Source organism: Melanostigma gelatinosum (assembly GCF_949748355.1).
Source record: "Melanostigma gelatinosum genome assembly, chromosome: 16".
Classification (NCBI taxonomy): domain Eukaryota; kingdom Metazoa; phylum Chordata; class Actinopteri; order Perciformes; family Zoarcidae; genus Melanostigma; species Melanostigma gelatinosum.
In genome coordinates this window covers 12020760-12092848 of record NC_136649.1, presented here as the reverse complement: position 1 = coordinate 12092848, position 72089 = coordinate 12020760, and the positions used below count along the sequence as shown (strand labels likewise).

Genomic DNA, 72089 nt, shown 5'->3' with positions numbered 1-72089 from the left:
ACTAAAAACAGTAAATGACTTGAATATTTACATGCTAATATCGCGTTTATCAGACAATTCTGATGTGATTGTAACAGATAATGTTCAGCTACTTCATGCCAACAAATGACTGGAATGTCTAACAGTAACAGTGTTGAAATGGAAATTATTGATATGCTGGTAAATGAACATTTCAAATGAAAGTTAAGTTGGAAACAAAGCCAGTGTTTTCTCTGACAATACCTGATTTCAATACCAAACCATGTGAATGCATTCAAGACATGAAGGCTTGAAACACTTCATCCAACACGCCACTGAGGCATAAGGCATACATTTGGTATCGATTAAGAAATGTGGCAATTTTCTCTTTTCCTCTGTGTGAAGAATTCACAACATAAAAATGCTCGCAGTCCTTTATTTACATTTGACCTGAAAGCTCGCGACAGAAACACATGTTGACTTGGATGTCAAATTGGATCCAGATTGCGTGTCCTCTTGAAAACGTTTGAACAGTTACAAGACCTTTTTTCTATTTTTTTATCAGCGACACAAACACGAGTGTGCGGTGGTATAATTGGCTGTGCAGACAGTCTACAGATGTTATTTTCTTTCAACTAGTAGTCATTTCAGACGCTGTTTTTCTGACACCTTCTGAGATTGAGAACGGTGTGTTCTCAATCTACTAAAGCGACGTTGTTCACAGTCTAGTAATCGCTCTTAGTATATTAACAACTGCTACTGTAAAAGTGTTGATGCTTTTTTTTGCTATTTTGTGAATACCTTGTGTTAACATAACAAAAAAATATCTATTTACCCAATAAACACAATTCTAACGAATTTTAGAAGTTTGTTTTTTTGAAAGTTTTCTTTTTATGAAGATCTAAACTTGGGTTCTAAGGGCTCCAGTTTATTATAACTCTAAACACTACAATACCCATAAACCTCAAAGTCATAGTTGATCAAATGGATCCAAAATCTGAAAGTGAACCATTTTAAAACTCGTGAATATTTAATCAGGTTTCTACGTTTCTTATCACCTGACACTGCAGCACCCCATAGTTTCGGTTTCACAGTTTTGGATCAGTCTGGTGGCTCTCATCTGTGTTTTTTTTACAGCAGCAGGCAGCTGTTAAAAAGTTTCGAAAAACCCAATGTACCTGCCGAGCACCAAACGACAGACAACACTAGCGACTAGCAGGAGAAGGATTTAGCCGCCAAGGAGCCAGATGTTTTGTTCCCGTCTGGGGTTGGTGGACACTAAAACAGATCTAAAAGGAGACAGAATTTTGGGCTCCAATTAGTCAGGTGGACAGAAACACAACCCAAGTTAATGCTATCTGCTGATGTTAAGTGTTCGTACTTAATCATGAGCCAGGACGTGCAGAGCTGCCGCTGAGGAAGTCAGATGATGCAGTACAACCAGCAACAAAGTCCACACAGGGAGGAGGTCAGGGTGCATGGATGGGTCAACAAACACAGGACTTAACCCGAGGAGACTGCTGCTCGTGTCCCGTATGAAAGTGCTTTCCCGTACCTTACTTTTGTCACTCATACTTAACGCCCACCTACGTAAAGTTACGGGACAAACTTAATTTACATAACAGATTATTTTAACAGTTATATTAATCCAAACCAGCGATCTTTTCCTAAACCTTACCAAGTAGTTTTATGGTCGAAACTGCAGGTTCTGCACTGCAGGGGCTTGCGCAGCGGACTTATTGCTCGTGTTGCTGGACATTTGTTGGGGAACGCAGGGAGCTGCACGAAATCAAAGAAATTACCTCCACTGATGTCACTTGAGTCAACTTGGGTTGGGGCTGAAGATTGCAAGTTTGAAAATTAAAAAATTCTGGAGGTGTGGAGTACAAAGAAGTGGGCTTACCAGACCGAACTGCAGTGGTCCAGTTGCGTTGTGGGTTATGTAGTTGTTCTGCTTCAATATTTCTTATATTTGTCCATTGTGAGTCTGACAATGTTATAGAAATGCAATGGTCAATCGGAGGAGTTTTACATTGATAAAGGTAAATATAAAACAAAAAATCAAAACAAGTGTTTGTGAAAAAACTAAGAATACATTTTCTTAGACAGGGAGCTCACCAAACTGACAATGTACAGTTCATGAAAAAAGTCAAAGCCAACCAAGAAAAGAGTTTAAGACGTTTTGATTGCCCTAAGCTGTGTTTGCAGTTCAATGTTCACACGTGCTTGATCAGTACGAAATGGTTTTTCTGTCTATTTACACGATTTCGAACATTGACTGTATCAGTAGCGCTGTTGTTTTCGTGCTTCAGATGGTGCGCATTGAGCAAAACCCCCGATTGCAATCCCAACAACGATTTGTCCAGGGGTCAACACCAGAACCATTCTCAGCATTAGAAATGAACAGAAAGGACAAAGGACAAAGCTGCGACGCTCGCAAACATGCAGAGCAGGTTCGCGAGCTTCACTGTTTTGCTCGCTATTGTCTTGGACGCAGAGGTTTGTCTGAAGGTTCGGATACATGTGTTGTTGACTGTCTCGCCCCTCGGGTAAAACTACAGGGCCTCCTCTCCCCCCGTGCAGGGCCCCTCAACCTCTCTCGCTTTCTCTTATTCTGAGCCATTCACTCTATCCTCCCTGTCGATCTTCTGCTCTCTCGCTCTCTCTTTCCTTCTCTTTCCCTGCTTGTCCGCACACAGACACGCACATACACGCACGCTCGCACGCCCGCACACAGACACACACACACACACGCACGCCCGCACACACACACACACACACACACACACACAAACACGCACGCCCGCACACAGACACACACACACCCGCACACAGACACACACACCTTCCATCCTTTTGCCTGTGCTCACTGCCCATATCTTTCTCCTTTCTCTCTTCACCCCCCTTCCTTATTCTCGTTCCCTCCCTTCCCCCTCCGCCTTCCTTACACCCCCTCCCTCCCCCAAACCTCCATCCTTCTGAAACAGAGTGTGTGTTCTGCCTCGCATACACACCCACACCCACACATACACAAAATGGTGCTTTACCTCCCCTAGGAGTTGTTCTTAACTCGCTGACTGAGGCACACTCTCTGTGTGTGTTTGTGTGTGCGTGCACATGCGTGTTAATGCAGACCGTGCACCGTGCATGGGGGTTGGGGGTTAGCATGTTTTTGTGTGTCTGTGCTGCTGACTCCACACATGATCCCCATTAGAGGCTGGCAGGAGTAGACACACACACACACTTTCATCCACACCCACACACAAATTCATGCACGCACTCATATACATACAGACAGACACTCGTGGACAGGCGCACATGTAAGCGCACATGTCCATGCAGGTATACATGCATCCACCACACACTCAGACATGTGAGTCTTTGGGGCCTGATCCCATTTCCCCCCTGAGGCTTTTACACCGACACGGACCGGTGCTGGAACTGGTTTCTGAACATTTTTAACATTCTATCGCAAAAAAAACTGGTTCACAGACATTCAAATTGTTTCGGACACTTAAACCAGCTTTTCTAGAGCCGCAACCCTAAGGATCGGGGGTAGGGTGATGTCATCGCCATGTAAAAACCAACATCATTCCTAGGCAACCACAAGTGTCCTAGGAAACCAGATGTGCCGTGAGTAAGAAGGAGAGTTTTAAAGGCTCTGTTTGGTCAAAATGATCGTCTGAAGAGGCCGATGCTTTACTGGCAACGTAATTCTTGAGATGACCGAAAAGTTTACAAAGACATGCAAGCCTAATGTGCCAAGCCAAAATGTGGAAGCTTCTCCAGAACAATGGAATAAATCATTCACAAAGGACTACAAAATAGTCAACAAGTGGCCACAGAAATAACAATGGAGGGAATTTCTATTTGCTCAATTCTGTGGTGTAAGACCAGCAGAAAAAGTGATTGAGGATCTGAATGCAGGAGCGGCCATGTTTGAGTCAATGTTCCCACCAACATGTTCCTAAGACAATATAGCAACTGTGTGATGAGGGGTTTTCCAACCAGAGAAATCATACGAGTCCAACAAGTCTTGCACTTGAATGGTTGACATGTGACAATAGCTGAAAGAGAAATGACGAGTCATGTTTTGGGTGAGGGTCAGATTTAGGTGCAGGGTTTTCGTGTATCGTCACAATGTAATATGTTCCAGAAAAAAACTGATGCTTTATCAGACGGGAAGTGTGGGGGGAAATTATAAGCAATTCTGCTTATATTTTGTACATAGGCTGCAATGTGTAATTCTACACATGCCATGTAGCATGCTAGCTAGCCACTTCTAGCTAATTGGCGATTTGGCAGTGAAGAAGATAACATCATAGTGCAGCACGCAAGATCTAAGCAGAGATATTATTAGATTTTCTGAAGCCACTCTTGTTTTATTCACAAATCTAAAACAAAATAAAACCACCACTCAATGGATTAAATCCTGTGTCAATATCCGTCAAGGAAACTAACTTTAACTTGGCTGATTGCCTCCGTTTACTGTCAGAAACACTCTCATTATTTTTGAAAACCTCTGTCATGTGAAGAAAAGAACACCACCATAAAATGTATCCAGGTCACAAAGCAACTGAACACAGTAGCAAACTCAACATGTAATCTGTTGGATCACCTTATCAGAAAACGCGTCAAAAAAGAGCCAGAATGTTGGCGACAGAGCCTCAATGCCTGCGGAGCTAACAATCAGTTTTTGAGTGCAGCAAGAAATACAGGTAGACATTAAGAGACTTGTGAGAGAAATGCTGCCCATGTTAGAATCACTGTCTTAATAATAGGATCATGCATTCCTTACCAAGCATTTGGGTCATACTTGGAATTTGACATCTGCATTTTACCCATCCTAAGCATGCTGAGAAGTGCCCGGGGAGCTACTTGGGGTTCTGCGTTTGGCCCAAAGGACACTTGCAATCGGAGCATTGAAGCTAAGGACGCTATAGCATTTGTGCAGACCAGTTTGGGGAAGCGCTAAACATGTCGGTATGAGTTGGCATATTTACAGGCTTTACAATTGATTGTCTATACTTGAAGTTTTCGTACGTTTCCTTGAGAAAACATCCATAAGCAAAGACAGATTCAACAAAATAGAAAATTAGCCGGTGCTGGATAGGCAAGCGGAACCTTTAAATCAAAGACATACATCACCATGCAAACTGTCATTTAGCAGCAAATATGTAATGTATGTTATTTTGTAACATGCACAACAACATTTCAACCCAATTAGAACATAACCCGTGGTCAAATGAATTCACTAGAGTTTGCAGATTTGGGTTTTTCAGGCCACAATGTAAGAAACACAAAGAAATGCATCCGTGTCTGAAACAAATGAAGTGGTAAAACAAAGCAAAGAGTCAGATTAGTAGAGCACATCGCCTTCTGTATGCCGAAGACACTGTCATCCTGTTGGGTGAGAGCACAACTGTTTGACAGTCATTACTTCCTTAAACATTCATTTCTATACCTTCTCTGCTTCATTGTTTTGTATAGAGTGGACAGCAACAGTAACGGGGAAGCATGGCGGGACAGACAGAGCAGATCATGTGATTTTAGAAGCCAGATCCACACCCCACTATTATCATTAATATACTGTTATTGTCATTACGTTTGAAAACCTATGCTCAGTTAATATAACAACAGCTATTCCTCTGTCCCGACCTGTGTGGAAGTGAAAAAAGCTGGATCCTTTCATTTGTTTCATTGGTCCCAAGCCTCATAAATCCTAAGCAGATTATAGAGGTTATGAAGATCATGTGGGGTCACAAAAAGAAAAAAACAACGACTGAATTCACACAAATATATTGCTTAGGACAAACATTAAATGTGTTCTATATTACATTTAAGAAAAGTGACTCTTAATCCTTATTGTTGTATGCTAACCCATGTGTCTGACATATTAAATAATGAACTCCGTCTTTTGGCTTTGAATCAGAAAAAAGAATGAACAAAACTTGTTATTTATACAAGACATTAGGCAGATTTATACTTAAGTACACCGATTAATACACAGTTGGGCACCAAAATATTTTGTGGTGTGAGACGGATCAGTGTCAGACTCAGACTTGCGACAACTGGAGCAGAGAAATATTGACCCGGTTAATTGGTGCTGACGCATTGCAAGAAGTATGGGAGTGACACACTGGGTCCCAGGGAAACCATAACAGGAGCTCACGTATTACAGCAGGAGATAAGATGGCAGACTAAACAGAAACGCTCTGCAGGTATATACATTCAGAGCTGAGGAATCTTTCCACTGCAGCAGCGCGACAAAGTTGGTAACAGCTGATGTTCAGAGTGAAGCTGGGCTGCGAAAGATTGAACACAGATAGTAAAACTACAAACGCACTAATTTGCAGACTAACTGGCTAATACCGGTCTCACTGCTGACATTGACAGCAGAGACATTTCCATGTACTGTACACTGCATTACCCATACATGCAACAGCAGCAGCAAAAACAAAGGCAATAATCAGTCTTAAGTCCTCATCTAAACTACACCCAGTCTGTCCAATGCCTGCTGGCCCTGGGGATTGTGCTGGAGTTTTTAATCCACTTAAAAGCAGAGGACCTCTGCTGCTGTTTCCATGGGGCTTGACCCACGCTACATGCGCACACACATGCACAAAAACAGTCACGTATGCAGCACTGCGCACAAATTCAGTCCCTTCTCATAAACATGTGGTAATAAGGTAGATGCAGCAATGGATGCACTCCGCACGTATCGAAAAGGCGGCTTAAGATGTATTGATCGTGAAATTTATAATAGCCAGGTTCAGTTGCTAAGTCCGGTCAGATCTTTGAATTTATCACCTTTATCACAGGGCCAGAATGAAAACTGTAATTTAAAGCTATATAGGAGGCTGATGGATTGCCGAGGCACAACCTAACGTTGACTGGATTTATTGAAGAGGGGTCAACTGTAATTCCACCATTGTTCAACTCCACTTCCTACTGTAGGTCTGCCACAGTATGTGTGAGTGTGTGTAAGGGAGATCTAACCTCTCAATCTTTAATATCAGGAGAATTTTAAAAGGAATTTGCTCTACTCACACAATCACAACTGCAAACATATTAACAAAACTCACACCATTGTTCATATTAATGTGTTGGAAATGAACTGTGGCAATTTAAGGTTTTTGTTTAGCAACAGAAAATATTTTTGGTCATGTTTAAATGCTTTATTTTGTGCCACGGACACAATGTCATACTTTTTTCTCTTCTTGCACCAACGTTTGTCGTTATCTAATTTGAAATGTACTAATTCCTTATTCTTGCGGAGGGAGGGCGAACCACTGACTTGAACAGCTGCTTCATGACCCAAAAAACTGTCAGTCTTTCCCTGGAATAAATTGTGGAATATACCATCTGTAGGTACAGGGGGGTGCTGGAAACGTGCATTTCCGAGAAAGCGGGTGTCACTAGCAATTGCATACGTTTTCGCGGCATCATGAATTATATCCCAACATTTTAAAGTTAAATTCTTTAAACGTGGGTTACTTCAAGTGTCGAAATAGATTCACATGAGGAATAGTTGAAGCTCAGTTCCCCCGCGTTTTAGCGCCGTGTTTCCGGAGGACCCATAGTAGAATCAATTGAGCGAGAGGGGAGCTTGAAACCGTCCACTCATGCTTTCCTCCGAGTCCGAGAGAAACACAGTTGAAGTGAACACACAGACCAGTCGGCCGCACTACATGCTCACAACAGGCAGACTCCGATCACGAACGAAAAACAACAGCAGCCTCTGCATATCATTGTAATGATACTTTACGAAACACTGTGCAGTGATCTCAGGAAAACTATACGTCACTGCAGGAATGATGGAGGAACATCATAATGACACGAGATCATCATTAAAAGTATAAGGTCACTGTGAACTCACTTTAGAGTAGCCTACCACGGACGCATTGTACATGCCAATGAAACATTATAATAAAATCAGTTCATGCGTTTGTTCAGTCAAGAAATATCCCCTTCATATGACATTTTAAATGTTATACATAATATCATTTTATTTTGGTGCTGTTATACCTCTTGCATGTTAGAAATGCAGATGCTTTAACCTTTGTCAGGCAACAGCGACTCATAACATGATGCTCAAGATCAGGGTAGTGAGCTTCAGCAGTTTATGCATTTGCCATAAAGGTCCCATATTCAAATGGAACTTTAACTTTATATTTTTAGTCTATCAAATAAACATAGAGAACAAAACAGATGAAGGAATACATTAATCAGGATCAATAGTCTAAACTCAGCCATTGTCACATAACTTCGTCCAACTGCTTCTGAAACTTATGCAACGGCACATCGGCTGAGTAGCCTACATGTTATGCTCTGCTTCCCACTCATTTTGCTCACAAACATTCACCCGTCTGTCTTCTGCTGCTGCTGCTCGTCACTGATCAGCTCCACTGCTTCAGCTGGACGTGCCTTGCTCAAGGGCATCTGTTGACAGAGAGGAGGGCCATGGATGGTCATGCACGCACTATAAACTGAAACCGTCACACGCGTTAGCATCATTGGTAACAGTTAATCCAGGGCAGCAACAGCTCTGAGGGTGAGAAACAAAAAACAACAACTCTTGAGCAAGGCGTTGGCTGTAACCCACACCGGCTTGTTGGTGAGCGGCATTTACTGTATCAGTAAAACTACTGCATGTGAATGAGGAAGTTAAGAACAACATTTCTTGGGGAAAATAAAGGCAGAAAATGGGTTTTGTGTGTTGGCCACAGAGCAGAAATCCGGCATTATTTTGGGTCAGATTAGAGAGAGCCGTCTGACCCTTTAACCACCGTCACAATGCAACACCTGCTGCAGGCATCCGGGAGATTTTACATAAAGTTTCTCAGGTAGTTCATCGCGACGCTGCGCAGGAATCTTTGTGTCGATGTCAAATGACTAATGCGGGGACAGTATTTGCATGCATGCACGGCACTCGCATGCATCCTCATTCGAATGCGTTTGCGCGTGCCTCGTCGAGGGCTGGTGCTTCCACGCCACCAGCCCCCCGCTCACCAATGTCACCTTCATGGGTGGCTCCATCGTAGGAGCATCCTTCAGAATGTAACATGTAACAGATCAGCTTTGCAGGCAGGGATGTTGATGAGGTCATCACTTGCCAAGGTCACACCTACACAAGCCCAGCTATAGGCCCACTGGCATTAAAGCCCCCCCCAACCTCTTCAAATCCTATAGAGGCTCAACTCTACCTCCTGCCTGCATGCAGATCTGAATAAGGCAGAATAAGCCACATCCAACAGGACAAGCCTTATTGTAATGTTCAGGCTGCTTCGGCCTCTTCAGGATTCCTTCCCCCCTGCGGAGACTTGAGAAAGGCCGGACATCTCCGCGTTACAACACACTGTATGCGTCCCTTATAGTATTTCTAAGCTCCGATAGACTTTTTAATCCCAACTGGCACATTTCAGCATGCTGCGAAGCTGCACGCTCTGTTGCGCAACGATTGATAATCAGCTCTTTTAGATTCTATCACTTCCGATGTTCATATATTTCAATGTGACATCCGAGTAATTAAGTATTCAAGAAGAGCACTTGCTGAGGTCCTATAGCACTTACAGGTCTCTGGCCCAAAGTTAGTTTCTGCCTGTCTGCTGGTGTTAATGTAAAACACTACGCACCAGGGTTGCAGTCAAGACCAGCTAAACCGAGACCAAGTCATGACCGAGAGACGAGATCAAGACTTTGTGGGGTTGAGTCCAAGTCAAGACCAAGACCAGTGCGGGACCCCACACTGCATGAGACACATCCGATAAAGAGTGGAACATGCAAACCATAGGCATTCCTCTTTACTCACCGCTTTTCTTTCCATATATATGAGCGTATGTCGAAGTGTACTATGAGATAACATATTCAAAAGGTATTGCAGAGGTGAATTGTATGTGTGGGAATGCCCCTTTGTTTTCTATGAGCAATCACAGGGATGATGTTAGCAATGAAATCAGACAATTCCCAGGCAATCGGAGGATCCCCCGCAACTGTAGACTTGACATAAAATTCTGAGACCTCTTTGTCCGAGGCCAAGACACGAGTAAAAAGCCAGTCGATTCAGAGTCCTTCAAAGAGTGGTCTCGAGACCAGGACCAATCTCGAGCACTACAACACTGCTATGCACCAAAGTAATGACTTAGTTATTACAGTTCTTATAGACGGCATCTCTGCTGCTCGATCAGAGGAAGAGTCCCTCCACCAACAGTTTCTCTTGAGGGTTGTGCAACTGTTCTGCATTAGTGCGGCGAGCGTGCAAACGACAGACTTGTACAACAGCTACATCTGTATGTGTACTCATTTTCCTCCGCTGATTCTCTACGGAAGGCAAGTCTCCCTGCTGTACAGTGCCTCATCTCTTTCTGTATTCCTCTCCCCTCATGAGACAATGGAAGCATTGAGGCAAATCTGCTTCCACAGCCTGTGAATAAGAGACAGCCAGCTTTGTTTTGCACACGCACACACACACACACACATGCGTGTGTGACAGATAAAGAACAGAATGTGTTTGTGCATGGGACATATTTGTGTTTGCATGTGCGCGAGATGCCTACGTCACGGGTTCGCCATGTGAGTCATTTGCTCTTGTGTCGGGCTTTAAGTAGGGAGTAAGAGCCCTCTACCCTATCGGCGGTCTCCGCTCTCCCTCTACGGGGCCCGAACACACAACCACAGCTCTGCCGCTTCCTCCTCTGCCACCACTTCAACGCTGCTCGTCGTCCAACAGGTTGCTCTGTCAATAATGAACGCTCGCGATGCACTGCACGTCAGAGAGAGTTTTTGAAATCCGAGATGGATTCAAACATGTGACCATCACCTATTATTCCAGGAAAGCAACAAAACATACATGAACATTTTCTTTATTTTGCTTCTCCTTCATTCTTCTCGGTCACAAATCTCAACATGTATTTGAATAATTGCTCCGTCTTCTTTGTTGGCCCTGCTGTGATAATTGCAGGTGACCCATGGAGGAGCCGGGGAGCAGCAGTGCAGAGAGAGATAAGTAAACACACGAGAGAAGTCTGCGGTCGACGTGTAGTCTTTCTTCTGGACTGCTGGAGTAACGGCTGAAGGCTCGGCTGTCTAGCTCTAATTATTCTCCCTTAGCAAGAAAACATGGACAAATATTCTTCATCCAAACTGGACATCAATGCTCATAGTGTGCGAATTCCATACGTACTGTAGATCAGTTAATATGGTAACGCATCATTGTTTAGAGCCCTTATTCTGTTGCGGTTCTTTTTAAGCTGGAAGTTCCTTTAGGGCACTTTTACATGGAAAAACCAAAAACAGAAACATTTGACGTTGCAGCTGTTTTTGGACTAATCCCACCATCTAGTGGTAGTGCACGTGCTGTTACATATTGGAGCCGACACACTTGAGAGCACAAGAAGTCAAGAAAAAAAACCCAGTTTTCTTTACTGACGTCAGTGCATTGGAGAAAATGTGAATTAAAAATTATGATAATGTAGTGCAGAAATACACATTAGATTAACTTTATTGTCACAAAATAAAAATATGTTGAATGCACACAAAATGGCAGTTTGGGGTGAAACTATATTGGCACAAAATAAAGACAAACACATCAGAAAAGTGCTCATTTAGACAGAGAGAGGTAGAGTTTCAACACAGACGAAATCAGGATACTGAAGGTGATTCATTTTGTAAAGTTACAAATAAATGTAACACAAAAGAGATTAAAAACAGCTGAGGAATAACAATACTGAATCAAATGGTACCATTATTTGATTTGATAGCTGTTTGAGAACATCTGTAGCACCTTGTTCATTGCGAGGTCACTGTTGTGCTACCACCTTTCCCCGAATCATCTGTCCCCGGAGAAGATGTAGAAATATTCTTCCTCTTCCATTCAGAACACGTGTGCAGTACTCCACAGGGCGATACAAATGAGCTCCATGAGAGCGGGGAGGTATGAGGAGTTTTCATATTGGAATGTTTTTCACTTAACCCTCTCTTGAAAAGCAGCACCACTTAAAAAAATGTACTCAACACTTGAAACATCAACCGATTTCGTCCTCATCGTCATGTGGCTCCATCCTCGTCGTCCTCTTGTTCAGGCAGGCTGCCGGGACAGGGCTCCATGGTAACAGCGACGCCCATGCCGCTGCAGCCGACGGGCATGTCGGTGACCCACGTCCATTCATTTCTGTCTGGACAGTAACACTCAACGCTGGACAGGAAGCCGTGCTGGTTAAAGCCTCCTGGATAAAACACAAACAAAACATGTTCAACAGAGCCGTTGGTAAACCGATTAGAGGAATGATCAATTGTTCTGTCTTTAGGCAATTGATTTTTTGATTTTAATTGATTTTAATTTACTAACGAGGTTTGTTATTTCTTTCCGATCTGAGATTTAATTTCCCTCCTGCTCATCCGTTTGCCGTACTCTTAACATTTGATCCACGCTTTACTCTATTTAATTAAACAACACTTAGCCATTGAGCCACATTGAGCCTCCTGACCCAACTGTCTACTAATTAATCAGAATTATCTAATTACTTTACGAGTCTTATTGAGTCTACATGCATAAACTTCTTCTTGGGCTCACCAGCATCAGACACGTGAAATATACCAGAGACTTCTTTTAACTCATACGAATACAACTTAAGTTACGCGCACACATAACTGTTCATGTACTTAAGTAGTTGTTGCACACAAAAACGGGCAATCAATATTAATGAATCCAAGCTTAATCAAAAATAAAATGTATACTAAAATACCCAGGAGCAACACACACCAAATAAATAATTCTAAAAAAGTTAAATAGTTATAGAAAAATTATAAATTATTACAATAAAATAAAGAAATGAAATACAAAATCAGAAAAATAAATCTATAATACTTAAAAAATACATCATGAACTCTGCATGAGCCTAACGAAGTGAAACAGGTCGACTTTATTTGTGTAAATGTAAGATCATTCATCATATATATATTTTTGTGAGTATGCTATCTCTTCCCAAAATACTTTCTTATAACCTGATTGATGACGTGACTGACCGAGGACAAAGATGCACCCATGGTGGACTGCGACTCCGTGTGCACTGCGGCAGTGCTGCATGGAGGCCCTTGGCTCCCATTGGTTCCTGGTTATATTGTAACGCTCCACAGAACACAGCTGGCTCCGCCCATCATACCCTCCTATTGCGTACAGGTGAGAGTTCACACACACCAAACCTATAAAGACAGACAGCGAGGGAACTTACAGGAAAATATTGACATTTTGGCAAAATGGCTTATTCCCTTTTGTTTCTGAGAGTTAGATGAGAAGATCAATACCACACGGTTCATTAAATATGCAGCTGGAACCAGCAGTCGCTTAGCTTAGCATAAAACCTGTAAAACTACAAATGCGCTTAATCATGTTACTGCTGACAGTAAGATTAGAGGATTGACACCACGTCTTTCTGTTAAATATGAAGCTTAGCTTAGCATAAAGACTGGAGCTAGGGGTAAATAGCTAGCCTTCCTCATTCTGAAGGTAACATAACCTGCTTACCAGCACATCTAAAGCTCACTCATCAATACATAATATCTCATTTGTTTCATCAGACTGGCTCTCGTAAAGACAGGAGTACACACACACACACACACACACACACACACACCCAGTCCACTGCGTATGGTGCTCATGGGTGCCAGCTGCTGCCAGGTGTTAGTGTCAGGCTGGTACTTCTCAGCAGTGTTCCAGCGGTTCTGCCCGTCGTATCCCCCCACCACATACAGAACCCCCTCGCACGCCGTCACTCCAGCACCCAGACGAGCCACCGACATCGGGCAAACAAAGGACCAGCGATTAGACTCTGGATCCCACCTGCAAACCAAACAGCAGTTGAGCAGTGCATGCAGCCAATGTGATAATCTGTTGACAGTTCCTAATGTTGTTACATATTAATCAATTACGATATTCAAACAGGTGAATCAGAGCGGCAGAACGTGATGGCAGTGGCTGTGTGACGCAACCTTCTCAAGCTACACCAGCCAGTCAATTTGAAGTGGATTAGGTTAAGCTGGCAACCATGTTTGGCAACTATTGTTCAGCTTTATTTGAAGCCAAAGAGGTTGTAACACCAATGAGAGCAGATAGAGACAAGAAAGGTTTAAAAGGTCAAATTAAGCTCATCTTTTACTGTAAACTACGTGTTTTATTGAACACCTTTTTAAAAGGAACAGCTGGAAGAAGATTAATTGTACACGTAGGTGTATCAGAGAAGCATCATAAAGAGAAAGGTAACGCCTGTACACGACTCCATGCCACAACTTTATTGACTACGTTTCGATCCTACTTTGTTCAAAAAACGTAGTCAATAAAATGTGCAGGAGGTATTTTTTAAAATCTTTTTAAAGAGATCGCTTGATTTGTTTTTGCTCAAATAGGCTTGTTGGCTTTCTCAATGACGGTTAGAGGAGAGAATACCTCACTCATATCGGTTAGCTTAGCTTAGCATAAAGACTGGATGGAGGGGGAAACAGCTAGCTCGGCTCTGTCCAAAAGGGGAGGGGGGAGTCAGCCTAACCCCAGCTCTATGCTTTTTGAACAGATTAAATAATGAATAGAAGATTGTTGGTAGGTACATTATTCTTCTACCTTTGGATTAATCCTCTTATTTAACTCACAGCAAGAAAGAAAATAACATAACCCCCAAAATGTTGGACTATTCCTCTAACACTGGAAAAAGCATAATATGAGTAATAACACCAACAAAGGGCTGAGTTTGTGTGACAACCTTTGTGACAACAAAGGTTCATGTGACAGGTTGGACTGCATGTTAACGATTACATTCCTTCTCGGTACTGGGTGTATTCCAGCTGTAAACTGATGATAGGAGGGTGGCTGATATTACACCACCTGCCCTAAAACATTGGCAAAGTGCCCTTGAGAAAACCACTCAATGCAAGTCACTTCTCGAGTCAATGTGCTGACACTGACCCTGTGCTCTGAACCCTGAAATTACTACATGCAGCAAGGCAAATTTCAATGATAAATGACAATACATAATCTCAATATAGCGCACTAGAAGAAGGAGGTATAGCTCCCTGTTGAATCTCTTACATGTTGCCTGGATTCATTTGGGAGGCATCCTGAAGAGCGGAGTCCTTTCTGCCAAACGTTGTTCCTATAAATGCTCTAATCTCCTTTGATGCGTTTCACATCGGATTTTCATTTCAAATTGTTTTATCAGCTTTCATTATATTTAGCAGCCTCTTGTGAAAAGACTTCCAAGTGGCGTCTGATGAGCTCTAATAATTCTCTTGTGACCAGCATCTTTTAGAAATATACACCCATTATTACAAAAGGGGATTGAGGTTACGTATCAAAAAGAATCATCGTAATTTGGCTTGACGTGACTTTTTTTGTGACTAATTGATTGAAACTGATTTATCGCAGCATTAAAACTCCTCCCTGCTCGGCGGTGGCAGCAAAAAAAGATGTAAAGCTTCCCGGACCAGATTGACATTCCTGCATTGTGTGTCTCGACATGTTTTGAAAGAGCCCGTTTTGCATGACTGCTCTTTAGGTTGAATGGCAGCTATTCATTTCATTTCATCGCGTCATTATCTGTACTTGCACTGAGGTAAATGCACTTAATCTGAAAATGTGTGCATAGGGGGAGGAAATCTGTGCTCGTCACATTCATCCTCGTAAATAAGATGTCATTAAAATCAAATTACTTCTCGTAAGTGCCGAGTGAAATAAACAAATCGTCACACACGTCTCACCTCTCCACCGTGTTGTGATGTGCGGAGCCCTGCGAGCCTCCGACAGCGTAGATGCAGCCGTCCACCACGCCCACCCCGACCCTGTTCCTTGGGAGGCTGAGGGAGGCTTGCTGGCTCCACTGGTTGGTCATCGGGTTGTAGCAGCACAGGGCGCTGGACTCTGTGATGTTTTGAAGCGACATGTCCCGGCCTCCAACCTGAACAGATTCATGTCAAAACAAACATTGGTCCATTACAGTATTGAATGTCAAATGTACAGAGAGATGTGCCAGTACAGTGGCACAAAACTAAACCAGTTTGAATTTAGTTTCCCAGGTTTGTATTTCTCATATCATATTATACAACAACATATAATTGTGTCTTCGAATGTCACCCAGAAACTAAAACTCTCTGCGATGTTTTTATAATGACATTTCATTGGTGCTATGACACAAGGGGTGCAACTTACAGTGTAAAGGAGTCCAAACAGCGCGCAGGCCCCCAGACCACTGCATGCAGACCCCATGTCAGCCAGTTTTAGCCACACATTCCTCCTGGGATCAAAGGCCTCCATGGAGTCCAGTGAACGCTGCTTGTATCTGAACAGAGACAATTGTATGTTCACTCTAAATGCGCTCTTGATTTGATATGCATTCATTAAAAGAATGTGTACTAAAATAAGTAGACAGTAGAAAAGACCAATGACTTAATATGCTGACATACAGTATGTATGTATGTATGAATGGTGCGGTTTGAAATTTAGTGGTGCAATTTGGTTCGAGTGAAGACAAAAACTACTCTTTCCCACGTCAGTCAAAAACACATTGCAAACCCCGTTTGTACTTTTATACCAGCCGTACACCAAATTGACTTAAATTAATGCTATTTTTTTTTAAAAGGTCCAAAAAAAACAAAAAACAGAATAAGACCATCAAAAAACTCAAAACACCTGAAGCAGCACAATCCAAATGCTCTGCAGTCAAAGTACTGCACTCAAATAAGTGTATCGATACAATAAATGAACATTCTAATGGTAGTTCTAAGCTTACCACTTTGGTTAAAACCCCACCTGTTGTTTATGGCAGTGGAAAATAGGTCAACATGCAGTTTGCCACTACAGTTAGGACTGGGGTAACAATTCAGGATGAGAATCATCTTTCAATGGAATCATATCATGATTAAATAACTTTTTGAGATATGATGATACACAATTGCGTTGTCTTAATTGATAATAACAAGCAAATATTACCTCAAATGTATCAGATTATTTAATTTACGCAAGAGTATAAAAAGACCATGGTGTTTCTGGTCATTTATAAAATTACCAGAAATCCTATATAGTGATAAAAATCATTGTCAAGACATTAAATTACATTTATTGTGATAGAGGATTTTGGCCATGAGGCCTAGCCCAAACTACAGTATGTATGAAGGGCTTACAAAAATAAGAGGGTGCTTACATAACCTCCTAACAGCCACTGGGTGGCAGACTGAGACACTTTCTGGATCGATGTTTTGCATCAAACATGATAAGAAACAACAACACAGCTGCTGCCAAAAGCTTGTTGTGAGCCAACATGGTCTATGGTTGTGAGGAAAGCCTACTCATTAACATGCACGTCATCAAACTGTTGTCTCATAATCAGTTTATTTTTGTATGATCGATATCAGAAAAATAAGTGTGCGACCAAAGAATTGCTGTTGATAAAAACTATTTGAGATAAGTACCCGCCGGCTACATAGATGAGCTGCGTTCCACGGTTAGGTGCAGGAGGCAGCTTCCTCAAAGTCATATCTTGGAAGATTTTAGACAGGAAGTCCTTACAGGAATTGGCCTGGAGATAAAAGAGTTGATAAAAGAGAAGAGTTGTAAGGAACACTGAAAATAATGTCTTTCTCAAATAGAAAACAAAAACATGAAGCAAGACTGTGGTTTACCTTGCTGAGGATGGGGCAGGACAGCAGCTGGTTCTTTAGGAACTTAGGAGGCAGGGCGTAGATATGAACCGCATTCAGGAGGGCATGCAGGTACTGGGCTCTGCCCTCCATATCCCAGCGGACCCAGTCTGTACAGGCCTTATACACCTGATAGGAATGTATTTAGGCGTTTGTTATGTACCTATGTATCTACATTCACTTGTCAGAACTTGGACGAATAGCATTTGTGCTATGTTTGACCTTTTTTAGCATCAGATGACTGTCGTGTGACACACGAGAACAAAATCATTCGCCGACTTCACAAACTAAATTGACATTTTCAAGTTTGAATTCGTTCTTTTAATGCCACTCACCTCAGACTCACAGAGCACCTTGAGACTGTCCTGACTGATGAGCTCCAGCAGCTGGCAGTGGGAGAGGCTGAAGAACTCGTCTTCTTTAATCACCTTAGACAGAGAGACACAAGAGCAGAGTCAGAGAAAGGCATCAGACTACTGAATATGCACTTTTCAGTCCGTTTTCAGATTGCATTTTCTTATGCGGTACAGTATTATTCAGTGAATAATGTGAGTTGGTAGGCAGCGCATTAGAGTCAGGAATTAGAGATAAGACACAGACACAGAGGGAGCATTCACACACTTACAGAGGTTGCTGCCATTTAAACGAGCATTACCGCCTCGTGGTTGCATGCCTCTGCCAACCAGCCATGTTGCGTCCATGTCTGTCGAAAGTGTCATCACTATATCCTGTTGGATATTTGTGTTAATGTGTCTTAATTAGCATATAACTTATTTTATAGCCATAAACGTTTTGTGACGTCGCAGTGACCTTTGACCAGCAAATTCTAATCAGTTGAGCCTCGTGTGGAAATAGATGTTTGTGCCAAATTTGAAGACATTCCCACCAGGCGTCCCTGAGATATTCATGAGAATGGACCAGACGGACGGACAACATTATGCCTCTGGCCACAAAACAACAGCGTCAGGGAAAGAGAGAACATGTGTGAACATGTGTGAAATGTCTAATTAAGCTCAATCAACATCTATAAGATCCAAAGACAGAATTTAAAGTGCTACAGCTTTGCTGCTGACCCGATGCCTGAATGAGCGTTCATAAAAACTTGACTTGATTATATTTGAACGGATAACTTGTGTGTTTGAGCTTCCCGTATGTTCGCCTCACCTCATTGAAGTGTGTGTTGATATACTCTCGACTCCGCTGGTGCAGCTCCTTGCAGTAGATCTCCTCAGCAAAGCGGGCGATGCCGATGACATTGGCCGGCTCCAGGTGCTTGGTGAGGAAATCGCAGCACGCCTTGGCCACGTCCTCCATCTGATACCTTATAGAGAAGAAAGTAAATGGAGGTGAAATTCACTACTGTAGATTCTCTAACTGGTAAATGTTGAAAGATAAAAAGAGTGATAGATTTAAGAAATCAAGCACGTGTACTTGCTGTTTAAATACTGTACGTTTACCTCATAGCAGCCAACAGAACGTGCAACACACTGTTTTCTCCCACTGTGATGTGGGAGGTGTAGGCAAAGTCAATAAGTCTTCCCACCACCTGAGGGCAGACATCGCGCAGGGTGACCTCCGAGGCGTGACACTCTTTGAAGCTGCTGGTGAACATGGCTCTGAAGTAGGCGCTACAGGACGCCAGCACCACCCTGTGCACCTGAAAACAACCAGCATGTATTGGATCAATAAGAAACACTTAATCCCACGAATCTGGAGAAGCACCTGAAGTAAACAAGTCGCCATTACTGCGACGGCATCGCCCTTCAATGCGTGCACGTTTGAACACATTCTATGCAAAGGTTCGTCAATTAGCTGCTGCCGTCACTGTCAGCATGTAGCAGCAGATGCTGAGTCACGATGACTTGCCACGGCATCTATAGAGCTACCACAACTCTGCTGACTTTTACTGCATTTACCGTAGTCAGGGTCAGGGCTTCATTATAGGACTTTGTGTGTTTATAAATTTGGCATTTTGACAAACTGTGAACAAAAGGGTACAAACTGCATTGAATTTAGAAGGTGCCTCACCTTGTAGTCCACTGTTCTTTCATTGTATGTGACATGGAGCACCAGGTCACACAACATCTCATGCCGTCTGAATTCCTCCATGACCTCGAGGACTTTGGGAGCGTGGGTCTCGACTCTGTAGTCAAGATACCCGGACCCATGCATCGAGGGAACCGCGATAGCCGAGAAATCTGAGTTGCGGGCCAGGCGTTTCGTCCTCGGGCAATGCATTCTGGGAGAGAAGTACTCTTGAAGTTTGTTTGAGGAATTACTTGTTTCGTATTCGAGTCTTGTACTTTACAGAGTTTTCAGTTCTTATCCCGTTGGGCTCAGACTTTCAGCGGATAAAATTCCTTTGTCTTTGTAAAGGCTCCGGTGAGAAGATGTCCTTAGTTCCTTCATTTTGCCTTAAATTTAACACAAAAAAAGTCTATTCAACAAGGAGACAAAGAAATTAGAGATGTGAAGAGCATAATGGTACTATCCATGACTGGTGATCCTGGTTACAGTCGGCAGGCCCGGCAAGTAGTGATGGTGAACCACATAATACTCCCTCATCCACAGATCCAGGCTCCAACATGACTGGCAGCTTTTGAATCCGGATCGGACAGTTCCCAAAGCACAAGTCAGACCATGATCATTGAATCGCTGTTGGTCCAGATTATACAGGTTCCAGGGCTTTGAAAGTGATCCATTTTGACATTTCAGAGAGTCCTCTGCAATTTTTTTGTCCAATGGGGGGAAAAAAGAGGAAGTGGTTGGCAAATGTGTGTAACTGCACAATCGGATGTATCCTGGCAGGGATTTCGTCAACCCCCGTCTGTTGTGATGCTTATCCTGCAAAAAAAAAAGACAAAAGACAAAAAACAGATCCAGTGAAGAGAGATAAGAGACTTTTAGTGGTTTTAGAAAAAGCTAATGGAACCAAAATCTCATGTGAATGATGTTTTTCCATCGTGAATGAATGTTTGGGTGTGTGACAGTCTCACACACTCACGATTTCACTTCCTTGCGACTGAAACAGAAAAGCCGATTCTGTTGTACTGCTTTAAGCCACAACCTTTAGCCCAAGGAAATGGTTGCTGTGTTTTTAGTTTGCTTTATTCAGGAAAACACTTCTTTTAACAACTTTACAAATATTCTCATTTACAACGATTGACCAGAAACCTTTTATCAATAGAAGATCACAGTAGAGCTGCGACAATTAGTCATTTGATTGAAAGAAAATATGCAACTATTATATTAATCGTATAACCAATTGACTTATAAGATGACTTATGACATTTGATGGTACCAAGCTCTCAAATGTGAGAATTTCCTGCTGGTCTTAAATTATTGTAAGTTGAATAATTTGTGGATTTTGGATTATTAGTCAGACAAAACCAGACATTTGATGACATCACCTTTTGCTCTAGGACAATGTAATGGCCAATTTTTATCATCTTGGAGACCAAACGAAACACCAGTTTCATCGATATTGAAAGTAAAGGCCACTCCCCCAAAATTATTACTATGAATGTCAATATATCATCATGAAAAATAACAACGAGCATGGCTATTGTTAGCACTCACAGCTGTCACGGGCAGAGTACGCACAGGCAGGTGAAGCCTCATCCGGGCCCAATAAAATGACGGGCCTATTAACAGTGCCTGCAGCAGCCACAGATACCGGGTTTTCATTCGTGTTTGTCAGAGCCTTTGCCTGGTTGTTGGGATGCAAAGATCATTTAAACAAATATTACAAAAACCTTCTGAAATAAATTACCCAGCCTAGCTTTAAAATTGCAAAATAGAGCACTGTAATGTACCGGTAGTCAGTTAAAACCCTCTTTTCCAGTGTCGCTTCTCCAAAGAGCTCAGCCAAACAGAAGTCACAGTCATGAGTCACGGAGAGGAGTGAGTAAGACTCTGCAGACTGTAGCCGGCTGACAATATCCAGAACATACATTCACGCTATTTAAAACAACACAACGTATGAATGAATTCACTTCTATTCACACATTCACTTCTATGTTCCTAACTTCTCAAGAAACGAAGTAAGGAGGACATATAACCACTCCCTTGTGTCGGAGCAGGCTGGTGTCATCTGACTGGAACCTGTTTGACTGTCTTAACTTAGTAGGTGTCAAGAAATGAACACACTAATAACAATTAGCTGATGCAACAGGAGAGCACTCAAACACCTCTTATCAACTCTGATTAAATCTCAGTTAAAGCCCATTTGCAACACAAGACAAAAAGCAAATACACAATTTATTCAGAACACATTAAGATAAACATTATTAATAAGGATCACTAAAAGTGGTTTTCAAAAAACTGTGAATATCATATGTAATCGTATTTTTTATGGTTGAAAAATGAACTTACTGTATCTTTCGCATTTCTGAACTGCAAATTTATTAAATCGACAATACTCTTTACTAATGAAAGAAAATGGCAAACTGTACAACAATAAAAGCATGCAGTCGCTTGCATCATTTGTAAAAATAATTTTACAAATAATTTACAAAATAATTTGTAAAAAAATAATTTGTTAAAATAAACAGTTCTGTTAAAGTTACCTGATTGGAGTGATAAAAAAAATCTTCCAATGAAATACTTGCAATGCTGGAGAAATACCTTGCAGTCCATTAGACTCAATAACAGTGGATACACGTTTAGCACGACAGAGACAAAACCCTGATCCAACCAGTGTCAAAACTACTCTCGACCCTCCGAGATCCACATACTCACAGTCAGCAACTGACAGCTATTTCTCTGCACCACCAGCATTTATCGCATGATTGTGTTTCACTGAGCCAAGCGCCAGGAGGTTAGTGCACCATCAAAATCTGCTCCCTCACCTCTCACCCCTACAGTCGGTCGGCCTGTTTGCTGGTCACATGACCAAAAGCTTGCGGTGGAAAGGGAAGGAGAGTGAGAAGCAGAGGCAGAGAGATTTTCGGGGCAACATACAGTGAGCAAGGGAGAGAAAACAAAACAAAGTGGGAGAGAGGCGAGAGATGCCAGGAGTGGGATCACTTCGATTTCACTGATGGAAGATTTAAAAAGAAAGAGAAGGGAAGTGAGAGTCATTAATACAGTGCACCTCAGTTTTCCATAAAGGGCCATTGTGCTTAGAAATATTAGCCTGTCCTACTCTCCTGATCAGGCTTTAAGGGGGTTAACAGTGCATTACTGTGTAAACACGGTGTGCAGAGCGTGGCTACTATATAAAGCATTGCTCAAGCCTGCAGGAGCACTGAGAGAACACAAGTTCTGACCAGTTTATTGATCTCAACTATCAATGTTTGTTTGAAATATATCTTGACTGTTGGCACTGCAGGAGGTGCTCCTGTTTGGTTTTTGTCAAATGTATTTCTTAGGATACTTCAGCTTCATTGATGAAATTGGGTTTGATTTCAGGAAGGAGAGCTCTGGTGTTCGCCCGATGACACTTCTACTTTTGAGACACTAAAAATGACAGAGAATAACAGAAGAACGGAGGAACGAAACCACTCAAACGCGTCAATTTTGGCACCAAGACTGTGTGTTTATTATAAATCACAAGCCTGGCTTAGTGCAGAAGTTATAAGAAGAAGCAAGAGAAGCAGAGGGACGGAGAGTTAACTATTTACAGACTGTTTCTGTTGGCAGATGCAGCACTCTGGGAACACGTCAGACTGCAGTCAGCTTTGACCCGGCCGTGCAACACACAGGACTTTGTGTAAGGAGTGAAGACTCTGCTGAGGTGTCATGACTTTTTGCAGTGTTTCGTAACAGCAGTGACACGAGCTCTTCTGCCTTGTCATCCTCCAGCATGCCCTGATGGCAGACTGGGGTCAAAGGTTTCTGATGATTCGATGGTCAGAAACTTCATCCAAGCGCTGCACACTAAACATTGTGACCTAAAATAACACTTGAGAACGAAGAATAAAAAGTGTGATGATGCCTCCTGACCGCAAACTCGCCGTATCAGAAGCACTAAATATACAGTCCCTAAACAAAGAAAAGTCCTTCCTTATCTGCGGTAAAAGCGTGTGCGCACGGAAACATTTGGGAACAGGCTGAACAGATATGGTATGTAGGCTAAATATAAAATGCTAATATTCTTGTTGCAGTCTATGGTGCCACACATTATTTTCATTGATTAATCAATGAATTGTTCGGTCCATACAATGTTCTTAAAACAAATCCTGTAACCCAAGTTGACATATTTACATTACCAGTTTGATCAGAGCAACAATCTAAAACTCAAAGATATTACGTTTACTTAAAAGAAGCAAAATAAATTACTTGAGCAACTGGTCAATTAGAAAAACTGTTAATCCACTGTTTCATTGATTAATAAACGAATTGTTTCAGCTTCGGTTTATTTGTAAGGTTAGGGTTAGGGTAATTGATCCTCTCCATTGATGATGAATGATGTTATATCTTACAGCAGGGAGTATCTGTATCGTATCAATAGTTGATTGATTAACTGCTTTTCATTGTTTTAACAGTAAATCTTTTTGGCATTGTTGGTCAGACAAAACAATTGTTTTATGTTTAAAGACTAAACAATCAACTCATCAAAGAAATGATCAGAAGAGGAGTCAATATTGAAATAGTTAGTTTCAGCCGTAATTGTTATTTTTTGCTTTATTATAGATGCACTTGTGATTATTTTTTTCAATAAGTTGAAAATATTTTTTTATTTAAAATGGCAGAAACTGGTGAAAACAGTTTTCCCCAAAGCGATCTTCAAGTTGCTTGTTTTATTTTTAAAGCTAAAAAGAATCCCAAGATTGAATTGACAATGATATTATGAGGAATGAAACAAATAACTGCAAACTGGAACCAGAGAATGCATTTAATATATAATGTGTGCAGATTTATGTGATTGATTAACTGAAAACACGCTGGATGAATCAGCTCCCTAAAGCCATAATTATGTATTTGCATGAGGATGTTGGAGAACATTTGGCTCTCGTTATATGAATGACAGACCTTGAAAAAAAACACAATAATGAGCACGTTTCAATTCCGCTTTACGAGTCTGCGCACTACTGAGGAAACAAAGTGAACGGACGACCAAAGTAAAAACTACCGGATATCTTCCGTATCCAGCACAGAAACACTGTTTGCTTCGTAATAACAGATCACGTAACAAATGTCACGAGCGATCCTGTTACACACACGCGCGCCCGACAACAACAACAGTGTTTGAATGTTACAGTCATTTTCTTTTACAAAGGGCGCGTCCACTCAGTACATGAAAGCGACACTGTGGACTTAAAAACGGCAGTAGATTCACTCACCTAAAGCGGTACTTTCACGGCAGCTGTTAAAACTCCATAATCACATCGGGGAGTTTCCGCATCGCTGGTCCGACCGCAGGAGGTCCTCCCTCCGCTGTCGCTGGTTGAAGCTTCCCGTCCTGTGAGGTAAGCAGCAGATCGGCCAGTCTTCACAGTTGAAGGATAAATGCGATAAAGAGCTGTGGTGTCTCTGCTGCCTGCTGCTGCCCCGTCCTGCGTCGCCGTCGGCAGACTTCCAAAAGCTGCGGCGGTGGTGGGGAGGAATTAATGCCTCAACATGACTCTGCAACTCTGGAGTATTTAGGCGAAACGGCAACAAGTTACGAGCGGAATTCCCAAATTCCACAATTCCATTGATTCAGGAATGATTATATAACCATCACACTGTTATAACCATCACACTGTCATAACCATCACACTGTTAAAAAACTCTCTGCAGCGGCTTTATATCAAGAAACGCGCACACGCGCGCGCGCGCGCACACACACAGGACCACAAAGGAAACACACAGCATTTCTTAAGAAGTTTGATTGATGAATCATTGAGAAACTTAACACAGTCACTGGTTCTGCCCATTGCATTTCTGCCCTGAGGAATAATCTTGGCTGATGGTGACAGTATGTTCTCCTTTTAACAAATAGGTAATCCTATAATAACATAGTGGATTTATATAAAGGGCACTTCACCAACTGCTAAAACTATAACCCTATTTGAAAGTTGTGAGATTAGACCCATATAGGACAATTATACAACAAACTACACTATTGAATGTGATAGTCAGGGTTACACAAGATCATAATGTAACACAAGACAATATAGCAAATGAGAACAAAATAGAAATAAAACTGAGCCAATCTGGGCACGTTAATGTATACAACCAAAAAACAGAAACAAATAATATTCAGCAGCACACTTGGAGTGACTGCCCTCTGCCTCCTCACCTCAGAAGTGCTTTGATATCCTGTCCATGGACATCTCAAACAACAGGGGACAGGCCACACCCGTGGCAGATTGGCACGCTGAACATGCTTCCCCCAGTTTATCAAAACCCATGCAGACTTGTTCAGCAGCTTACCATTATCATTTCTTGACCCGGGATAGAGAAAGACAAGCTAATTATATTTGACCGACATCCTGTTCATACCCACAGACACATGAAGCCATATTCACCAGTGATAATGATGGAAATTAAAGTCCACAGATAGACTCACTACATAGATAGGACAGGTTGTATCATTATGAGAGAGGCACACGGTGTTCTGCATAATGGTTAAAGATTATTTTTATTTCTCATTGAAAGCACAACAGCCACGATGTTGTGAAAGATGTAATGTATCCTACTGGAGATGACGACCTGTGTGAAACCATGAATTAAGCTATCTCACTGTGTAATCAATGCACATAAGACTCTCTTTCATTTCAATGCAATTGAACTATTTCTGCCTCAATTCAGTCATATATATTTGTCTCCAATTCTGACTTTTATATCTTTTGGAGTCAGATGTCTAGATTAGTTAGTAGGTTATTTTATCAGTATGTAACTACTCTTAACTAACACAAACCTAAGCTTATTCCCTGTGCAATAAACAGATACATGGCTCAAATTATGGACAATATACACCAGAATCATTTACAGTGATGTGCTTTTGTTGCCAATAAACATATCCTGGAATGTGATTCACATCTGATGATTCATTCTGACACGGAATATGCCTTTAAGGGTGCGGTAAGCACATGTATAGGAGTGTGCACATCTGAAAATGTTTATATTTTCTGTGCCATTGTGGCTCTTTCCTTAAACTAGATGACTAGATGCACAGTGACTCCAGTGAAGGCTGTTTTCGCTGAACATCAACTCTGATTGCTGTTTAGTTAGTCAGGAATATTGAATATAAAAGAGAACTACTTAGAGACAGGGGTCAGGGGTCAGGGGCTTTATGTTGATAGAGTACTAGTTTCCTGTTGTATTCTTTTATTCTAAAGTATAATACTGTTCGGTTGTTTACAATATTTCATGTTTTATGAACTGCTCATATGTCTTTAATGTAAAATCTTAATTTGTAGTGGAGTAGTGAACTGTAATGGAGAACAAGTATAACGTGGCGTGGACTAGAATTATTATTAATAATAATAAATACAGTGATGGAAAATATATATTCAGATCCTATAGCACAAACTGAAAATCAAATAAAAGTAAAGTGTATATACTTCCAAATTGTACAGTACTTGAGTAAATGTACTTGGTCACATTCTGCCACTGGAAACTGACTGCAAGAAGTATCACTCGACAAAACAGGAAGACATATTCTCTACATCTACTGTGAAGAAAAGTGTAGCTCTGTTTTAGAAGCAGAAATGCTGGAATTAAAAGTGATGATTTTTATTTTTTACTTTGATACAGCATCTCAAAAATATAATCAAATGTTTCCATTCTTTGGATTCTTTGTTTGTTTGCAGATAACCCACCTGTGTGTTTTTCTCTTGCAGAGGCATTGTGCAAGTTAATTTACTGCTACGAGGAAGTAATAAAACAAAGTACAACAGCACGGTGACACAGCAAAAAGCTGTCCAGATTTCTGTTCCGTCAGAGTGATCGCTCTTCCTGTCTTTCCTCCTTGCGCAGACCTCGGTGCATTCCTCCACCAAACCTCAGCTTTATTTCTTCATTTCCCTATTTCTCACTTTACTCAGCACAAGCGTAGTAAGGAGAAAAAAACAGTTTAGAGATTTTTGCCGTCAGATTTTTACTACACGACATAAAACAACTCATGCATGTCTAACTCCAAAATAAAGACCATGTTTGTTTGAGCACACACGTTAAATTAAGAGGTGAAAGATGTGAAAATGCTGCTGGGTTTCCATCAAGGCTGGTTGTGTTTGGTAGAAGAACCGCAGGATTTTATTGACCTTCGTGTTAGTGTGATAATGAGAGGGGGGGGGAGAGAGAAGTTGACATAATGAACTGTGGATGTGCTGACCTCTGCTGTGTGAACACAGTAACTGGAAAACACTGTAGTTAAAGCGGTACTCCTCCGATTTTACACATGAGGTTAATGCAGTTCACTCTTGACGAGGAGCACAACAGTGTATAATGTCTCCTGTGGGTCTGGAAGGAGACGCTCGAAGTTAAAAAAAATATCTCAGTTTGGACTTTGATATTTTTTCCCGGAACAGACAAGCAGAAAAGCTCAGATCTGAAGAAATGGTAGCACATTGTAGCAAATTAACACATTTTCCTTTTAAATGGGGCAAAAATAAAAAAATATATAGCATATCGGACTTGATTACTTCACTTAAAAGCACAGTTCAACCCAAAATCTAAAATATATATTTTTTTCTCTTACCTTGTTGTGAGCAGTTTCATGTACAGGAACTATCATTCATCACACCAAGGTCTGTGGATTATCTTCAGTAACCGGGTCATGGTTGCTGGAGAGAGTTTTGGTTGAGTTTTTAAAATGGATTTTTTGGGATTTTTTTCTTTGAGAACCACAAGCCGAGTGCAGGCTCATTAATTTCAAGAGAAGGCAGACATCTCTACGACTCATATCTCTAAAACTAGGCAACTCACACCAAAACAATCTAGATTGATGAATAGCACTACAGGTAGGTACAAATATGAATGTTGGATTGACTATCCCTTTTATATAAGTGAACATAAGGACATACATATATATATATTCTTCACAAAACCCATCAACAAAGGATTGATCATCATTGAGTTTTTCTACATAAAAACATTTTATATATTAATTCAAAATGTTACATGTTACAATGTAAAAAAGCTGCAGAAAAACATTATTATACAGTAAAAATACATTTAAAAAAATGTCATATAGTAGCTGCATCCGTCCATTAGGTTTCTACTTTATGCAGCAATTTATTTTTGCCTATGTCAGCTGGCCATGCCTGTAATTTAATATCATCCACGGAAGTAAAAAAAAATTGAAGGGTAGTGTTGGAGCCAACATCGACACCATGCCAACTCTAATACACCGTCACTGCCTGTAGAGTCACTGTTCAACCACCAGAACAGGAGGATTCCTCACACGAGACCGTAATCCTCTCTCTCAGTTTCATATCGAGGTTTATGCCTTGCTGCGTGATGCCCATCACCAACAACACATTGGGTCCAGATGGGAGGAGGCAGAAAAAGAGAGAGAGTGGGAGAGACGGAGACAGAGAGATAGAGAGGGAGCACGGTTGATGTACATCTGTCATGCATTATTGCAGCGAATGCCAGCGCTGCTATCCTGGCTTTAGAAACTATGTGAGGAGGGGGTTGATGGGGACCTCCTTAACTCACAATCTGATTCCTCCACCTCTCCTCCGTCGCCGCTCCTTTTTAGTGACTCTATAAACACACAGACACACTCTCTCTCTTCCACACACACACAAAAACATTGTCTCTTTCTCAAGCATCGGGTGCTTTCTCTCTGTCTTCCTCACACACACACACACACATACCACACAGTATCCCCGAGGAATTCCTCAGGAAGGAGTCAGCCTTCATTCCTCTGGACACAACTTTTCCTTAACAAGGTACTGATGGTCTTGACCTCTTCAAACAAACCCTTCCCTCCAATCAGGGAGGATTGCGAAGCTGGGGCTCAGTCGATGCCTGTGGGTATTACAGAGGAAACGTCCTGATTCTCCTTGATTACTCCCTCTCCCTCTCCCTCTCTCTCTCTCCCTCTCTCTCTCTCTCTCTCTCTCTCTCTCTCGCTATGTCTCCCTCCTCTATCTGCCCCCGCTCTCTCTCAGAAATAGCTCTGTCTCAGTGGCTTCTGGCTCTCCTGATATCTCTAACCCAATCTCAAACTTTTCTTTCCTGTCTTTGTCTGTCTACTGCATTTTTTTCCTCGTCTCGTCTGCATCCATCCCTCTGATTATTCCCTGGTTTGCTATTGAGAGTTTTCCAGTCTACAGCTGTTTCTTAGCAGAACACCAACAAGTCCTTTCAATCAAGACTTTAAGGAGACGGTTTGGATATTGTACCATACCTGTGTTCATTTTTTCACAAATTGATACGTGTGACAACGCAAAGTCACTCATATATGTCATTAAATAACTATTTAAAACGGCATATGACTATTACGTTTCACCACACTTTGTTGAAGAAGTATTTGTTTAAAATGTTTCTCTCTTAAATCTTTGCCATCAGCGGAAACACAAGAGTATGCTAAAAAAAAGTGTTAAGAAAATGAATATTTTCCGAGCAGATATTTTCCCCAACAATCTCATTATTTCTCGTTATTAACCAAAAACGACAAGGTTTACAAATATGTTTTTCCTTTTAGAAGCCCACGCAAATATAATATAATATTAGCAAAAAAACGTAACAATGTAAAGATTGTAAAGCTTATAAAGACATCGAGAATAATCCAAAACATATCACTCATATCAATTGTTGCAGTCCATTCTGTGGAGCTGCTGCTTTTCTCTTCTCTGGCGTCTTTTCTTTTTTTTCTCAGAGAAAAATAAATCTTGAAAATCAAGACTTTAGAAATATTCTCAAAATTCACACTCAAAGGGCCAAAAAATGATGCCAATGAGCCATCATTTTAAAAGCAGCATACTGGATCAGATGTATGCTTTCCTAATTTGCATTTATCCTGTAATACATTTACAGACATGCTAGCAGCTCTGTGTGGCTGTACTGTGGCACAGCTTTGAGCATACTACCATACTCACAATGTCAACGCTAACATGCTGATTTTTAGCTGGTATCATGTTTGCCATGTTCACCATCTTAGTTTAGCATGTTAGCATGCTAACATTTTCTAAAGAGCACTAAAAGTAAAGCACAGCTGAGGTTGATGAGACGTTTGTGGCCAAAAGATTAATCAAACTGAACTTGTGACTTGATGGTGCAGCTTGATGAAAAGTAATGGCATCAACATTATTACAATTCATTCTGAGGGGAAGATGAATGCATGCACTAAATGTGGAACGCTTCAGTTCCTTAAACTTACATTCTCTCTAATGGCCAGCAGGGGGCGACTCCTCTGGTTGCAAAAAGAAGTCTGATTGTATGGAAATCTATGAGTAAATTACCTTACTTCTCACTTGATTTATTACCACAGCAAACATTGTGAACATGAGTGTATGGTCCCAATCGCTAGTTTCAAGCCTTCATCAATACAGCATGATGTTCATTGTGTAAATTATGCTCTCATTTAGAGTAAAATAGACCATAAAGAAGGGTATGTTTCAGGCGTAGCTACCTTGTGATTGACAGGTTGCTACCACGACGTTGTCTGGTCTGTTCATTGTCCGTGTTTTCATCTTAGAACTTTAACTCCTTCACTGCTTCACAAAATGTTTTCAGTTCATGAAAGTTAATTGTAACATGTTGGTCGCCAAAAAATGTTTTGTTCAGAGTTTTTATTTGCTCCACCCTCTCGTGTCACTTCTGGTTGCAAAAAGTCAAGATGGCGACGGCCAAAGTGCCGAACTCGAAGCCTCAAAACGGCAGTCCACAAACCGCTGGGTGACGTCACCGTGTCTACGTCCACTTCTGTCTCTGATTTAAAGCCACACACGTCATGCTGCTAAAGGTAAAGTCAAGAGATCCCCAAAGACATTAGGAATTGCATTTGCTGCTCAAAAGTTCATTGCCATCCATCCAATAGTTGATGAGATATTTCAGTGTGGACCAAAATGGCGGATGCACTTATTGAATGGCATTGCCCTCCACATGGAGCCGCGCTGCTAGCATGGCAAAAAGCTGCATTTAAGACGGAGCCTCATCGGCTCCCCATATTGTCAAACATGTGCCATTGGTTTACACTGAGCCTGTGTTCCCGTGTTGTGGTTCCAGCCAAAGAGATACACGCCCATTGTCCTCACATGACTGGCATCATTACAGAGCAGCCTTCCTCATCTAACTTCTCGCATTAAGAGCTCTCTTGATCTTTCTGACTTTCCCCGTCTCAGTCCTTGTCACCATCTTTACTGGGTTTCACTGCCTCTCAACACTTCGTCTTCTGCTCTCTGTCTGTGGTGTTTTGGATTAAGGACTGTCTGGTTGGAAGATGTGGTATTTAAATGGCACTGTGTGTGTGTGTGTGTGTTTGACTGTGTGGCACGCATTATGTACAAGTCTATTTGTTTGTCTTTGCATGTCTGAGAGACTACGTGTAAGGCAATGTCAAATATGTGAGTGTGGGCATAAAAGTGGAGGACGACGGCAGCATAAAACACACAAGCTGAGACAGTGACACAACCCTTTCACAGACGGGGCGAAGACGTTGACGGATGTCCATGCATCATAAATCAACTATTCTAACTGTGACACTGTGAATACCGGGTGACCGGGAAGTGACACAGCAGCCACAACACCGTCAGGAAATTCTTTTCACATTTCCTGGACGGTAACTGCAGGGCACGAGCGGGAACTGCCCCTCGAACAAGAGTCCCCTCTGAGTGAGGAGAAAGGGGGACATTGTAGGCCGGGACCCAAAGGTCATCATTGCTGTTAGCCTCACGCTCTGCCTGTCCTCCTGCTGACTCACCGCTGGACCAACCAGAGGCCGGACGACCGGGACTAATCTATGTGTGTCTCAGGCCACCATTAGTCAAATATTAGTCACAGCGGCCATTCAGGTGATGGACATGAAGAGAGTTTCTGTTCTCCAGACTCACTCTGAGGCCCAAATGTGGATTTGTCAAACCAAATGTGACCTGATGTGATAGTATTTCCTCTCCCTGCTCTCTGCTTGTCTCCAGAATCTGTGCTCTGACTTCCTGCGTCAGAGGACTCCCACTGAGATGCTGCATGTCTGAGAGGCTGAAGCCCGGGCGCAACTCTTCACTCGTTTTCATTTTGACTTGTCATAGTAGGGAAAACACATGCATGAATAACAAAATAAATGATGGCAGGATTCCATTTAGTTGCTTCAGTTTCAGTGTCCTGGTTGTGCCGGTTCTTCTTCTTTTGTGGAAAAAGAGCTTCTGTGGAAAAAAAACCTGTTGCTTTTCTTACATTGTTTTTCTATTGAATACTATTTACTGGATGCTCAATGCTGATTGGCTGACAAATTATGTATTTATATCACTCCTCAGATGGGAAGTCTAATTTTTCAATCAACCCAGAGGCTAGAGGAGAAAATTAGTTACTTACTCCATCGATTTGTTTAAGGGAAAGATGCTTTTATGGTCAACATTTTCAAGAAGTTGTATGCGCCAAAAGACACGGAAGACATTTTGACTCGTCATAGTAGGAAAAGCACATTCCATTTAGTTGCTTCAGTTTGAACGCCCTCATTCATGTTGTTAGTAACACCTGGGCTTTTCCTGCAATGATGACTCAAAATGTCTGCTGTAGAAGAGACCTGTTGGATAATCAGCATCTTTGTGTATAAATGGGACTGTTGGGATGCTTGTTTACATAGTTGACGAAAGGTCACGTTCAATAAATATTAAATACATCAGCAGCAAGACACGCAGTTTGTGGGTTTCCTGTTTTGATTCATGCTTAGTCAGTGTCTATTTAGCAATCGTGACATTTTCACTACAATAGGAACACGTCATAGTGACGCTATTGTTTGTTTGTAAAGAAAGAGAAACCAATTATTTTTATTGACGCAACATTGATCCCTTAGAATGAACCACAGGGTGAAATATTACATTGAAAGAGGTTAACTTTGTCTCAAGCCAATTTCCACTTTAAAGCTACAATATAACTTTTGTTGGACAGCGGCCATGTTTGAGACCCGTAGAGTTTGACCAGTTTTAATTTAGCTCTGAGATTATTTAAAGTTATACGCACATTTGTACAAATGTAATTTAACTTAATTTAAACCTACAAAGTTCGTCACTTGACCCTGAGGCTGAACTAAGAGCCATGTTTCTATGGTATTCTGAGGGAAAGAGTTTTTGGACACGGCAGTAACCCGTCACAAATATACCGCAGAGAAGACATGTGAACAGCTACGTGCAACAGATGAATGTAGACGTCTTATGTTTGACATGAAGTCTGTTTTTGTGAAACCGGCCCCAAAAAGTCACAAATACAAGATAATGCTAAATGTTAAAAAATAGTGGACTATAGTAGCACAAGTAGACAAGCGTCACACAGAACACGCATAAGCAACCAACTGCCACCAGAGGCTACTGGTCGTACCAGACCAAGTAAGGCTGAAGCTGCAAAGCTCCAGAGTGCGTTGAGAAGAGCAAGAAAGCATTTAATTGCTTATTCATTCACCTTTTCATTTGTAGGGGGAGGAATGTGTTATTTCCTCTTCAACATATTGCTTAAATGTTTGTAAATCGTCCGACAGAAACTGAATCCCACTTAAACTTTGGTGGATTTAAAAAAAAAAAAAAAATCTGAAAATATCAGTGATCTGTATCACACTCTTCATGGAAAAAGAGATACAATTGATTTAAAAAAAAAAAAAGACACTTTAGGATTTCTTTTCTTGCAACTCTCAATGACTCAACAGTCTGTTGTGGTGAAACACTGTATAGCAGAGACCTGGGGCATGGAAAGTAACAGATACAGAGTGATTCAGTGAAAGTGAATGGCTCTGACTCCCCTACCCATCACTGAAGAGGGAGAGGTTAGAAAAAAAGAGCAGGGAAAGGACGGAAAGAGGGGGAAATGACTGGCGACTGTGTGGGAAGAGAGAGAAAGAGAGGAGGGGCTTAACAAAAGTATGAACTTGTGTATGATTTAGCTGCAGGAAGCATTAAGAAGGGGAAAGACTGCAAACGGGACGCGGTATACTCACTCGTTTAGTCTTTACTGAGGACGTGTTGGCCTTATGGCTTCTCAGAGGGTGACTTTTTCCACCGGGTCACACTTTTTCTAGTGCGCTCCTTTTCCTAATCCGGAGCGTTGAGCTTTTGAACCCGTGCTGTTTTTCCTCTTTCCCCACTGTGCGTAATTTCTATCCAGGGAAGAAAAAAAAAAGGCGACATCACAACAACACGAGGACGAGGAATCAAGAAAGAGAGACCAAACGAACCAGGGGGGGAAAATGAAAGCCCTCTTGGATATCTGCTTGGTTTTCCTCATGCTGCACACTCCCGGCGTGCTGTCCTTGTCCACACGTAAGTTGCACACAGATGTCCATCGATGCGCAAAGTCACGGTCTTGGGCTGGGGGACTGGTTTTTGGTTTGGGTACAGGGCTGCCCTTTTTGGTCCACTAAGATCAGTTGTATCCCGGTGTCACCCAGAGGTCTGTCTGTAAACAGCTCGGTGTGACGTTGTCCTCTTCTGGTATGCGTGATTTTAGAAGATAAAGCAGATGCAAACATGGGTTTTCATAATAGTACAATATGCTGTGGGGGTGTTAGTCAATGCAAACAGACAACTACAAGCCGTGATAGGGATATTTTAGGAACATAGTTTGGATATCAATGGGGGATAAAGAATATGTGTTGTTTTAGAAGGGTGATATTCAACGCAAACACTAAGCCTTGACAATAATATCATAGTAATATCACGTGGGATAGATTTACTGTTTTAAAAGGATGTAAGTCAGTGCTAACGTTGCATTAAAAGTTCAAACCCTGATAATATCATTATAGGAATATTATATATTAAAGAAGATTAAAAACACTTCAAGGCTCCTTTAACTCTATGGTTTCTATTAGAGGATCAAATATGTAAATCCCATATAGGAACACATACGAATCACAGTGTATCGGGTAACACTGTTTTTGAAATGTGTTTCCAATGCAAATCAACTCAATATATTCTTACATAATAAGGGCTCACTTGCTTGGATCCACTCTGGTTGATTCCTGGACACACATTCAAATGGACAAATGCCACTTTGTCCACTTTGACACCTCCTGTTATTGATGTGCTCCTGCTGAAGTGTATCGGCTGTATCCCTGCAGAGAGAACTCATCTCCCAGGAGGCTGAATTTCAACAAGTCAGGCCATGATTCCTTTAACACATGGAGAGCAGGGGGGCTTTACGGACCGCAACAAAACAGTGACATCATTTGGGTTTTGGAGAATGTTAACCGGCGGCTTAATGCACAGTAACGTAAATAAATCAAAGTTATGTCCGCTTCCCCCCGTTAAGTGGCTGGATTAGTTTTTATGGTGAGCTCACTGGCAAAGAGCAGCTCCTCAGAGAGGATCTCCTGTTATTCATCCTGTTTCAAAGGTGCTAATAAAAGAAAGTATAGTTGGGGCGTATAGAAGACAATGGGCCTTGATCATAAGCTGCCCTGCTGTTTATTACATGGCTTAATTGGTCATTACTGTTTTATTCACTGTAATAATGGAGGGCGCTTCCCTTTCACTCAGAGAGCTGTGGTTGACAGATGCCACTGAAATAAAACAGTTTAAATGTGGAATTTTCTTCCCAACATATAATTAGTTTTTAGCGCAGCTCATAATCCCATAAAGTTTGAGTTTACATGTACTGTTAGCATATAAAGAGGTATTTATATTGGATATGATCGATTATGTTTGACTCTGAAACACACAAAATCACACAAAATCAGCTTTTTAACCTGAAAGTACATTCTAATATCTCACAGTACATGTCCCGTTAATCCTGCCTGTACTTGGCCTAATTTGATTTGACTGAAGACCAAATAATCTCTCCTCTCTACAGATACGAGCATCAGTTAAATACCTCAAATGTCAGCTTTATAGTTATACATTCTTTGGAAAAACATCCGACGCTGTCTCCTCCGTCTCCTTTCAGGTGGCGTTTTCACGGCTCATTGTCACTAAATGTTGCGTGACTTCTTCGTCTTGGCTCGTCCACACTGGCCCCTCCAAATACTCCACATGTACGTCTATATTGTACAACAGACAGAGGAAAGTACAGGCTTTCTTTGAACTGTTGCATGAATGAGAGGAGAGTCAATTCTTCAGAAAGAGGAGAGGATGTCACATGCATTGGAAGACCGACAGCCTAAAGAAAAGTGTTTTCAGTCCACCAAAGACTTAAAATCTGTCATAAATGTCTTTGGAGAACACTCGCTGAAACAAAAAACGTCCCTCGCCCTCTCCATCCAGCATCGCAGAGTTAAACTCATCCACGGCCCCCTGATCAGAGCTGTGCTTCAAGCACCCTCAGTCTCTCCAAACAAATAATATTTGACAAGCTATTTCCTCCAGTGAGCGTGTCAAGCAGAGACAATAAACAGCAGTAATTGTGTCTAGTCTAGTGTTTGAACTGTGGAGGACGGGGTGTAAGGGGGCTTCACACCCCGCTCCGGGGCAGCGTCGCGTCCTCAGCGCCTGGAATACATAAACACTGATTGTTATTCAGCCGGATCAGCACATTATTGGCTAATCACGGCGCCCTTTGAATCCGCCGTATCCGGTGACAAAGACAATCCGCCCTCTGTGCATGTGTTTGTTTGTATTCGTGCATAGATGTGTGGAAGTGTTGTGTCAAAGCTGGAGTTGTGATATTGATATAGGTGTGGAGTTACAGTTGAATGAACTGCTTCAAAGGGCGGCTCCTCCATAAAGGACCACACGATGTCTGTCAGCGTTAGGTGAATAGATTTGGCCCCCAGGCGCAGATTTGTAGTGGTCTGACAAAGTGATGAGGCACTCACTCACTCACTGCTCAGTCATTTCTGCAAAGAAATCATCTTAAGTTGTTTTCATAATGCCTTCTACTTAGGTGGGCAACTTTTCTTTGTTTTGTTCCTTGTATCAGAAAAAATAAACTCTCTGAATCTTGTGAGCTGCTCTTGCAAGAAAGAATAAATATACAAACACAATTCAGTCACTCATCACACAGACGCAGAAGTTAAAACTTTCACAAATATTATAAAAAGCGTCTCTAAGTACTGTAGAGCGTTCAAGTTCCTCCGAAAAATTTGTTTCTCTCACTATACATATATATATATTATATATTGCAGTTTTCCATTTGTTTAGTTTTCATTTAACATTTAGCTGTACAATTAGAGAAATGATAAAAAGCAACAGCATTTATTTATGGAGCAACTTTCCTTTCGAGCTTACCAACTGTTTGATCAGAAATGTAAGACCACAGACAAATAAGCAAACAGCAAGACCCAAATAAGCCCAGTGAGGGGAACAAGCTTCGCCAAGAGCTGATGAAAAACAGCAGAAATTATAAAATACTTAACAGAGTCAAAACAAAATCGCAAAAGTAACAAACTGAAAACAGATTTAAAACAGCTATCGTCTTTACAAAAGAAACCCCTTAAATAGTGCTTGCTTTACATTATTAGAATCTTTTTTTTTCGGCCTGTCCCAGGGTTTTCCACTATTTCTCACATATTCAGCAACTGTGTAGTTATGATCTTTTATCAGACCCTCTATGTCTGGTAAACTCCTGCATCTTTCAAACACCACCCCTCCAGTGTGCAGTGTAGCTTTTCAGTCCAATATTTGAAGTTTTAACTCTAACTCACAACCCTGATGACATCACGGTGACGTCATGTTTTTAGACTTCATGCAGTTGCTTTCACATGCTGAGTAGAATTGACGAGTAAACCGATCTTTACGTGTCATCAACCGTCTTCCTGTGACATCCATCTCCTCCAGATGTAGCAGTAATATACCCCCAGGACCCCGTCCTTCGCATGGGGTCCAAACTGACCGCCAGCTGCTGGGTCCACCCTGACCTCGGCGTCCACGCCAGCTCTCTGTTCTGGACGCTCAACGGTCAACAGCTGCCCAGATCCCTGTACAGAGTGCTGAGCCCGACCAACCTCAGCGTGACGCTGGCCGGACTCAACGCCTCCAGGCAGACGTCCGGCGACAACCTGGTCTGTCACAACCACAAAGGACACATCTTGGCTGGCTCCTGCCTCTACGTCGGCAGTAAGTCAAAGTTATAGTAGTTTTATAGTAGTAGGATTATACGCTTGGTTTCAATCATGTAGAAGTCCACATTTTCTTCTTTTGTCATTTTGTTCGTATATTCGTCTGGCCGACATTGCTCTGAGGAATATGTGTCTGCGTTTTGTCTGTGCTTCGCTGTTAACTCCTGTTAAAAGGGTAATTTATGGTCGAACAGGAGTGAGAGGAGGGAAAAGGAAACGGCACTAGATGCTGTATTTTATCTTTAGTATTCCTGCCTTGAGACCAGTGAGAGGCCTCTATGACCTGTGTGGTCCATTACTCACAGGTCATGGGTCATAAGAGAACTTCACAAAGACACATGTTTGTATTTCCATACGTATGAGGACCAGCATTTACATAATGCATTGCATAGCCCCTAAATGGTTTACAGTGAACTATATTGGGTGATCTTGTGTGATGCCCTATTATAAACTTATTTTCTCCAGGGTCAATCCTTATCTTTTAGAAATAGTTTGACATTCTGGGACGTTTATGCGCACTTAGAGTTAGTTACCTGTTATTACCAATGGAAATATTGACTGAAGCAATGCAAGTGAGTCGCAATAATAAACTGGAACCATCCATTAACTCTCCAACAGCCCTTTGTAGAAGTAAGGAGCAGCCTCACTCTAAAAATGGTCCTCTCAAAGACAGGAGTACACGATCAGAGGAGAAGCAGTCAGGATCCTAATCTCTGTGCGACGCTGGTGTTGAGCACCCCGTGTTCTGAGAGACGAGGAATGTTGGCAGGGATCCGGAGTCTGACCGAATCAGACAGCACGCACACAGACACACACACACTCACACCAATTAAGAGAAAAACACACCAATTTGTGAGGAACATCACTTGTGGGTGAATTACACGCAGGAGGAAGGGGCTGAAGTAATGGCTGGAGGTAACTTTGTACCCTCTATGAACCTCCATCTTCCCTCCACCTCTTTGTCTCTGCACTGCTCTCTTTTGTCTCTCATGTGCGTTTTCTTCCCCCTTTCTCTTCGTCTTTCCACCTGTTCCTCTTTCTGCCCCAGTGCCTCCAGAGAAGCCGGTCGATCTGACCTGCTGGTCCAGGAACACCAAAGACCTGACTTGCAGCTGGGCCCCCGGAGGAAAAGGAGAGACTAACATCAGCACACAGTACACTCTCAAGTACAAACTCAGGTATTAACGCACACACTTACAGCTACACTGCAGAAAATAGCCACGTGACAAGTCATTCAGTTCACTGTATCTGAAACTCAAAAGAAAAACAAGCCCACTCATAGTATTTCAGTAATCAAGTTCATCTTTTAGAATCAGACCAGATTCTGGGTAAAATAGGACAAGATCAGAATGAGACCAGATCTGGGTAGAATAAGATCAGATCCGGGTAAAGTAAGACCAAATCTTGGTAAAAAGCGATTTTACTTTACGTTTCCTTGGGACTTTTTGTTCCGTCATTCAGAATGTATTGAGGACACAAAATCCGCTTAGTTAGTTTTTGCTGGAATTTGTGTGAGGTTTGCCCAGATTTTTGTGTAAAATGTCTGAACGAGAGACTATTGCAAATGTTCTTACTCACATTAGACATGTTAAAAAAAAAAAAAAACAGAAACAATCGGAGCTTGAAACAGACAAAATACCATATCTCTTTGGCAGATCTTACGTGAAGAATAATAACAGCAGTGGTTGCCAGAGGGTTAAAACCTTCATGCGTACAAAAGTCACATTTCATGAGAATTAGGAAAAGGGGGTTTTTCAGCAGGGAACGCTACATTTTGAAAATGAAGCTTCATATGGGTTGTAAGCTCTGTTCGCATATTTTAAAAGTTAAATCAGCAATTTAAAAGCAGCAAAAGGGAAACGACTTGACAGGCGTGCAGGGGCCGCAGGCGTGCCAACTGCAGTCACATTAGTGTAAATAAGGACCCAATAAAACCACTTGTGACGGATAAACTCTTCACTGGCAACACATTATGTAATAAATTCTCTATCACATGCATTATTAATGGGAACTGTTTCGCTGTCCTGAGTTATTTCAGTCTATTTTGTTTTCCTCCCAGGTGGTATGGCAAGGAGAAGGAGTGTGAGGATTACACTCATACGCAACCTTACTACTGCAGCATCACGCGGGACCTGCACCTCTTCACGCCCTACGAGATCTGGGTGGAGGCCTCCAACCAGCTGGGCCGGGCTACCTCCGATGTCATCACCCTCGACATCCTAGACGTGGGTGAGTGTGAGAAGGAGTGAACTTTCGACCCCCTTTTTTCAAGAGCTTAGATCCCAGTGACAATGAGCCCTCAGGCTATAATAAATAACAGTGGATACGAGGCCCGTAGGCCTGAAAAAAACGAACAATCACACACGTCTACGACTCGTGAACAGTTCAGTCTGTGAGAGATTTTGTGATTTATTCCTCCTCTTGCCATCCTCATAGTGGTTGCTAGTCTTTGGTTCCACTTAACACAATACAAGTAAACAAGAGCTCACAGTATCAATGCAACAGGAAATGGGGTAAAGAATATCAGCAAATAATCGAAGTGATTTTGCAAATGAAAGGAAATGAAAGGAAAAACTAAAACTCTTTACGGAACAGGCTCTTGTTTTTAACTAGTCCAGGCAAACATGATGTTAGCCGGCTGATGAGAGGATTGATATCACGCTCATGTCTCAGAGGCAATTATCTTAGCTGAGCATTGAGACTTAAAGCAGAGGGAAGGATGTGGACAAAACATAAAAGGAATATGCCTACTGGCACCTCTGCAGATTATTAAGCTGTGTCTTGCTTGATCAGTCATGAAAATAATGCTGTAATAACAATTTGTGGTCACCGGTATTTGCCAGACATTTTCTTGGACAGTAGCAGTGACTCTAAGTTTGCACAGCAACACTAGTAAGGATCCCAAAAGTCTTCAAAGGATGTGTGGAATAAAATAAAAGGTTGAATAACCTTAAAGCTGCTCAAAGAGTGGCTGGATTTCTGTGGCTTCTGTCTGTTTGGAGCAAGTTGTTCACAGGCAGTCATCCAGCTTTACACTGATAGGATGAGCGGTGTTCCCTTTTAAAGCTTTGCTATGTGGTCCGTTGCCTGGCTTAGTGCGGTTCAAGCAAATGGACAACAAGATAAAAATTCTTCTCTTATCTCATTATTCCCTAAAAAAGACACACACACACTCTCATACACACACATGCATGCACACACCTGGACAGGCGTAGGCGTGTGTGTGTGTGTGTGACGAATGAAAGCGCCCTCTCGTTTGATGAGCTCATTTTCTCTTTACGCATGCTCACTGGACACGCGTACAGAAAACCCTCGCTAACCCCCTTTTATGTGGCATCGGAATGTTCCAGACTGATCCTCGAACCTAATCCCGTCTCCGAGCCGGCTGCAGACCCCCGAGGCCGAAAGGAGTTTGGGCTTTGAGGCTTTAAGACTTGGACCTGAAATAATACAACCTGATTAGCTTGGAGCTCTTCACCTGGTTCAACACGCTCCTAACGGTTCCGGGTAATTGTACCGAGAGGAAAACCCACACAGAGTTTCAGAGGTGAACACGTCACCAGCGAGGAAACGAGCGTCTATCAAACTGTAATCCCTTTTCCGTTACCGAATGTATGCACGCACACACACACCTGTTGACACACCCCGAGGGCAGGGCAGGGCCTGGTAACTGTATAGAAACAGAGAGGCAGACAGAGGTGGTGTAGGCGGTTTCTGGACTTGTGCGTGTGTGTGTGTGTGTGTGTGTGTGTGTGTGTGTGTGTGTGTGGGAGTTTTGTTTCGCTCGGGTTGCCCCGGCCATTCTTTTCACGCAAGCAGTTTCCACAACAGTGGCAGGTCATAAAACACAGCAACCACACCTGCGTGGGGCTGCTATGAGTCACTCGCGTCTACGGTCTTGTCCAATCAGTTATGAAGGCGAGGTGGACACACCTATAGTTTTTTGCTGCATTCCTCAGTCACGGGGAGCCCTCTGAACCGAGAGACGAGAGGCAACTTGTGTTGGTGTCTTGAGTCTGAGATGAGGACATGTTGAGGGATGACACAATAGATGTTAACAATCTGCAATTTGACATGTCTCTTTGACTTTTAAGGCCAAATGCACATAATGTATGTCGGAACTACACAGTTCCTTTTTTTTTATCAGCGGACAAATAACTTTATTCCTCATTAAAAATACCATTTAAAAGATTTTCTCTTAAATACGAAGTTAATTATCTTATGATCTTCAGATATCTTGGCTTTTCTTGTGACAACGGAATAATTGTCTGGAAAAAACAAAACAGAATGATGTCATAAAATATGTTGTCATCTCAAAATGAATGATCTGAATGCCATTCATATTTACAATCATCAAGCAAACAAGACATTAGTATGAAACCCACAGGCAGGCTCTCCAAATGAATGGTAGTCAAATAGAAACATTTTATGTGAAATAAAATGTATATTACCTGTCTTAAAAGTGAATGCATAATTCGGGCAATATTTATTCTATTTAATCTTTTCTGTAAAATATTTTGAAGTATTTTTTTTCCAGACCTGAGTATTTGCCAGCAGATCTTATGCTTCGTCCAAACATCCACCAATCAGAGGGGAGGGCAGCAGCCTCTTTGTAGCCTGAGAGGCAAAACATGGAGCAAAGAAAGTCCGTTAAACACTTGTTTAGCTGAATTGCTGTGAGCACAGGAATACTGAAAACCATATCAGCATTTCTGTCCGATACGTGTCATTGGTTTGGGCGATTAGTGTGTCCACTTCAAAACCACTCTTACTGTTTAACCAAGGCTTTAAAACTTTTACTCCACTTTTGTGTTAAAAATAAAAAACAATCTCAGACGGGTGACTGTGCGTGCTACCATTATATTTACACTTTTAAAATCACCCATGAGTACAAACTGACACGTCTGCAGCAGTTAACAGAAACTCTCTTGTTCCTTTGAACACTGGGGACAATAAACGAATCCTCCAAAACTCTTGTGTCGACTCCCACTTTGATTTTCCCCTCCACTGAATCTTTCCCATCTTCTTCTCTCCCCCGGGCTCGTCTTGTTTGTTTATCGCCGAGGGATGACATTATGAAAAGTGACTGCAGTTGATATTGAAACAATCTTAAAAGCCCAAAACAAAACGCGGGCAAAGTTAAAATAATGGTCTGTCAGCACGTTTGTTTGTCGAAAAAGATAATCGTTGTCAGATGAAGAAGGCCTCTTCCAGTTCACACAAGTCAACTCTTCAGAAACTGTAAGGCTCAGAGACCACAAACCTCCACCGATGCTGAACAATCCTCCAATGAGCGGTTGCACACAAAGACATCACTACTACTGCTTTAGATTTGAATTAAGTGCATTTCTTGACCCTGCAAACGTAAGCTGTAATGTAGAAAAAGCCCCTAAGCTATAAATTCTTGGCTAAAATGATCATCTGCGCCATCTGTCCACCAGAAGTGCATCATTAGGTCTTTAGGATAGAAATATACTTGTTAATGGATGTAATAAATAAAAGAGTTTGTTCCTCGCATGAAATCATTGTTTGTGCGTTTGAGATATTGCGCTGATTATAACATTATAGTCACAAACAGTTCCTCTCAAAAATAAATAGAAATCCAGCCGGTTGGTTAGCAACGCATACAACAACTCTTTTTAAAAGTCATTTTTGCTTTCATCTTTCATTTTCTGCTGTAATCAATGGTTTTGTATGAACAATGGATTAATGGTCTACATGTGACTCTACAGTTGCCCTCGGCTCGCATCAGCGTCCTTTAGCTCAGTTTTGGTTTTCCAGCTCGCAACTTTACTGCTCTGGTTCACTCTCAGCGCTCGTGTCACCCTCATTTCCAACAGCAGCTTCTATCTCTATTACAAATCTGTACACTAGCTGGTGAACATAGCGGAGTATTTAGCAGATAAAGAGACAGGTATTTCAATCAGGTGTGATTGAAGATATTGGCTAAAAAGAGCTAAAAAAGATGTTTGACCTACATTCGTCAGGTGGCCAGAGACACAACTCGTAATGTTGCTCTGTGTGTAAATCGGTTTGCTAACATCTTCACCGTAGCAACTTCAAATGGTCACAAGGCCCCGGAGTGGCCAAAGAAAGCAAGTAATGCTGCTTTAAAGATTATTAGTTCTTGTCTGAATGCAGAAATATACCATTTTGCTGTAAAGTACATTGTTTTGACTGTATTCTTTAAAAGTAATACAAAGACGTCAACAGGAAGAGACATTTTTTAACTGTGATACATCCCCAAATATTCCATATCCGGCTCATTTATCTAGACCTTTTCTTTGAATATTTACTAATATTCAACATTTCCCATATGTCACTTGAATCAATTAGACGATTAATTGATCAGTCAACAGACTATAAAATAAATCGTCAACTAATAAATCGTCAACTATTTTGATAATCAAATAATCATTGTGGTCATTTTTTCAAGAAATAAATCCAAATATTTGCTGGCTTCAGCCTCCAACGTGAGGATCCGATGCTCATCTTTGTGATAACAAACTGAATGTCTTTTGGTTTTAAACTGCTGAAGACATTTAAAGACCATCGGCTGTAGGAAATTATAACGGCCATTTTTCACTATTTTCAGAGATTTGTTAAGTTAGAACTGGTATGGTTTTTGGACATATTTTCTGCTCTTGATGAGATCTTCTTACTTGATAACCTCCTCCGTCTCCTCTTCCTCCAGTGACCACGGACCCTCCGTCAGGTGTGACCGTCAGTCGTGTCGGTCAGTTAGAGGACCAGCTGAGTGTTCGCTGGGAGGCTCCGCCTGCTCTCAAAGACTTCCTGTTTCAGGCCAAATACCAGATCCGCTACAGACTGGAGGACAGCCAAGACTGGAAGGTATAAGACAAGGAGTTATAAAGACATAAATCTGTTCTCTTTGTCTCTCACACACAAACAGATATATCACTGCAGCTGTTTCTCATCCTAATGCTGTAATCACCCCTAATCTAGTCTGATTGAGGCCTCCACTGCCAGATGGGTTAACAGTTCAGAAACTTTCATCAGCCATAAATCGAGAAGTCAGGTTTTGATCAGGAGAAAAACACCGGCCAGAGCCACTGTGTATCCCTCCGTTCAAACTTTTAATGAATGAAAAATACAGTGTAAAACCTTCAGCCGTGCCGATGGCGTTTCCCAGGAATCATTTGAGTCCTGTGGGTACGAGGGAAGATTCTCCAGTAATTAAGGGGGAATTACACAGATGTAATATAAGCAAGTCTTTGCTCGCAAAGTGGAAAAAGAAAAGAAGGAGTGGAGAGAGGCGGCGGAGGGATGAGAGCGTTTTCGAAGGAAGAGAGAGGAGACTTAAATCCGAGGGTTTAAGATTGGTGGTGAAAACAAAACGCCGTTTTCCCTCTGAACCGGCCCTAATCATGAGGTCATGCTGAGGAATGGAGGGATACATCTCAGCTGTTAATGCCTTCAATATGGCTGTAAAGACGCTCAGCGGTAACGTCTGCCGATTTGGCTTCCCCACGTCACATCATTAGCCCTCTGATGCCTGTAATTTCCAGGTTCTGCTTTCTGTTGCAGTCGTTCTTAACAAGTGTTTACAGACGGAATGCCAGAGAGAGAAAGTGGGGACTATTAGACACGATTATTAACTGCAGTGTGTGGGCGTCTCTTTCCCTCCATCTTTTCTGTCTTTACTTTTGCTGTCTTGTACGGTTTTCGAGTACATGCTCCTGTGTGCGTTTCTCAGCATATCCAGCTCTGTAATAAGTAATAGAGAGCAGGTTTTTACCCAGCAGGCACGGCTACGTTAAAACATTTTCATAAACATGCTGATCAGGAGTCACTAAACAATGTGGTGTGCATGCATGCTCAGGTCTGTTCGGGGTTTGTGGTTGTGTTTTCTACATCTTGACTCTGCCCTGTGTTTAAGTTCACGCACATTAGTATTTAATACTGCGGTCAGACCTCCAACTCTTCTGTGTTTGAGTCTTTTTTCTTTCTCCTGTAGGTGATGGATGACGTTGGGAATCAGACATCTTGTAGATTGGCTGGACTGAGACCTGGAACAGTGTATTTTGTCCAGGTACGGTATGGTCTGGTTGTGTGTGTGTGTGTGTGTGTGTGTTGGAGTGTATGCAAGTGTACATGGGATTTGGTCCGTGTTCATACTGTTGCATCTTCTCCAGGTTCGCTGTAACCCTGTGGGCATCTACGGCTCTCGCAAAGCTGGGATCTGGAGCGAGTGGAGCCATCCTACTGCTGCATCCACACCCCACAGTGGTGAGCACACACTCAAACACACACACACACACACACAGGACTACTAAGAAGGCATTTGCCTGCTGTTGATCTCCGTTTTGAGGTCATTTCGATACATTTTAAGGGGCAATTTGTGCCACTAAAACTTGCTTCATATCACGGCGCAACACAAGTCCCACAGCTCTGTCCGACTGCTGGAAGAAGCCTGGTAGAAGAAGAATGGAGTTGTATTACACTTCTCTACTCTTCTTCCAGCCTGTATTGTATTGTATTGATCTTTTATTTATGGCAGATGCATCAGTCAAATCAAATCAAAAATCATAGCAAAACCAAATGATAATATTGCCAAACCAAACATTAAAAAGTTTAAGCAGACTTTGCGCATGTAAAGCTTTAGTTGCAACACAAAGATCTTGACAATGAGCTGATAAAAGACAAACACACCTTCATTTGTGCCGTCAGATTCACTGGATGTTGTAAAGCTGTGGCCAACTGCTGTTGTTGCCTCACAAGATTTAACAATGAAATTGCAGAGTAAAATAGTATCATAATAACTTATTGGAATGATGGCCATGACTTTGAAAACAAAACGTGGGTTGTAAAAAACGTGAAGGCTTTCCCAGAACTTCCAAATGAATTTTGGCAACGGTACCAGACAGAAAGAGAGGTCCTATCACTTACTGTGTGAATTCACTGCCTGAACTTTTCATGGCTCTACACTGGCACGCACTACACATCTTGAGTCATTTCTCACTTCTTCTTCTTTGCTTTAACTATAATTACTGTAATAACTGTGCTCTGCAGTGGAGGAATGCAACTAAGTACGTTTTAAGTGACTGAAATACCATCGCTGCCGCTCTGTGAGACGTTTCATTACAGAACGCCAAAGCCGGTCTTACTCTCGTCTCATCCTCCCTCTTCCCTTCTTCTCTTCCCTTCGTGCAGAGCGGCTGATTTCGGGCTCCTGCGACTCAAAGTCCAGCGGGGACTCCAACTCCACCCTTCGCAGGGAGCTGAAGCAGTTCTTCGGCTGGGTGCGGAAACACGCCTACGGCTGCAGCAGCATGTCCATGAAGCTGTACGACCAGTGGCGAGTGCTGATGCAGAAATCCCACAAAGTTCGCAACCAGGTAGGTAAGCATCACCAATGCAGGCGGACACACAAATCAAATCGCACACACGCCGATACGCACTTAAAGTCAAAACTGTTTTGTTTTTTATTCAACCTGATTTGTAACAGATTTTGTCTTTTTAATTTAGGTTCTCCAAGGGGATAAATCCTAGCACACGCTGCTTTTACAAGCAGAAAACAAGTATATGTGTGTGTGTGTGTGTGTGTGTGAGTGAGATAGAGAGATTGTATTCGTATATGGGAATTATAAGACATTTTGCTCTGGACATTTTGTGCAAATACCAGCCGTGGCCGCGTGAGAGGACATGAACTGTTGAATTTTTCTAGGCAACATGAGAACCTTTCTTCTGTCTGAAAAGGTGCAACTGATCCTGGTATCATCATCAACAAAGAGACCATGTGGACTACTCTGCTTTCTCAAAGGAAGGTTGTAGCATGAATAACTCTAAATGTGCTCAAAGGTGATCAAAACAGATTCAAACTAACTAAAAGTGTTGCCCGATCATCTGAAAGTATTGTGTGACCTTTTGTTGAGTTTCTCCTGTGGATCCAAAGCACCATCTAGTGGCAGTTCAGCATCCACGGATACTCCAAATCCAAGTTTTCACTGTTGCCCTGACGAAAAAAAGAAAAAGTACAGAATGATCATACAGTATTTCTAAGTCATGCTTTGTCATATAAGTGCCAAACTGGTTCACCCAGCATTCATGTGTTTCTGAGCGACAGTATGTGACTGATGACGTGATGGTGTTTGTGTCTGGAGACGTTTCACTGCCTTTATTTTTGTACTGAATTGTACCAGCATATTTAAATCTGTATAAAGTTATGTTTTATGTCTTAAGTTATGTTTAGTTAGTAAAGAAGTATCAATGACTGAAGTTGTTATCGATCTCTAATGTTGTTGTATAAAGATGTTGTCAGAAACAGAGTTTGGAAATGAGTTGGGTGCACGCTACAGCAGACACTATAATACAACAATATGCATATGTTCCCATTGCTCCACAGAGTATAACTTACTGATCGACACATGTCCTTCTGTACAGACTCTGGTTCCGATTGTCTGAGCTGAAATATTTATAAAATGGCCACGTAAGGACAAAAAGAACACGTCATAATATGGAACAGAATTTCATTTTCTCTCCATATTGCCACCACAATAAGCAGAATGCATGCAATACATTGTGTGATACTATCAGTGGAAGATGAAATGTTTGCTCAGAAATCAGTTGTGTGTTGTTTATTAACTCTTTATCGAGTGTGGATATGAGATTTGACTGCACGCTGCATCTATAGATTTATTAACTACTTTAACACTTAAGATAAGCCTCATTTGCATTTTAAAACATACAATTTCAGAAAACTTGTAATACAAAAAATAAAATTTTATTTAAAATAGAATAATTAAATGGGGAAGTTTCGTGGTGATATTTATTCGGTGTTTTTTCTTTTACCCTATATTCGCCTATAGTGTCTTCAAAATGTATGGAAGTTTACAATCCATACCTTTGAAGGACGTGTTCGACTACACTGTGAGCCAGAAAGCAGCCAGTAGCACTTACATACACCAATGTTGTAGTTTCATTCCTAAAGTTTTTTTTACAGATGAGTTTGTTCATATATCATTCATAACCTGATTTATAGAATTTCTTTTTTCCTAAAAACATGGCAATCTTTTTTTTTTACGTCTGTTTTAGGGAGTGATAATAAGAGATATGAATAAGTACCCTCTGCAAAATCCTTTGAGTCTAAGATATCAACAAAATGAAACACGGGTTTTGAACCTCCAGGGAAAGGTTCATTCTTTTTTTTTAAACCCTTTTCACCTGGGGTTTCTCCCCCTAAGCTGCGGCTGGTTCCAGATCGGCTTTAAAGCACACAAAGTGAGACGTGAACATGCTCAGTCATCAAGAACACTCAAAACTCCACCAACACTTCGAAAGTAAAGAACAACTTAATTGTGATACCAACGCGTTTCAGCTTGTGGCCTTCACCCGGCTCATCATATGACCTCTTGAGACTTTTTCACTCTTCCATGCTCCTTGGAAGTATAGTTCTTCATGTGTTTAAGAACCATGGCCAAGCTTAGTTTTAGCAACCAGAGAAGAATGGAAAAGGTTATGTTATTGAAATTTCTTGAAGGTGCAAAAAAAAGTGTCTTGATAAACATTCTCAGTGAAGAAAAGCATCTACGCCTCATAATTTAGCATTTAGGAGGACAAACATAAAAAGCTGTCCACACGGTGGAGCTGTCTGCACCTACATCTAGTTAGTTCTTCCTTGGTGCATGGCCTTACTTTCCAACAATTCCCATTGGACTCATATGAATGCTGACTACTAACTAAAAGAAAAACAAACAATCAGGACTGCAAACCTTGGGGAGGGCAATAAAAAAATCTCTGACATATTTGACCAATGCCTTCCCTAATGAATCTAGGCTGCATCTGGATCCCAGTCCCACAACAACAACAACAACAACAACAACAACAACAACAACGAGGCAATGCTTCCTGCATCGTCTCACTGTTCACCAGAGAAACTCAAGACATAAGTGGTTGTGTTTCCTGTCAGTGGAGCGGCTTCCTCTCCTGCTGGTGACACAGCAGAGTCTTATTACTGAGCCTGAGGCCACTCAGACTCACCGCTGCTTAATATTTAAGCAGTGTGGTGTCATAGCTCTGCTCTAAAGGCGTTAGTTACCTCTGTGTTCACGGTGAGAATTAGTAGAATGTCTACTTGAGTTTCTCACGCTGGTTCCCCGTCGGGCTTTTCTTTCACAGTTGACACGTTTCAGATGCTGCCTGGGTGCTATTCTAGCAGTGGAAGCAGCCTACTGTAGAATATGGTGGAAATATATTTCTCAACCTTTTCTGTGGCTGCACAGCAGTTTTAAGTTCCCCAACGTTCTCACAATCCCATGAATTGAAGTTTTTTAAATTAAAGTTCTGTAGTTTGAATGTATGATGTGAGAATTTTTATTCTCTTTTTAAGGGCATGGATGCAGCTTTTTGTGTGTTAAATAGAAGGTCTTTTAAACATCTGTATTTATTATTATTATCTTTACAAATGCTGAGGAGGGTCTGGCCTTTATTTTATAAAATCAAATATAGCATTTACCTCCCCCTTGTACATTCCCTCACATGAATAGAACAATTTTTAAAATCAAAACATCTGAGGAAATATCTTTCCCTCTGAATTTTGCCCCTGAATGTAGTGGATTTGAAGTGTAAAGTATAAAAGATAAATACTCAAGTACACGTTAGGAACAGTACTTACAATGTACGTACAGTTACGTCCCACGACTGAGGGATGATACATTTTGGCTCTTAACTGTGAGTGATTCACCAGCCAATAGAAGAGAAAATGCACAAATATTCCTGGAGAGTCGTCTATATTTAAAAGCTTGTTTTTTTTGTTTGTTTTCCTTCCTGGAATAAGCCATTTGGCAAGCTGTCACATCGCCTCACTAAATTTACCAGCCAGTTTGGCAGACGACGAATCATTGAGAGATTTTGCACCAATCTAAATATATATTCACGAAGTAACAAAAAGAAGTCCAAATCTGACTACTCACTCGTCCGTGGTTCTTTATTAGAGCAACGTTGATCTTGTAAAATATCCAGCTGCAACAGAAGATCCGTGTAAGTCCTTTCATTTTTAATAGCATGTGCTCTGAGATGCTATTAGTTACAACATACATTGTGTAGTCGAGAGGTTCACCACACACATCAGCTGTAGTAACCTAACGCCTCGGAATAGGATGACAAATGAACTACATTACATCTTAGTGACATTGCTGTTGTTTAAAGACTTTACGTAAATATAGCACCTGAACTTCAATGTACAATTAGCTGCAGAGAAGATGTGTCTTCAACAATCACTGGTGTTCCTCTTTTTAGCCATAACGGAGTCAACTTTTGACCATGTTGTGAAAACGTTTATACTGAGGGGACTTTGAGGAAAAGGAGGTGGAGATAAGTTTTGGACGTAACCAGGGCCTCGATCAAGATAGGGTTTCTCTCACCTCACGGCCATGTATAATTCAGCCGGCCGTGCATCACCTGTAGAGAGACACACACGCACACACAAAACAAGGATGTGTCTGAAGTGACAGAGGACCCAAAGGTAAAGAGAAGGGGACAAAGATGAAGCAGGAAGAAAGAGGCCGGCAGAGTATGCAGGAGGTGAAGCGGCCGATAATCTCCGCAAGAGAAAGAGGTCAGTTTAAGAATCTGCATGCCTATCTGTGTGTGTGTGCCTGTGTGTGCGTGCACCATGAACTTAGCTGAGTTTGCTTCTGCTGTGAAATCTCTCACAGCACTATACAGCCGTCGCTCCATACTTGTTTGAGGTGTCTACTATCGTTAGAGTCCAACATGCAGAGGAAGACCGTTAACATGCATAACCATAGAAAATGAGGGAAAGAGCTCCATATGGAAATCATCAGAGACAACACAGCCCGAGCCAAAGAGCAGCGGGAGAGCTACACTGCTGCGCGGAGCTGAATCCGTTGCATAATTTTCATCACCGTCCTCCTCCTCCTCCTCCTCCTCCTCCTCCTCTTCTCATTGTCAGGCCCGGGGCCTGGACGCTACGCTCTGCCCCCTACAGTTGGATACATCAACCATGACATCACACAGCCCAGCAGCCCTGCATACTCCTTTCACAGCCGCATGAGCAGTGCCAGTGAGTTGTTATATATGTAATCTGTAAACATGTCACGTTTTTTTCTGTTATACTGGTCTGCAGCGCCCCGGTTTTTATGGTCTCTTTTCTTTAATGCTAAATACCTGTCTGGAATTGGTTTGTTTAATTGTATGAGGTCTAAAAGTGTCTTTGGATGAGTGCTTGTGCATCCTGGTTTTTTGTAGTGGTCTCTGTGGACTCCAGCCCAGGACCAAGGTACTACATTGACGCCAAGGTCACTCGGTTTGGCCGGATGGAAACCCCCTCTTACTCCATTTTGGGCAGAGGAAGGTGCACAGTGAATAACAGAGGTGATGAAAACAAATAAACTTCTGTTTACTATTTACAATCAACTCATCAGGTATATTCGCAAGCATTGAGCACTGCTCAATATATATATCTACTTAGATGTTGGGGAAATTATCCAATCAGTGGTCCACGAAAATGAATTTAATTGGTGAATGAAACATCTTGAAACACACTGCCATCCAGGTAATTAGGTGAAGAAGGGATTTTTCTAGAAATCTTTCCAAACCATTTTCTATCACAGGCCAGGTGTTCCAGACTCCAGGGCCGGGGGCCTACAGCCCGGAGAAGGCTCCACCTGTCAATGCTCACCACAGACCACCATCCTACACCATCGGCTCTCGCACCAGATACCGCTCTGTGGATTCTGTGCCAGCACCCAACAGGTGAAGACAGCAGGACAGAGACATTCCTGGATAAGGCTGGTGACTTTTTTTTGCCTCTGTGCTCATATGAGATGACCTCGTTGTGAAGAACATGGGCATTGCAGTTTATTTGGAGTCAATCCCACATAATGCAAACCACATGTGTATTTACCGTACTCGTTTATCTGCTAAAAACTACAACATACATCTATTTGTGACATGTCTTTAAAGGTTTACTTCTTCAGTTGGGCTGAGCTGGGGACTTTGGAAGGTTTTGAGACAGATTATTTCCAGCCTTATCATTTAAATTAGAGATACTGTTGCTGAAATGACAACCTTAATGTGTTATTTTTCTTCACTGCAGCTACAGTCTTCCTAATCTACTGGGCTGCCAGGCGCCAAATAAACCCTCCAGTGCCAGCTACAGCTTCTCAGCGCGGAGGAAGGTCGGAGCTCCCTCTGAAGACCTCTCCATGAGTCCTGGACCAGCAAAATACGGCACAACCAACCCGGACGTTTACCACCAGCGCCAGCCCTCCTTCTCCATTCAGAGACGGACTAAGAGGCAGATATATTCCTCTGCCTCTCCCGGTCCCGGCACGTACAGCCCGGAGAAGTTTCACGTGCACCTCCCCAAACCGCCGTCCTTCAGTCTGGGTGTCAGACACTCGGAGTTTGTCACACCACTGGTGGTGCATGTCATTGACTGACAGGTGTGCGGACTCTTTACGAAAGCCTTGTTTTTATTACAGTTTTCACACAAATGCCACACAATGAGAAAAATATGGTAAAATGTGTCTTTAAAGAGGGGTCATGAACTGCTGGTCACCTTGACCATCTATCACAATGTCTTACAGTATGGTTTCTACATTATCACTTGCTCCGAAGACAAGCGACTCAAACCAACAGTATAACAAAACAATACAAAACAATATTCAATGGGAATGCGGATTGTACACTGTACAGATAATATCCATTTTCTCCTTTATAAATAAAACAAAATATGAATAACTGTTGCTTGCATTGCTTGTGCAGTTAAAGATGCAACCTGTTTGTGGTTCTGCAGTTTACGTCAGTGCATGGCTTGAAATGAGCGGGTTAGATAAATCAGGAAGTGAGAGGAGCCTCTATTTTGTTCTTGGTATGGTGTATTTTACAGGTGAGCTCCAGCCGCTGCACTCGCCCAGACCCAGCAGCTCCTTAGCACACACCTGGAACATGTAGGTCCTCCCTGCGGTCAGCCCCTTCAGTTCAATCCTGGTGCTCTCAAGTGGACCCAGCTGGAGGAGAAAATGTATGATGCATCCTTTTTAAATCATCCTTTAACACTTGAGCAGTGTATGACAGTGTATGATCTAAATTAGACATTTCTCATTCTTAAGTTATTATTAATGAACATTTTACAATTCCAAACACTATAAGATGTATTATTGTGTGGATGTTTATGTTTAACAAAACATTTGAATGCTTTAAATTAAATAGATTCAAAAAATATATACAAAATTCGGTTGAAATGAGAAGGATTTCCACAGAAGAGACTTTCTGAGAAATGATCTAAAACGTTTGGTAATTGTGAACTTCCACATGATGTGGTATCTGTGTGTGTTTAAATCCCTCGCTGCTGTTACTGCTCATGAAGGCTGTTCTTACATTGACAGACTTCGGGGTGCCCCTGTTTTCCCACTGGTACAGTATGTGGTATTTTAGGGGGAAGACATCCAGGTTAGTCCAAGTCGGGGGATGAGACCATTCCACCAACAACTTTCTGGTGTCATGAGCGGAAACCCGCACGTCTACGGGGGGATTTGGTTTCACTGCAGAGAGAAGGAGACAAAGATGGGAATTTAAAATCAAAACAAAAAGTGTCTTTACAATTTGCGATACATTATCATAAGCTAACTCAATCACGCATGCATTCACCACTTATTCTCTTTTAGATCATTTTAGCTCTCACCTATATCCTCCAACATGAAACTTGATAAATAGGATCTGCTTCCACCAGAAGAAACCGCTGTGACATTGATGATGTAGTCAGTGAGAAGCTTCAGGTTGGGCAGGTGGCAGTGCCAGAGCTAAAGAAATAAAAAAAAGAGATTACAAGATTACATGTGATGCTAGGTAATATATTATTTATAGCTTTGTATCTATGTAGATTTTAGATTCATTATTTATATGTTAAGTATATTTCATGTCTCAATTGCTTAATGTTTTATTCAGTTGAAAATGTAATTGTAAAAACATACAGTAAATTATAGATCTGTGCATGAGAGGATGGACGTGAGGAGATTTCCATCAACAATAAATGCAAGGCACAACGCTAACTATTCATCTTATCTTACTGACTACTGTCCACCTCATACTCACAAGACATACTTTAAACTGGCCTGTCATCTGTTACAGCTACTGTATAACAAGAAACGTGAATATGGATCTCCCAAAACTCAGCCAATCCACTGTGAGCAGTTTGGAAATGGAGCTATAAGAGTATCATCAACACCATGAAAAAATATTCACGACAGTCCCTTGGTTTCATTTAGTCTAAAATCAGTTTCCAGTTTTGGAAACCCCCTCTTTTGCTAAAGATAGTGTTTCTGCTGCAACAGTAAATTAAGTTGGTACCCGCTCAGGTGAGGGTGATGATGCTGAAATCAGGTCAGAGGATGCAGAGCCGGGTTGGATGAGTTGGCACGGCTTGGTGACCAGCTGCCTGTGTCGCTCACTGACAAACACATTAACACAGATTTAAATCAGCTCCTCATTAACGACTGCAGTCGGTTTTACGAAAAAGGTGTCAATGGTTTGGGTCGGCGGCAACGAGGAGGAGGAAGACAGTTGTTTTCTATGTCGGATTTACCTGTAACTGGCAACGTAGTGTGTTGGTGGGGATCGAGAGGCTTCAGGCCAGGAACAAAAAGTCACATTCGGGTAGCTCGCACACCAACAATGGACTGTGGGAGTGGAGGGAGGATCTGAGGGAAGAAATTACTCTTAGTCACATAATGTGCAACCTGAGCATAAAAGAAAGAAAATGCTTGTAATATTTATTGTGTAGACAGAAATATAAACACGACAGGACACGAGAAGCCTTGAAAACAACCGCATCATACAAAGAAAGCCTTTATGACATCGAAGAAAATTACCACAAAAGAATAATTCTGTTTTCCGTTTTGGGATTTTTGATTAAATGTCATACATATTGGAAGCACACCAGCACAAAACTATGTAAACTGTGAGCATATCTTCATTCAGATTGGTACTCACCCCCTGATGTTGCAGTCACCCTCAGCAGGTCCAGTGCTTGGCCCCCAAGAACACACAAGAGGAGAGTCACAGTGACACACACGCCGTCAACCATCGCAGCCATCACAGCTTCAGGCGGGAGAAATTATGACCCGAGCGCAGCGGTCTAAACAGCTGTATAGTTGCTGTGCTGGACCCTCACTTGTCAAAGTTCAGAGATCACGATCTGCGTGACAGCCTGCCGACGAATCTCGTCTGTCTGGTTTGAGCAGCAGCTGATCAGCGCTTTAAAAGCCGGCTCGGTCAAAGTGAAAGAGGAAGATGTGGTGTATCACAGGAAACCTACAGAAAGAACCGTTTCGTTTAATGACTCAGCTTTCCTTATGTCATACACAAAACCTGTGTCGTAGTTGTTCTCATATTGTATTCAAATTGTTACGAATAAAGACACGAGAAGTTCAGGACAAGAATGAGATTTATGTACAAAAAACAACTCACAAGGCGCATGGATTTGGCTTACGAGTATAAAAATGACTTCATCATTGTGACGTGGCCAACAGACAAGACAGTACCCGTCTGACAGCACCTGTATGTGCTCTCAGGTACTCTCCTCTGCTGGTTTTGTGGCATGCCCTTTGGCACACAGAACAAGAAATAGCAGCTACAGTATTGACTACATACATAACATTGTGAATGAATACTCTGAGGTTTTATCCTGTTGTTGTGGTCCACTTGTAAGTGATATGCACATTCACGGTCCGAGCTATCAGACGTTTTCTCGATTTTCTCTGTGAGGCAAGGACGGCATCTTCATGCTCCATTTAGGGAAGGCGCTTCTGTGGAGCTTCCAGCCCACAATGGGAGCTCCATCTCTGGGTATGCTAATACTGTGAAGTCCCCCTTCGCTGGAGGTCCGCTGGGAGGGGAAGGCCTTGCTGATCCAGTTGTTCTTTGCTTCCTGAAGATCGTTGGCCAGGACTCCTTTCTGGTGCTCCAGCTCCTGTACGTGGGTAAACAAAGGCGTATGTGAGAAATGAAGCTGGACAATGTGAACTTTACTTTATCCTGTCCTGTTTCCTGTCTTCATATGGGCCTCCGTGTAAAAAGGATGCGTCACATCGATGGGGTCGAACAGCCAAAGTCTTTCTCAGTTACTAACCTCAATGAAAACTTAAACAGTTGAAGTTGATATCTCCTTATTGAATTAAAGTTAGGAGGGTAAAATAATTAGGTTTTTCTTTTTCGGGGTCTGGGGATAAATGTATTCTCAGGAAAGTACCCAAAAGTACAAAGCTTTGGTTCTCTGTGTGTGTGTCTGAAGTGCCAATAACATTCGTGTACGTATTAAAGTGACAACACATTATGAGCTGGGATGAAGTGACCAGTATATTGCATGCTTAGATTCACAAAATGTGTATATTTATACGTGTTGTGTGATGGTTTGATGGTCTGCTCTGACCTGGATCTTGCACTTGGACTCCACCATCTGGAGTTTGGTCATAGCCAACTCCTGTTCGAGCTCCCCGATCTGGGCCCTGAGGGACTCCTTCTCCCGGTCGTCTCCCCTCTGCCTTGCCTTTTTGGGACCTTCGTCGTCCTCTTCCCGGCACGGTTCAGTCGTCCCGTGGACTTCTATCGCTGCTGTTGGAGACTTCCGAACTGTGGCAGATGGTTCATCTGATTCCACGATGTGTCGGCAGCGCGCGCACGCCTTCACTGCACTCTTCGAGGGTGGAGAATGAGAATAATAGGCGGAATGTGAGACAGAGTCAAGACTTATGTGCCCCAAATATGACACCCAGCTTTTAAAAACCGCTGAACACTGAAATTAACCCTAAAGAGAAAATAAAGAATGGGTTGTTAAAGGATCTCCTACAACATGGCGTTCAAGTAGAGTCATGACCGAGTAAAAAAGGTGATAAAAGTAGGAAGGATGACAGGAGGTATTATTCTCACCTCGAGTGTATCTAACTCTTCTCTGTGGGCGGCCTGCTGCCTCTCCAGCTGCTTTGTCAGCTGAGAGCAGATCTGAGCAGAAGAAAGAGCATCAACATCATTAGGCAGCACTGCATTCTTCATTAATATATCCTCTTATGAGCAATATGGTCTTTCCTAACTCCAATCATTGAGTCTTTCTACCCGTTTGTAGTCCGCAATGACACCCGACGACCTTCTGACTTCGTGCTCAGCCTTCTCCAGCTCTCTCCGAAACGCTTCCTTCGACTGTAAGAAGAGAAGAAGTCCTTTACTTTCGCACGTCAACCACGACATTAAACCCATTACTGCTGCGAGGTGTTAGAAACGTTACCACGGCAGATTCCTCCTCTTTGCCTCTTTTCTCCTCTTCTTTAGCCTGCAGTCGATGTCGGGTTCGAAAAAGGTCTTTGGTGAGTTCGTCCACTCTGTCCTCCGCCTGCAAACGCACATTCTTCTGGTCAGCAGCAAGTACGCTCAGTTCAAATTAAAAGCATTGTGTTTTATGAACTAATAATGTAGGCTGGATCCAGAATGCTGTGTATACGTTTTTAAACATTACCAACAGTCTGTTATTAAAGAAAACCGTTAAAAAATATATATAAATCAGACTCTCATACACACAACAAAATGTCCTGTACTGTATACTTCTGGAGAATATGAATACGATTTTTCTTTTCTCCAGGCTTTTGTGACAAAGTTAGAGAATTTTAACACAAGAAAATGAAACAACCACTAAAATGTTTGATCACCTTCGTACCAGAATATTTCAGGGTTTTGTTGAGCCATTTCATGAAAAGAAATTACACTCCAAGAACATATCGTCTGCTTTATATTTCTTTACATGAAACATGAAATCATGCTTTGTGCCGCTGGTCTGTTTATTGGAGACTAGACGACTGAAGACTGAGTTGCTATTTTAATGCCGTAAAGGTTTCATTAGGGTTACAGCTTGGCCGTCTCCTGACAGGCTGAGTAATGACCTTTCGCAGGTGATTATGCTTTTTCTAAAATAAAACCCTTTTACCCTTTTGGTGAAGGGCAGTAGCTAATCATACCTCGTCCAGAGCGGTCCTCAAGGCAACCTTGCTGGCGATCAATCTGTGAGCAAGGTTGTCATTCTCTTGCTCCAGACGGAGGGTGGCCTGCTGCAGCCGATGGTTCTCCCTCTGCAAAAAAAAACTCAATCAGAAAATGGACTTGCGTGTGACTTAAATGTCGGTGTTTCTGGAAGGAGTAAAAGATTTCTGACCAGGTATTTGTCCAAAGGCTCATCATCATCCATTAATTGAAGCCGGCTTTCCCCCAGTCTAGCCTCAGCCGCTGGGATCTGACGGGGAGAGTCAAGGCTAATGAAATACAGCGATGACATGTTTGACTGGGCTGAAGAAAGCAATCTGATCCAAACAGATCGGGTGCCGGATGCCGTACGAGCGCGACAAATCAAGAACAGGCCGAGAGAGATGAAGATAGGCATTAGTACAAGATAAGATGAAGCTGAGCGCGTGGGGGACGGATCATTTAACAATCATAAAGGAATGATAGTACAGGGGAGGACTTACTGCCTGCACTGACAATTTCCATCTCAAATATCTGAAATGAACAATCAGAACCCAATTTATTCTATCTCAAATCTGTCATGCGGAGTAATGCGTTCCGTTATTGTGGATCAGAATAACTCTCATGGTGACTTTAGGAATACCTCACACAGTAATTGAGTGGTCTCGTGTGACGTCACAGTTTTAGCTGTCGGCCATGTTGGAGTACACACAAAGCCACTGGCATGCACGGCTGAGTCGCATAACCTATCGGTGGTGAACTTTTGTGCTGTCTTTGGTTGTGGCAGCAGAGCTGATAGAGACAAGAAATCATTCTTTCGTTTGCCAGCGGTCATTACACATCAAGGAAATGACACGAAGGAGCTATCCAAGCGACGTCCCGAGAAATGGCTGTCACGCATCTCTGGATATATAAAGGAATGGAATTTGGCATGGAATTTCCTACACACACACACACACAATGACATGCATGTACAATGTAAACAAACACACGTGTCTGTTTGCACTGAGTAAACATTGAATATTGCTAAATATCTGACCAGATCTGTATATATTTACTCTTCCAATGACGAGATGAGAATTCTCGACGACCGTTGCTTTGACGTCTCGGACCCATCCACTGACAAACTGATTATAAGCGTCGAGCCCTTTGTAGCACTCCAGCTCGTCTTCTGTGTAAGGACTGGGGGTGTTCACGAGATACGCGTAGATGTTGGCGTAGTTTACCGATGGAAGATAAGTAGGATCGGCACTGAAACGATCTGCACTCATCGTATAGGGATCCAAGTTACCAACAACCTTCAATTTGGCCAGGTAGCGAGGGTATTTTCGCCACACTTCCTTGTTTACTCGCCGCCATGTAGGATCTGTATGTACTCCAACATGGCGGACAGACCTCGTAACTAAGGAGATCGTGACGTCAACGAGACCACTCTATAAGCAAAGATGTTTTGCATCTGCGAGCTTTTAGGCATATTAACACAAATCAGATGCTTTATAGAAGACAATAACCTCACCAAGTGATGGAGTTAATCATTGCTTAGTCTGTCATTGTGGTTAAACTGTTGATATATATTGTGATAGCAGCAACTGTAAGTCTTACTGTGAATATAGGTCCCGTTTCACCCACCAAGCAGGCCAAGATCTCGTCTTCGCTCATCTGTTCCATAACGTGGGCATCATATGCCATAATCGTGGACACCTCTTCCATCATCCTGCCCTGATTTTGCAGCCCCAGGAGCTGCCAACACTCACACAAACAATCACAGCATTTTGCAGAGAGAATCCATCAGGAGTACTGGACACGCTGTATGTCTTGATTCGGAGAGGTAAAGCGAGTTCAGAACGATGTGGCCGTCTTACTTGTACTCGCAATGATGCAAGCGAGACGTCAACCCAGCGGAGGAGCATGAACAGGAAATAATCAGGATAGAGTCCAAGTCGTCCCGATGCAAATAAAGCCTGCTTACAGTCCAAAGGTGAATAACGGAGAGAGAGAGAGAGAGAGAGAGAGAGAGATGAGGGTGAAGAGATTGTCCCACATGTAAAGTGTAGCTACACTTAAAACACACTGATTCCTAATATGTAGCAGTCAGAGCCACTTCCGCACAGTTTCAGGTGAAGGAGTGTGTGTTACAGGTGTATGGGCAGTAACAGGTTCAACAGGGTTTATATGAGGCCTGAGAGGCCTGTGTGTGTGTGTGTGTGTGTGTGTGTGTGTGTGTGAGAGAGCGAGCGAACGACAGCTTTAGACACACCCACAACAGTGCTCAGCTTACCCGTCTTCTCTCTCGCAGACAAAAACAACATCTGTTTATGATCTGACACCTTTCCAATAAATCAAGTCATCTGTTTGGTTCTGATTTTTTTTGTGGTGATAATGAGCTCCCACAATATTTCATTATGTCGTTGAATTTAATAAACATCCATTTTCTTCTTTATTCCTTTAGTTCACACTCTACTAGCTTACAGAGATGCTGTGTGAACCTGTCAGACTGCCGGCTAAACACTGCGGGTGTATCTGGTCCAAGTCAATGATGAGGTATTTGTGATATTTCACCCTGGGGTGATGGCGTGACACAAACCCGACGGTCTATTATTGTCATGGGCTGGGGAGAGAGCAAACAGGTCCAGCAGGTAAAGTGATGGAATACCAAAGCACGACTACAGAATAACAAAGAGGATTCAGCCCCTCCCCCCCTTAAACCACACACACACACACACACACACACACACACACACACACACACACACACACACACACACACACACACACACACACACACACACACACACACACACACACACACACACACACACACACACACACACACACACACACACACACACACACACACACACACACACACACACACACACACACACACACACACACACACACACACACACACACACACACACACACACACACACACACACACACACACACACACACCTTATTTTTTTCCTACACTTATTTCTTATAAATCTTATTTCCACATTTCGGGGACAGTTTCTCTTAATTTCCCCCTGAAATCTCTCTCCATTTTGTTTTAAATCCTCTTTTTCTTGAGTGATTTCTTTCCCAGTTTCACTTTTGTTTGAGCTACTTTTCATTTTTTTCCCTTTGTGGTTTTTCAACACTCCCTGCTATGTTTAGGTGCTTTTCCCCCCCTCTTAACCCAGAAACTGTCATTTCAACATCCTGTGCATCTACTTGTTGAGTCATTGTGAGGTAAGACAAACTAAAAAAAAAGTCCAGGCAGATGTAAACATTTATTCCTTCTCCAAAATAAAAGGAACATTTTGTGAAACTTGGTGGATTTTTCGCACTGTATCAGGTTATACGAAAACTTCTAGTTTCATAGAGAAAAATCTGAAAAATACAATTTCTAACAGGAACCTTAAAATAACAGTTCAGTTCTGAGTAATGGTGCTCTTTGTGGTGCAACAAACTGGGTCGTCACAAAAAACTAAATCCCTTTCCCCAAACTATGGCCCCCACATTTGTAGAGTGAGTATATTGGCAGTGAACAAGAATGCTGAGTCTAAATCAACAAAATAAGTCATTTTACATATATATTTTAGCACATACTTGTGAATAACAAGGGGATGTGAGGTGAGAAAAGTTAGATGTGATAACAAAGCTCACAGCTCAGTGGAAACAATGTGGTGCGAAGAATATAGAATAATATCTTTAATCTGTTATGCGAAATATTCTTCTTTTTTTTACTATTTTTTACATTTTAGCTAAATGTAAGGATCATTTTAAAGTGAATTTCCAGATCAAAATGTACATTTCCATTCTCTTCTCATTGTATTCCTCTGTTGTATTATAACTGGCAGAAATACAGAGGAAAATCCAGATGGAAGAATAACTGAAGAGTATGGAAAACTAACATTTGGTACAAATACTTTTAAATCCTGACAGCAGCCCTCACAAAAACTACAACACTCCTTAAAAATATATAGATTCGGGCATATACTGTGGAATAACACTGCATCTTGTTACTGTACGGTATAGCAGATATAATGGCTTATAAGATACAAAACTTAAGCTTCAAGATCAACAAAGTATGGTACAGGATCTGAGTGGATCCTTTCTGCCCACAACACCCCGAAAATCGGAGGAGGATTTCTTTCTCATCCGTCTCAATGTGTAAACATGAAAAAAGTGAAATACGTCGACTTGGAAGACACTGCAGAACCAACCTCCTTTCAGTGGTCTATTTTCATTACAATTGACGAGAAGTAAACACACAAGCCAACTCAATTCTTCTAGCATACTTTCTTCTAGCACAAAAATGCATAAAACTTGTATCTCCTTTTCACTCTTTGTGTCTTTCCTCTGGAGAAAAACAATGAAGCGCCATTAGCAGTTTCTATAGTTAGCAAACAACAACACCAATAGAAAAACTGTTAGCCCTCATGTACAGTAAGCAGGGTGGAGGTTTCTCAGCATTGACCCTTCCAGTTAACAACAGCACAGAGAAAGGAGGGAACAATGCGGGTGAGAATAACAGAAACTAACAAGGTGTTGGTCCTTTTCAGGCACAGACAACAGAGAGCCGCTAATACCAGCCATCACAATAATTCTCGACGTCACCTTCCAGCCATCATGTGTTCTAAAACTATAGCTGGCCACACAGGCGGAGAAGAGGATTTCTGTGGCTATTCCCGTGTTTGTGGTCAGAAGAACAGGGTAGCATATCTTTCTATGTTTGTACTTGTTGAACGTATTGTACTTTATTTTTAAGGGTCCAAAAACAACCAAAAACGAATTGCTGTCCTGTAACTTTATATTGTAATTCGTGTCATTTGTGAATAATGGCAGTTAGAGCAGGAGCAGAACATGTGGTGATGCTTTTGTTTATGGGTCCATCATAATAATAATTTCCAAAAGGATCTGTGTAATTTGGTGCTAATTGCGGGGAAACTGTGTTCAATTATACTTTTTAGACTAATTCATTCCTTCTCATTCATTTCTAGCGTGAGATTTTTTAGTCGCAGATCAGCTGAACATGTAAAAAATGTGAATAGACAAGCAATTCAACATACTGTGTATGGAGAATAAAGTTACTACTAATACATTAATAGTCAGCTAATATTTACTTGGATTTATGTTTGTTCTTTCAAGGATATCCCTGTTTCCAACGATTAGTATTAAATTACATATAGTTACATCCAAAAACTCCTTGGAAATTATTCAGGAAGTTATTTTGTGTCATTTAATTCATGACTCAAAACATATGCCGCAAAATAAGTACATCAATTGTTCTAAGTTAGCTTTTTGGGGGAAAATATGCATTGCGTATTTCATGAGCATTTAATGATTAATTGTAAATCATACGGCATTAACATGGCTTGTGGGAATTGCTTAAAATGTGCATCCCTAGCACCAACACAAGAAGAGGCTGTCTTTCAGTGTGCCTGGGGACCCTTCTGTGTTCACACGATACTACTGTACATGCTCACACATGTCCCTGACCACCTTCAACCGTGTCTTGAATGATGCATCAATCCAGGTGACTCACATCTCAACGTAGACATATTTTAGTCACATGTGCTGCGAGGTCAGACCTGGGTGCTGTAGGGGCGGGGTGGGGGAGGAAACATGTCCGTGGGACTGTAGTAACTCAGAGGGGAGGATCCCTGTGGGTTGGCAGACAGCGGGAGAGAGACGCACGGGTTCTCGTAGTAGGTGTGGAAGCCCAGCCGCTCCCCTCCGTTGTGCTGGTCGTCTGCGAGTCCAGAGCGGAGCGAGTACGGCGAACAGGTGGGGCAGTGGTTGTGGCGGGAACCCGAGTCCAGCTGGTCCAGAGAGACGGGGGTGATAGCCGCGCCGTCCATGGCGAGTGCGTTGCAGGCGTTGCAGGGGAAGTGTGAGAGAGGGTCCGCTCCCACCACGGAGCCCACGTCCACCTCAGAACCATTCTTCTTACAGCAGTAATACTGCAGAGAGCAGACAAGGACATTGGGGAAGTTGTGCCAGAAATATCTACTCGGTTTTTAAACTGCAACACATTTCTCATGGTATTCACAGATCGCTGAGCTCACTTTTTCATAGGTCATCTAGATTAAACTTTACTCTTATCATTATTCAAAAAGAAAAAGAAAAAAAATCCTCCTTTCAAATGATGGAGCACATGCACATTTATACACACACGGTGATACCTGGAGTCTACAGTAACAGAGCACTGCTACAATGCACAGCAGTATCACTCCGGCGAGAATTCCTCCGGATATAACAATAGTTCCCGCTGACATTCGACCAGCTCTCCATCAAACCCTTCAGAGCGAGACGGAGAGAGATGGAAAGTTTAAAGACAGCGAAGCAGAGAATGAGCTAATTAGACATCTGGATTCCGGTAGTGCCGGCAGAGATGTGACTTAAATGTTCTGCAACATATTCAGCATACTTACGTCCAACAAAGGTTTCTATAATGCCTGCAAAGATAACCAACGTAGGCTGAATTAGTATATTTATGGAACATTGTGATGTAACCTCAACTGATGAAACATGTTGTAAGTTATCATGCAGCTGTTATCAGACAGCTGAGGATGTTTCAGGCTTTACAGATACAGATGGATGAGAAATGAAAGAAGAAAAAGAAAAATCACCATGAACTTACACAACTGCTTTGGTGCTCCTTGACTGAGATTCTGTAGTCTCTAAAACTCAACCCTAATTTTGTGTTTTGATGACGATGGTGTGATACTGAATATCCAAATATGATCCAATCATGACCTGTCGAAGCTGAAGCATTTGTTCCGTGATTTTTGGGGGAAGCTGAAATGAATACCACTCTTTTGTGCGAGTGCGCTAAGGCCGCATGCAGATCATATCGTAGAGACCGTGTTAGAAGAAAACAGTCAGTAAACCAGTCCACATTACAAATACACACAAATGACGTCATCTTGTTGCGACCTCTTCCTCTGAAATGGTATCATTGTTTTTTACGACTGAAGAATTGGCGACACCTAGGGTTGGGTGTCGTTAAAGTGATACCGATGGAGTACTTCATTCAATACGCATCATGTGTGTGTGTGTGTGTGTGTGTGTGTGTGTGTGTGTGTGTGTGTGTGTGTGTGTGTGTGTCTCCCACTGGCTAGCTAATCACCGCCACACTGCACAGCGCTCCCACACGGGCGATACCGGTAAGGCCGACCCACGACGGCGAGACTGCATTGCCACAGAACCGTGACGCCCACCCACCCTCCAGTTCTCCCCTCAGGGTCAAATTGTTGGCTCTGTCCGGCTTAGACATCTCCGTGCTCACAGTCGTGTGCAGGCCTGCTACCCTGGCTGTTGTATCTGCTGCAATCAGGGGACAACCACACGTCACTTTAAATCAAAGTCTGCTTGCGGTTATTGGCTGCACGCAAACCCAAACCCATACAAAAGTCTTTTTTTTCTAGATCTGGGCACAAACGGAGCACTACAAATACGTAATTACAGAGCTTGCGCATAGAGGCCAATTAGCCTAGCTTAGAATAACGACGGGAGGAAAGGGTAAACATTTCGCTCAAAAATATGTCAACCAACACTTCCAAAGCTCTTATTATAATATATCTTTGTGCAGAAATGTTTAAATGGGCTCTTGTTCTGCCATTTCTTGCTAAACAAAAACCAAGCATCGTGACATTTCGAGCTACAGCAGGAGACAGTGTACAAAAACGTTGTCTAGAAACTGTCATTGCAGCATATTACCCCCCTTGAAAAACAAATTGTATTGTTTTTGTTTACAATACATTGTGTTCATGAATCAGGTTTAGAGGCTCGCTATTTACCCCTGCTTACAGTCTTTATACTAATTTAAGATAATCGCCTGCCGGCTACAACTCTGCGTGTGGCATCGATCCACTCATCGGACTCTCAGAAAGACAATGAATCAGACCTTTTCCTAAAACACTGAAACATGTCTGAGATTTGTGACTCCCCTGTTTATCCATTTGGCAAAAAATCTGTTGTTTTTCGGTTGTTATGAGCTTAATGAGAGGTCATTTCCCCCCTTTACAAATCAGTGACACCTGAGCTCTAACAGAGGAGAGGGACACTTACATTAGAAGACAGCCGAGATGCAAAGATGGAGTGTAAGAAGGTTGGAAACCATGACGGGCCTGTGGAGTCTCAAAACCTGCTCTCACTGAAACTCCTGCAGAAAGAGAAAGAAGAAGAACAAAATGAAAGAACTACAGGGCTGCAGCTTGCGATTACTTTCATAAACCCAATTCATTCCTTTTCATCTACTTCTATGTGACGTTACAGGGATACAAAATAGAGGCATTGTATTTCATTTTGTTATGTCTTTCATTTCTTTTTAATTCAGTTTATAAATACAATAAATGTTTAGACGATAAAATGCCAAAAACAACAACTGGTGACTGTTCAAACTGTGTATTTAGTTTAATCAACAGTCAAAGTGTTTTGTTTACATTCATATGAGACGGAGAAAAGCAACAAATCCTCTTATTTGAGAAGCTGGAACCAGACAATTGAGTTATTATCAAAAATGTCAGATCAATCAACGAGTTGTTTCAGCACTAGAGTATATCTCACACCACTGTTTCACATGGAGTCTGGGTTCACAAAAAGAGCCATGAATGCGCGCATCAGTTATACATTATTATACTCACGACAGGAATCTTAAAAGCAACAATTGCAAAGTGTGACTGCGTTCCACCAGACCACTGGGCGGCAAACAGACCCTCAGTATGTCGGTGGATTAGTATTCTGACTGCAGCAGCACCTACTGAGCACTCTTGCCATATGGCCGTTATATGTGCAGTACAGTTTCAGCATATTAATCTGGTCATGTGCATCTCCTGGTATGTGTGGTTGACTGCGACCGATTCAAAAGCACATCTCAAAGTTGCGTGAATTACCATCACGATTCAATACTGATATGGCGAATAAACAACACAGTGAAGATGCATTTACTACACAACTCAATACATGCGACTTCTTGTTTTGATGAGAACTGGTGTGAACATAAGATATCCGACTTTAGACACTCTGCCAGGGTAAAGTCAAGAAAACGTAGAAATGGAAGTCAAGTGTTGGGATTTCTAAATCCAACGTTTGCTCTGCATTGCAAGTATATAATCTAAAACAAATAGCTCTAATGGGCAAAAATAGTGTCAATGAAAAGAAATCAAGAGTCTGCACACATAATTATCTCCACTGCACTCAGCAAATGTTCTGTCTAGCCTCAAATAGACCTTATAAACAGGTCTATCTGACAGAAAGCAGGACATTAACTGTGTGACAGAACTGCTGTGAGAATGCCTTGATACATGTTTTACTGTCATCCACGTTAAAATACCACATAAACACACAATCCCGATATGAATGCACTAAGATGGAATTACTTTTTGTACCAGTATATAAAATGCACGATTTTGTCCTTAATTTAGATCAATTTATATGGTTGAGTTCAGGCAGAATTATTCATTTAAAGCACTGCCATTACAGTAATTACAACACCAGCCGACGTTGTTTATCTACTGTTCAAGTTGATTAACTAAAACATTCGCAAATGTTCAACAGGAGAACAGCATTTAATTATACCAATTAAATTGATTTAAAAAACAAATATGACAAGCTTCTTTCTCATCACTGGTGTATCAGCGTAATCTTCTAAACGCTGCGAGGCACTCGAGGGGAGTAGTTTGTCGTGATTTTAACCTTGCTTTCAACATTCTGGCACTTGTTGTATTGACGGAACGGGAAAATCTCAGCCAGAAGGTTCAAATAAATGCCAGTTTAGGGTTTGATTGGTTTGGTCTGCTGCCTGACTGTGGAGCCAAATGTTCCCAACCTACAGTCCTATCCAGCCAGATGTGTCCTCTTTCCTCTGTCTCTTTTGTTTTTAACACTGAATACACGTGAATCTCTGACAAATTTAACACAACTAAGAGGGAGAAGTGTGTGTATGTGTGTTTGAAATGAGCATGTGAGCCTCCTTCCCTGACAGCTCACTCGGTGCAGTATCTTCCATTGCGTCATAGTACTAAATTATATACACCACGGGCCACACTAATGTCGTTAAAAGCGATGTGAAGTCTCTCTTGCTACCCATTTCTCCATCTCGTCCCGCTCTAGCTCACTACCTTCTGTCTCTTCGGTCCTTTCCCCTCTCGTCTCTCCTTACCCTCCTAATCTCCCATTCACTCTTTTAACCATATCCTCCTCTTTCACCACACGGTACAACAGTCCCCCCCCCCGGTTTATCCTGTCAAGCCCCTTCGCTTTCAGGGCTTGACAAGACTGCTGAAGCTACTATAGCAAATGAATGCGTAAACGATGATGTATATCAACACAGACAAAGCAATGGGATATTTTTAGAACAAAAAAAGAAGTGATTTTGACATGCATGGGAAGAGACGGTCTAACGGTCTAACAGGCATCGGATAACTACAAAACCTCCTTGAAGTAATTAAGTGTACGACTCCCCGTTGACCAGCAGTGCGTCTGTCGGATGAGCTTTAGTGACCGTGAGTAAAGGATCCAGTTCTTCACTGTACAAGAGAAAGGCTGAAGAAATGTGTATCCCTGAGATTTGAACTGAATCCCAAAAGCAATGCTGAGATGTTTGTTGCGAGTCTGTGTGTGAGAGTGTTTGCACCGTTCGTGCCGTTAGCATCGTTAGCCGCCGGCTCAGCCTTCGCTATGTTGAGAGTTGTGGGAAGGCTAAACATCTGCACCTTGAATTACGCATAGAGCAGCTTTAAGGTTTGTACTGTTTGAAGTAAAAGAAGCAAACTGAATGTCACCTCAACCAGGAGACTCCTGTTTCACCATCTTGAGGGACATTGAGGATATCTTTGGTAGAAAACTACCTACTACTAAGTTTCTGTTTTATGTGAGAACAGTCATGAAACACTGTTCATTGCACTGAATATTAGTTTGAGACAGTTTCTTGTGATTTTTCGATCAGGATTAAAACATATTTTAATGTTATTTTCAACTACAGCCCTCAAAGCTCAGAGAAGTGTGCTTCTCCTCTCTCTCTCTTTTATGCATAAAACAACTCAAAACAGTTGGTGACATTGGCAATTATACCTTTATTCAAGCTATCACATCATCTAGTTTCGACCTTCACATTATTGGAAATGTTGAAAGAGGTGGAGAGGTTTCACACTCAACTTGCAGGACTATTCTTAGCAGTTCCATCGTGAAAAGCAGGAGATGAGAGGCAGCTGAGAGAGGTGTCATATTTTAATTTGTTTTCTCTGTGGGAAATAAAACGATCCCAGCTAAATGCGAACGCACAGAAACTCAGAAGCGTGTGTGGGTGAACAACCAGCTCATACACACACACACACACACACACACACACATTCAGCACATAGACATCCACCGCCGCACATATCCCGAATCGAAAGTTGGAGAGGTAAAAACGCTTCCCTCTGAAGTTCCACGTGGGATGATGCGGTGACGATTTTGTGTTTTGAAATGAAGAGCTTTCTCTCCCATGTGATGCCCGGGTGAACCAGGAAGATGAGATAAGCTTTGAAATGGGGAATTTAATCAGAAAAGTCCACTAAAAGTTAATGAAATAGTTTGGCATTTTGGGTAACACACTCATTTGCTAACTTGTTGAGAGTTAAGATGTGAATATGGACACCACTCTTACATTTATCTGTTCAATACAAAGCTGGAGCCAGCGCGTGGTTAGCTTAGCTTAGCATAAAGACTGGAAACAAGGGGAAGGAGCTAGCCTGGATCTGTCCAAACGTAACATAACTGGTCTACTAAAGCTCACTAATTCAGACGGCATATCTCGTTCTTTTGATCTGTACAGAAAGTCTACGACTACACACTGTGGTTTAATGCGTGGTTAGGTTATGGGCTATATTTCTTGGCTCGGAAACCACGTGTCTGACACATAGACCAAACAGTTTGCCACTATATGAAACAGAGGAAATCTGTTTTCCATATTTAGAGAACCTGGAACCAGCAAATACTTAGCATTTTTTAATAATAAAGTCCTCACTAATGAGACAACACATGTTATGTCAGCTAAGGAAGTAGGCTAATTAGCTCATCAGTGCAGCCTGTTTTTATTCCCTTTATATTCTCTTTCATTCTCCACATTCTCAAGAGTGTCTCCTGGAAATGACTCTGGCTTAGCGCCCAAATCAATCAACTCCTTTAAGTCTCATTATCCTGTGTCATTGTGGATGAATAGAATATAAATAACTATGTCAGAGTAGCAGTTTGTTTCCGGTATTGAAAACATCATTATGAAAGCTGAAACCAAATGTAAGCTCCCAGAAGACATCAGCCAAAGACAGAGTCATTATGTGGAGGAGTTTCAATCCATTTCAAAAAGGGAATAAAAAGAAGCAGAGAAGCGGGGAGATGATTTGACAACAGGAGACGG

At 42.0% G+C, this 72089-nt stretch overlaps 6 protein-coding genes across 8 annotated transcripts; 2 read left to right on the top strand and 4 right to left on the bottom strand.

Annotated features, from left to right (window-relative positions):
* Positions 1-11446: 11446 nt before the first annotated feature.
* keap1a (kelch-like ECH-associated protein 1a) lies at positions 11447-25075 on the bottom strand. Of its 2 annotated transcripts, none has more exons than XM_079287318.1 (12): positions 24924-25075; positions 19666-20481; positions 19095-19294; positions 18802-18958; positions 17973-18065; positions 17620-17766; positions 17410-17516; positions 16151-16280; positions 15703-15899; positions 13590-13795; positions 12982-13158; positions 11447-12182 (listed from the first exon to the last, which is right to left on the bottom strand). In XM_079287318.1, the coding sequence occupies exons 2-12, from the start codon at positions 19873-19875 to the stop codon at positions 12004-12006; spliced, it is 1803 nt and encodes a 600-aa protein (XP_079143444.1). In that variant the 5' UTR covers positions 19876-20481; positions 24924-25075; the 3' UTR covers positions 11447-12003. The 2 variants fall into 2 exon arrangements, with proteins under 2 accessions (XP_079143444.1, XP_079143445.1); XM_079287319.1 differs by having other exon boundaries at positions 12982-13122.
* A 9546-nt stretch (positions 25076-34621) lies between these two features.
* crlf1a (cytokine receptor-like factor 1a) lies at positions 34622-48998 on the top strand. Of its 2 annotated transcripts, none has more exons than XM_079286209.1 (9): positions 34622-34982; positions 38433-38711; positions 39762-39891; positions 40773-40942; positions 45408-45565; positions 46692-46766; positions 46870-46963; positions 47888-48072; positions 48203-48998. In XM_079286209.1, exons 1-9 carry the CDS (start codon positions 34910-34912, stop codon positions 48224-48226), a joined length of 1188 nt encoding a protein of 395 aa, XP_079142335.1. In that variant the 5' UTR covers positions 34622-34909; the 3' UTR covers positions 48227-48998. The 2 variants fall into 2 exon arrangements, with proteins under 2 accessions (XP_079142335.1, XP_079142336.1); XM_079286210.1 differs by having other exon boundaries at positions 47888-48076.
* Positions 48999-52216: 3218 nt separating this feature from the next.
* On the top strand, positions 52217-54138 carry odf3l2a (outer dense fiber of sperm tails 3-like 2a; the record flags this gene model as incomplete). Its single annotated transcript, XM_079286547.1, has 5 exons — positions 52217-52289; positions 52647-52757; positions 52943-53068; positions 53308-53449; positions 53793-54138. 5 exons carry the CDS (start codon positions 52217-52219, stop codon positions 54136-54138), a joined length of 798 nt encoding a protein of 265 aa, XP_079142673.1.
* A 417-nt stretch (positions 54139-54555) lies between these two features.
* Positions 54556-56783, bottom strand: ebi3 (Epstein-Barr virus induced 3; the record flags this gene model as incomplete). Its single annotated transcript, XM_079286126.1, has 6 exons — positions 54556-54708; positions 55079-55242; positions 55383-55500; positions 56048-56147; positions 56283-56397; positions 56690-56783. 6 exons carry the CDS (start codon positions 56781-56783, stop codon positions 54556-54558), a joined length of 744 nt encoding a protein of 247 aa, XP_079142252.1.
* Positions 56784-57434: 651 nt separating this feature from the next.
* LOC306790025 (rab GTPase-activating protein 1-like) lies at positions 57435-61414 on the bottom strand (the record flags this gene model as incomplete). The annotated part of the gene is made up of 8 exons (XM_079286125.1): positions 57435-57668; positions 58128-58391; positions 58625-58696; positions 58808-58891; positions 58977-59081; positions 59701-59811; positions 59895-59972; positions 61331-61414. The coding sequence occupies 8 exons, from the start codon at positions 61412-61414 to the stop codon at positions 57435-57437; spliced, it is 1032 nt and encodes a 343-aa protein (XP_079142251.1).
* A 3860-nt stretch (positions 61415-65274) lies between these two features.
* Positions 65275-65967, bottom strand: LOC306790191 (protein FAM163A-like; the record flags this gene model as incomplete). The annotated part of the gene is made up of 2 exons (XM_079286328.1): positions 65275-65652; positions 65875-65967. The coding sequence occupies 2 exons, from the start codon at positions 65965-65967 to the stop codon at positions 65275-65277; spliced, it is 471 nt and encodes a 156-aa protein (XP_079142454.1).
* Positions 65968-72089: the final 6122 nt, after the last annotated feature.

Coding starts and splice junctions, on each gene's coding strand:
- keap1a (XM_079287318.1), bottom strand. CDS start 19,875: ATGCATTGCCCGAGGACGAAACGCCTGGCCCGCAACTCAGATTTCTCG. Junction 16,281..17,409: donor CTCATCTATGTAGCCGGCGG/GTACTTATCTCA, acceptor GTCTCTGTTCAG/ATACAAGCAGCGTTCACTGG. Junction 13,796..15,702: donor CATCACAACACGGTGGAGAG/GTGAGACGTGTG, acceptor TTTGGTTTGCAG/GTGGGATCCAGAGTCTAATC.
- crlf1a (XM_079286209.1), top strand. CDS start 34,910: ATGAAAGCCCTCTTGGATATCTGCTTGGTTTTCCTCATGCTGCACACT. Junction 40,943..45,407: donor CCTCGACATCCTAGACGTGG/GTGAGTGTGAGA, acceptor CTCTTCCTCCAG/TGACCACGGACCCTCCGTCA. Junction 46,767..46,869: donor GAACAGTGTATTTTGTCCAG/GTACGGTATGGT, acceptor CATCTTCTCCAG/GTTCGCTGTAACCCTGTGGG.